Here is a 70,424-nt window from a genome sequence, read left to right as displayed (position 1 = left end):
TGGAAGGACTGATGCTGAAGCTGAAACTTCAATGCTTTGGCCACCTGATGCAAAGAGCTGACTCATTGGAAAAGACCCTGATGCTGGGAGGGATTGAGGGCAGGAGGAGAAGGGGACAACAGAGGATGAGATGGCTGGATGGCATCACCAACTCGATGGGCATGAGTTTGAGCAAACTCCGGGAGTTTGTGATGGACAGGGAGGCCTGGCGTGCTGCGATTCATGGGGTCGCAAAGAGTTGGACATGACTGAGCGACTGAACTGAACCTTACTTTCAAAGATGTCTTTGCAAAACTGGGTTTTTGATGGTTGCTATGACAAAAAACAAGAACTACACAAAAGTCACTGTGGAACAGGAAATGATGGCAGTATCCAAGCTGATTCCAAGATTTGAGAAGGTATGCACAGCCCAACAGGCACACACTTTCCATTCATTGGTAAATAATCGGACTTAAGGATAATGTAAAACCATTCTATTTTTCTTCCAATTTATGTGTGTTAGGTTTTCAAACAGCTGCACAAAGAAGTTAGGATGTAAATATTAAGTTGTTGTGGAACTAAGTATTTAAAGGGAATTGTTAGATATTTCTTTTGGCCTAGAGTACTGTGAAAAAAAATCCTGAAAAACTAAGGGCTCTATTAACGTAGAAAATTTGGTAACTCCTGCCCTAGATGAATGAAGGAAGAAATGAAGGACTATCACTGGGTTGCATTTGGGTCTCAGACTTGCCCTCTCTAAGCTCCCCACATACTGTGCCTTTGTGGGAAAATTTTCTCTTATTGAATTCCTTTCTAAAAATTAATTTAAATTTAATTTTTTAAATTTATTTTTTAATAGTAAAGCTGTTTTTTTTTTTTTTAATGTCTTGTGTGGACTTTCTCTGGTTGTGGCAAGTGGTGGCTACTCTCTAGTGGCAGTGCACGGGCATCTCGTTGCAGTGGCTTCTCTTGTTGCAGAGCACAGATTCTAGGCCTGCAGGCTTTAGTAGCTGGTGTGGAGCTTAGCTGACCAAGACATGTAGAATCTTCCCAGACCAAGGATCGAACCCATGCCCCCTGAACTAGCAAGCCGACTCCCAACCACTGGACTGCTAGGGAAGTCCTCTTACTAAATTCTTAATAATTCCTTCTGGGGAGTTCTAACCTTGTTTCAGTGATCCAGTGGTTCACACTGATCAGAGGGTGGTAGAGTGTCCCTAGGGACTGGGGATGGTGCTGCTAAAGTTGGAAGCCAGAGCTGCCTTGATGGGGTCAGCTCAGATCAGAAGCAAAGGAGAGAAGGGAGGCTGAAGACAGCAGGGTCCCCTCCTTGCCTGGCTCTGCTCTGTACCTTCAGCTGAGCTGCATCAAGTAGCCCAGCCTCCTTGGTAAAATCCCCAGAGACCTGCCCCACACTAAGCCCCCTGGAGGCCACGCTGGGTCCGTTGGAAGAATGGACGCGCTATCTCGCGGTCGCTCGAAATCTGCTGGCCTTTAATCCGCCTCTCCCTGGGGAGGGAGCGGGTGGATGCTGGTGAGGCCCTGTGCTGGATTACTCTTCTTTCTCCTTCCCCGCCCGCGTCCTTAGGTGACTGGTGGGCGCCTTCCCGGCGCGAAGACTGCAGAACCCGCGGGTCCCTAACTCCCGGCTCATACATTAAAGATGCGGAGGCGCCGGGACTGCGGTGCCACAAACATGAAGACAAATTTTTAATCCCGAGCAAGAAGATGCCGGGAGATGGGGGGCGCAGGAGAAAAATGAATTAGGTTTTTATTATGTGTTTTATTATGCTGTAATTGAACAGGATTAGGTGAGAATACAATATATTTCTGATGCGGCTGGAAGAGGGAGGGGGCGGGAAAGAGGCTGACGGCGAGTGAGAGACAGCGAATCCCGCGGAGAAGCGCGGCAGGCCCCTGGGGAGGGCGGAGGAGAGGCGTCCACCCGGTTGCGTGGGGGACACCTCCCCCTCCACCCCGCCCCGCTTCTCTTCCTCGGGCAGTTTGGACCAGGATGGGGGCGGGGGTGAGGAGGGCTGCATTGGAAGGATTGGGTTAGACACAGATTCCGCTAGCAGGTGCTGGTGGAAGAGACGGGCTTGAGAGCTGAAGGACTGAGAGCTTACCAACCCTCCCCAGAAGGGAAAGTGAGTCTCCGAGGGAGAAGGGACACAACTATGAAAAGACCAGGAGCTCCGGAGTCATGGGGTCCCAGAGGCCCGCGAATTCACACTTGCTCCTAACATCTACTTACCCGCACACGTAGGGCCCAGGCCTCCTAGGTCAACACACATCAGAGTGCCCACTTCGTGCCCAGCTGTTGCTTATGGTAGAGGGGCTTGGGCTTTCAGACAGTCCTCCTCCCCGTGTATATCCTACCCAGCTCCTGTCACCTCTGAAAAGAGTCCTATCTGCGCAAGGCTAACCCAGCACCTTCACCCCCAACACTGAGCCCCCAGGAGGTCTCAGGTAATGTGTGCCCAGGTGAGCCTCGGAGCTGGGTTGCCGGGCGGGAATGGGCGACCTCTTCTTTCACTCCCGGAACCACCTCCCTCCCCGGCTCCCTCACCATCCGCCGCCGCTCCCGCAGCTTCCTTAAGGGTCGCTGCCAGCCCCGCGTCTCACCTGCTGAAGCGCCCCTCGCTCTCCGCCAGGGACTCGCTCCTGGCGGTGATGAAGAGGTCCATTAGCTGCTTCTACCTTTAGGGCGGACTGGGCCGCTCTCCCCACCTACCAATTAGGACATTAAAAACCGTCAACCAAGATTAATAGTTGCCTGGCTCCGGGGCAGGGAGATGAGCCCAGACATCGCTGCAGCGCCGCTCGCTCCGCGCTGGCCAACCTGGTGCCTGCCGCACCACCCGCCGCCATCCCTCTCTTCACCTCCTTTCCATCAGGTGAGCCCCACAAGAAGGTCAGGAGTGCCAGAGACCGCAATTCTATTCCCTTCTCCATCTCCGACCTGGGCACAGGTCTGAGGCTAGGCCAATAGGGGAGGAAGGTGAGCCCTCTCCCTTCCTCCCGCGGGTTTGATTGAAGGACTTTTGATTTTAAATTATGGACTGATCTTTGCTTTCTCAGAGAGGTTCCCTTGACCCCCTCTTCCAAGTAAATTCCTTTTCTTATTCTCACTCATATCCCCATGTCATATTTTTCAATATAGGGACCATGTGTGTACTTTTACCTTTATCTGTTTATTATGTCTTTGTCTCCCTCCCCTACTTGAAGCCGGCCTCCAGGTGGAAGGGACCATCGCTTTACTCACCATGGGCTCTGGAGCCTCGGCCTTTTAGCTAGGATCAAGTGTGGAGCACCTTCAGTAATTTGGTGGTCAGTGGATGAGTGGGCAACAGGCTTGTTCCCTGTGTGTGTGTGTGTGTGTTTAATGGAAATAGTTTCCTATGTAAATTCCACCACCCTCTTCTTAAACACCCTCACAGCATCTGTACTCTTCTAATTCATAATTGTGAATTACTATTTCTGTGATTATCAGTTTGATATCTTCTCTCCATTGAGGTCATAGCTTGTGGAGTGTGGGCAGAAGCTGGGCACTCAGCTGCCTCCCTAGTGTCTACCTGTGAGTTCTTGTTGTTTAGTCACTGTCATGTCCAACTCTACTGTGACCACATGAACTGTAGCCCACCAGGCTCCTTGGTCCATGGGACTTCCAAGGCAAGAATACTGGAGTGGTTGCCATGTCTTCTAGGGGGGATCTTCCCCACTCAGGGATTGAACCTGAATCTCCTGCATTGGCAAGTGGATTCTTTACCACTGAGTCACCTGGGAAGCCCCTACCAGGCAGGAGCTCAGCAGTTCGTTGGTCAGATTATGGTGTCTGAGGACTCAAGAGCCATAGAGCTCTTTTGATTCCATTCTTTAGAGGATTCTGTGGCCTGGAGAGGCAAAGTGACTTGTCCAAGGTCACACAACCAAACTAGAAGCAAAGCTAGGATGAAAAAAATTCTTGTCTCCAGCACACTGTGATTTTTCTCCAAATGTCACATCATCTGGGATCCTGAGAAAATGTCTTCTGAATTCTGAGGTTTCTAAGCATTGGAAAATCTGTGGGGTGGTCCCAGGTGTCTCTGCCTTTGGCGATGGTGGTCAACCAGAACGAAGCCTTTCCCCCTCCCTCCAGGGGCTTGGGGCCTGGAGGCACCCTGTACGCTGTGTCAGCTGGGGCAAATTCTTTCCACGAAGTCTCAACTCTAGTTTCTCTTCCTTAGATGTAAAACTAGGAGAGTCTCATCTCTCCAGGTCTGGAGGGTTGTGACTTACCTCTGACCTTCCTCTCCAGTCCCCACACCTACAGCCACGCCCCTGGCCAGCACCAGGGTGTGAAATGATTTGGGAGCAGGAAAGGAAGGCAACTACAGAAAAAGAGCTAGGACAGAGAGAGTGGGGGCCGAGTTCTTCCTCCACCTTTTCACACCCCTAGTGTCACCTCTTAGAACCCTCATTCTAGGGGGAAGGGGTGGGACTGGGTTTGGGACCAGATCGATACTTCACTAGGTGTTGATGACCGCAGGCTTTCACCTTGCAGATAATGGGGTGAGCCGCGGTAAACTCTCGCCGACAGACAGGGCTCCCCCGGCCTTAATGAGATAATCAATACTTGTTCTCGGCTTAATTTCCATCTAATTGCTCTTTAACGACGCCGGATAATGGGCCGCCTCCTGTGAGGAGAGAGCTGGCTGGGAATCCGACCCGCTCGGACTCCCGCGCCTCCTCCCGCGGGCTAGGTGCCCTCACACAGGTGGGACGCGGACGCACCCGGCTCCCCGGCGGGGCTGAGAGCTGCCTCCGTCGGCCTCCTCGCCCGGCTCTGCCACCTGCCTGCGGCGTTCTCGGCTCTCGCAGGGGCCGCTCCGGGTCTCGCATGTGGGACCTCAGCCAAGCCGCCGGGCTCAGGGCTCCGGGTCACCCGCGGAACCGCTTGGTGCCCTCACCCCCAGACAGCGCCTCTTCCTGCCTGCTCCCCGCCGGGCCAGGTGTGTGGCGTTCCAGCCCCCTGGGCCGAGCCGAGGCGCCTTCGGACGTGACCTTTCCTCCCTTCCCCTCCCACTTCCATGTATTATTGCACGTGGCCGTGGTCCGGAGGCCTTGGGTAAATTGCTGTGTTTCTGCACCTAAGGAGGGCTCCAATGCTATTTTTTCTCTTGTGAGGTAGCTGGGCTGCCTCCTGCAAAGGAGCCTCTTGGCCACCACAGACCAACCACTCAAGCAAGGAGGGTAGAGAGTCCCTGAAGCCCCATGGCTCTGAGGCTCACACTGCCCCCCAGCTCAGGAAACCACCTCATTCCCACTCACCAGGACCTCCAGCCTGACCACATATACCCAGGATGGTTCCTGCCAATACCAGCAGCTCAGGTATCAGCCATCTGTAAATGCTCTCACCTCCCACTTGCCTTTCCCAGCACTAGGAGCAGCTGGGGGTTCTCTCCAAGGCCTCTAACAGGGGACTAGCCTGCCTTTCCCCTATTGCCTCCTCAGAAACCCAAGCTGATCTCTCTTTTGAAAAAAGATATTTTATTTGACTGTGCTGAGTTTTAGTTGCAACATGTGGGACCTTTATTTGCTGCATGTGGGATCTAGTTCCCTGACCAGGGATTGAACCTGGGCCCCAGCATTGGGAGCAGGGAGTCCAAAACACTGACCCTGGGAAGTTCCCCCTCTTGATGCCAGCTCTGAAGCACTTTGGTCTCAGGTGACCAGATGCTGTGACCAAAGAGGTTCCCCATCATCTCCCCATCTCTTGATCGGCTGTCTGGGCACACACTCACCTGCATTTCTACAGCTTGGCTCCTGAATATGGGGTATTTAAATGATAAGACACCAGCTGCAGTTCCAGCTCCAGCTGCACTGGAGTGAGGCTGACAAAGATACAGTGATAATGTCAGGATAATGTGATGGTTAGAATCAGGCCTTGGACGTTGTTAGCCCCAGGTTCTAGTCTTGGCTCTGTTGCTTACTGGTCAGTGTGATAGTGGGCAAATTTACCTCCAGGTCTGTACCTCAGTCCTCTCATTTAAAAAGTAAGGTTAATAATACCACCTTTGTAAGTCTGAAACTAGCCGATGTATGTATATTGCTTGCCACAGTGCCTGAAACACTGGAATGGTTTGATAAGCGGTAACTATTGTCATTGTTATTACTGCATGTTAGAGCTGAAGGAACCATTTAGTTTGAGGATCATAAACTCAAAAGCCAGATGGACCAGCAGGAATCTTAAGTGAGGGAGGTAAGCCTGGTCAGGACTGTGGTGAGCTGGGTAGGGCCAGCCCCACTGCAATAGCAGCCAATGCTCATCTTCAATGGTTGCAGGGTAGACCAGATTCCCTGGGTTTTCTTCTCTTTCCAAAAAATCTGGCAGCATTCAGAGCTTAGATACTAGGTCCAACTTTTCTCACTTCCTAACCTCAGCATTAGGAACAGCACTAGGAACTCTCCCTTAGGCCTCTCTGAACATCTTGGCCTGATGACTCTGGCCCCTAAATTTATACAAAATTTCTCATTATTTAAATATTGGCAATTAAGAAGAAAACCCACTATGCCAAATACAACATGTTTGAAGGCTGAATTCCTTGTTTCTTAGAATAAACTGAGGTTCAGATGGGTCACAGCTGCGCCAAGCTGACTGAAAGCCTGAATTCTACGGTAAAATAAGAACTTCTCAGAGGCCCTTCCTAGATTATGGAGTCTTTTAAGCTGCCTCCCACTGCAGCTGCTGCCTGCTTTGCAGACAGCACCCAGCAGCTGGGAGCTTGACAGTTCCCAAAGCACAAGACTGATATACAGCAGCCTTCTCTCTTGTGATAAATCTAGATTCTAGATTCTTTTAAAATGTTGTAGAAGGGGCTTCCCTGGTGATTCAGTGGTAAAGAATCTGCTTGTCAATGCAAGGGGGCACGGGTTCGATCTGTGGTCAGGTAAGATCCCACATGCCGCAGAGCAACTCAGCCCATGCACCACAGCTAGAGCCCACGAGCCTACAGCCTGTGCCCCGCAACAAGAGACCACTGCAATGAGAGAAGCCTGGCCACCGCAACTAGAAAGTAGTCCTGGCTTGCCACAACTCGAAGGCCCTCGCACAGCAACGAAGACCCTGCATAGCCATAAAAAAATAAATAAATCTTTTAAAAAAAATGTTGTAAAGGGCAGTGTGGCAGCAAATCAAGTCCCAGGGCCCCTAAGATCTTAATTCCTTAATTTAAAGCGCCGTATTTCTACACAATTCTTGAGCTCAACTTCAGTGTGAATCTACTCAACAAATTCCCCCTGAGGTGTCCCCCAGTTAGGGGACGGAACCAGCAGGAGGTTTGTGAGGCAGAGTTTGCCTGATTGTCATCTTTAGGTGCCGCTCTTCCTGTATTTTATGCCTGGGGAGAATGGTGGAAAATACATTAAGGGATTGGGGATTTGTAAGGCTGTTTCACATTGACATGTAAGGTTTATGGACTTTTTTTTTTTAATGGTTTATGGACTTATGAACATGCTCTAAGGTTTATGCTGACCCTCATGTTTCGTCTTTCTAGCCCATGTTCTAACATGTTTGTTCTGTTAGTAGCAAATTGTCCACACTGAACAGAGGTGGCAATTGTTCTCTGCTCAGCGTTATATATACCATATTGTGATGCTCTCTGAGTCCAGGATTCTCTGTGATTTGGTTACCTAAAAGCGAAGTAGTTCCTGGCTTACTGTTAGGTCCTCTCCATTTTCCACCAGCCCATGAAAAAGCCTCCCACCAGTTTTTCCTTGGAGTTCTAGCATACATTTCTCAGCTTCTTCCTTGGCTTCAGGGAAACAACCAGCTCAGGAGAATCTTGGATACTAACCTATTGTCTAACTGGCCACAGAAGCCAATGCTAAGGTCTATTTGAAAGTGGGACATAAACAAGGCTATCGCCACTAACAGATGTAGTTTGGAGTCCAAGAACTTTTCCTGGCCCATGTGGTCTTGATGGGACTGTTCAGTTGGCCTCCTCCCTCTATAGAACCTATCTTAATTTTGGTTCCCCAGAAAGCAGAACCTGACCTAAGAGGTTATCCACGAAAACAATGAGGGAAAGAGGAAGTGAGAGAAGTGAGGGAAAGCAAATAAAGGGTGCACAAGTGAGGGAGAACCCTTCTACATGCCTGGACAAATACAGCACAGAATTATCCCACTGAAAGGAAAGGAAGCAGGGGTATTTATCCTCCAACTCTTGGCTTCACTGGCTACAGCTTGCTCCTGAGTTAACTCTGGCATTTTTAGCCTGCCCTGCTAGCTGAGCTCAGTCTAAGGGCCAGAGGACTCAACAGGTAGAGAAACCCATGAGATGGCACACGAACCATCTGCAGGTAATCTTTGAGGTGGTCAGTGGTAAATGAGCAGGGCATCGACTGCCCCTGATGCAGGGGAAACAAGCTCCAGGCTGGTCAGGCCTTGGCCATGTGATTAATTCCTTTTGAGCACATCACCCCAGCAGAGTCAAGAACATAGTTCCCTGCAATTTGATGTTGTTGTTGTCGTTCAGTCTCTCAGTCATGTCTCTTTGCGACCCCATGAACCACAGCACACCAGGCTTCCCTGTCCTTCACCATCTCCCGGAGCTTGCTCAAACTCACGTCCATTGAGTCTGTGATGCCATCCAACCATCTCGTCCTCTGTCGTCCCCATCTCCTCCTGCCTCAATCTTTTCCAGCACCAGGGCCTTTTCTAATGACTCAGCTCTTCGCATCGGGTGGCCAAAGTATTATAGCAATTTGATGTACTAATGCTTTTTCTGGGGGCCATAAGTATAATGTAGGCTGGAACTGCTTATGGCCTTCTTCCTTGGCTGCTTGGAAGAAAATATGAGAAATAGATTCATCAGTTTGGATATACTGGTGTGACTTTCAGTATAAAGGTCTGTACCAGAGATAGTTTGGTAATCATTTGGATGTTATATAAAATAAAGGTGGGAGAAATGAGGGATCACCGTAGAGGTGTCAGCAGGAAGGTGTCTCACTGGCCTCACACAAAATCATCAAGTAAAAAGTCCGGCAGGACTGAAGAGCCTGCTGCTTTGGAGAAACATTATTTGTCATCACCAGATCTTCCGTTCTGAGGGTGCCGTAACAACATGTAGTCTTCAGTTGGTGAACCTGGGACTCATCCCAGCAGGTAGATGTGGACTGTGAAATGTGTGAGAGTGTCTAGCTCTCCTGACAATTAGCCTCCCTTCCCTTCAATGACTCTGGGTAATAACTGGAAAAGCAACTTACATATTAAAGGACATTTTGTCTGGTATTGCAGATTCTACTGGCTTTTCCCTTAGCATGAACTTTACCTCTCAAACACCAGAAGACCCATTAACTCACCTTAAATTTTTAATTATATACACACACACATACATGAATATATGTAAAAACAGGTAAAATCTGAATTAAGGCCCATAGTTTATAGTATTGTAGCAATGTCAGTGTCCTGGTTCTGATAATTATATCATGGTCATATAAGATTTATCATTGGGACAGGATGAGTGAAAGGTACATGGGAACCTTCTGTGCTATTTTTGTAATTTCTATGCAAGTCTAAACATTTCTCAAAGGGGAGGAAATCCTTGTGAACTGGCCATCTTAGAATCATAATCTCTAATTTATTTAATGGCTAAAATGAAAAAGACTGATGATACCAAGTGTTGGCAAGGATGTGGCACAATGGGAAGAAATTTTGGAAAAGTAGTTTGGTAGTTAACTACAGTTGAATGTAAGCATATCACATGAAGCAGTGATTCTATTCCTAGGTGTGTCCTGGTTTATATAAAAGTCAAAACCAGGTAAAATTGAAATATAGAGTTTAGAAGTGGTTATCTAGGAGGAAAGGGGGGGACTATTCATGATGGGAGCTTCTGGGCGTGTAAACAATGTTGTATTTCTTGACCTGGAAGATGATCATGTGAGTGTTCATTTTGTATTAATTAATTGAACTCTACTTTGTGCACTTTTCCTCTTGTCTGTTATACTTTGAAGTGAAATAAAAAGGTTAAAAACAAAGTGAACAGAAATGTAGAAAGATTCAATGATTTTAACATCTTTTCTAAGTTTACTAATACAAAAACCTGGCCAAATTATTAGGTTAGATGGAACTATTATTTCCATCTCAACGGTGCATGGGAAAATGGGAACCTGGGGGGAGGAGTTGCCTCCCCTGACATAAGAAAAGTAAACTGAAGAAAAATTTCACCTGATTTCTTTCTGCATGTCTTAAAGCTCATTCAACTTGTGTTAATGCTTCTGTTTTCCAGATAGCTAGTCTACTGGATAGCAGCTTTCATTTGGTACCATTTTTTGCAGCTAACTTATAATGCCTACCTTCTCACCTGGTTATCCCAACGTTTTACATTTATCCTACATTCTAATTTACCTATAAAAACAGCTTCTACTTTATTATAAAAAATAATTTTACAAAATAAAGGATTGTAAGCATTACACTCAACCATATGCCTCATTCTGAATTTTCTTAGGGTGTTTGTTGATGATATGTGTAATAAGTATTTATACAGCTGTAATCAGTATTCATACACTTCTCCTTTTCACTTAACCCTATTTTCCTACACAAACTTTTTATTTTGACTGAGTTCACATATTTGTCATAGTAGGTAGCTACAAGGTGCATGCATGCGTGCTAAGTCACTAGAGTCATGTCCGACTCTTTGCGACCCTATGAACTATAGCCCACCAGAGATGGGCAGAGGATCTGTCCAAGAGATTCTCCAGGGAAGAATACTGAAGTGGGCTGCCATGCCCTCCTCCAAGGAATCTTCCTGACCCAGGGATTGAACCCATGTCTCTACATCTCCTGTATTAGCAGGCAGGTTCTTTACCACTAGGTGCCACCTGGGAAGACCCAGCTAGCTACAAGGTATTCTATCTTAAGTATCTATGCTGAGCCTTTTTTGACTTAACTGATTCTAATGTTCACGGGAAGCACAATTCCTCTGTATCCATCTCTAATGGGTCAGTCTGGACCAATTGTTTCACTTCTGCTTTTTCCTCAAAGTTGCAACCCTATTATTTTCACCAGTCATGTCAAAACAGGGTTCAAGAAGTGACAGGTTAGAATGTGTGAGTCCTCCCAAGTATCTTATCAAGAAATTTTTTACCTCATTGATCCTTTATGCCTTGTTTCATCTTATGTTGCTCATCAGTCTAGGACCCATTTCATACTGTCATTATATTTAAAAATTATCTCATGGGTCAGGGACTGAAAGAAAGTAAAGGTATGATAACCTGTGAACTCCAGGCTATGATTCACAGTGGAAAGCCCACTATATTCTATACCTCATTCCTTCTTCAGTACAAGCATCTACAGGAAAAAGTGAGGAGGGGTAAGAGGCAGGACTGTCTATTCTTCAATAAATTTTAACTTAACCCTCCTCTTCTGAACTAGTCTCCCTCATGCTGATGCAAAAGGATGCTGTCACCCAGCATCCTTTGCTGTAGCTACATCATCTGAATTAAGACAATCCTTCCAGAAAGACAAACATCACATAATAACACATATATATGGAATCTAGAAAGATGGTACTGATCATCCCACTTGCAGGGCAGCAAAAGAGATGCAGACATAAAGAACAGACTTTTGGTCACAGTGGGGGAGGGAGAGTGAGATGACTTGAGAGAGTAGTATTGAAACATATACAGTATCATATGTAAAATAGATAGCCAGTGGGAATTTGCTGTATGATGCAAGGAACCCAAAGCTCTGTGACAACCTAGAGGGGTGGGACGGGGAGGGAGGTTTAAGAAGGAGGGGACAGTTGTATGCCTGTGGCTGATTCATGCTGATGTATGGCAGAAACCATCACAATATTGTAAAATAATTATCTTCCAGTTTAAAAAAAAAAAAGAATCCTTTTCTTGTGGCTCAACAGTTTTGCATGGTCTGGTCAAACTGAGTCAACATTTTCAAAGTATGAGTATGCACATTTTTTTTTTTGCTGTTTCTTTACTATTTATGATGCAAATAAATGTTACTGAATGTGTTTTGGAGCCTTAGTGGACAAAGTGTCAGATGATAAGGAAATGGAGAAGAATCTAAACTTTCAAATTGTGTCTTAAGCAAAAAATTTCCTTCTGAAAGGATTTTTACAATATGTGGAGTTTTCCTGGAACAAATCTCTACTTAATAAAATCAGATCTCCTGGGAATTCCCTGGTAGTCCGGTAGTTAGGACTCAGCGCTTTGGGGGCAGGGGGCGGGGTTCCATCCCTGGTCACCTGGTCCCATAACTAGGATCCCACAGGTTGTGCGGTATGGAGGCCAAAAAGAAAAAAGAAATAATGAAGTTGTCCACTTTGACCCCTCTTCCGATTTAAATCAGGTCCCCTTTATAACCTTAAAAAAAAATAGATAAAAGCAGATCTGTAGAGTCAACACTCTTGCCTGGAAAATCCCATGGACGGAGGAGCCTGGTAGGCTGCAGTCCACGGGGTCGCGAAGAGTCGGCCATGACTGAGCGACTTCACTTTCACTTTTCACTTTTATGCATTGGAGAAGGAAATGGCAACCCACTCCAGTGTTCTTGCCTGGAGAATCCCAGGGATGGGGTCGTACAAAGTCGGACACTACTGAAGTGACTTAGCAGCAGAGTCAACATTTTTGATGCTTACTGTATTCACGGTCATGTTCTAGTCACCAACCACAAGACCACCAGAGGGCGCTCCTTCCCTGTCGATCCAGCCTTTGTCAGCAACTGAAAATTCACGGTAAACTTGACTTTTACACTCTGGAAAATTTTTACATTTAATCCATAAATATTTACCTAGAATTTATTGTGCTGCCAGGAGAAGGGCTATGTTCCCAAGATCAGAATTGTGTTAGTCACAATTCCTAAACCCAGACGCTAAGAGCATAGCAAAGGCTGAAAGTAAATAGCCGGCAACAAGGTGGGATAAGTGAAGTTTCTAGATCTGTGGAGTTTGCTATTTAAATACTGGCTCCTGGTTTTAGAAGCCAGGGGCTTCCCAGGTGGCTCAGTCGTAAAGAATCCGCCTGCCAAAGCAGGAGACGCGGCTTCCACTCCTGGGTCCGGAAAATCCCCCGGAGAAGGAAATGGTAATCCACACCAGTATTCTTGCCTAGAAAATCCCATGGGCAGAGGAGCCTGGCGGCTATAGTTCATGGGTTTGCAAGAGTAGGACACGACTTAACAGACAATTCATTAAGAGATCCCAGCTTGCTCGCGCTCTGTAACCATGACATCGATCTCCGCCTTCAAGGTACTGCGTAAACCACAGCCAGAGACCTGTCCTTAGGTGGCTCCAATAGTTGGCCCCGCAATTTCAAGTCCCCCATCCTCTCCCTTTTTTCAGGGCTTCCCGCAGTTCTCTTACAGTTCGCTTCTGCTCCAGACCAACACTTCAGTTGCCCCCAGGCCCAAGGACAAAGAATTACCCATAACAGCCACACCTGGCTCCGCCCATTCTTTTTCCAATTTAAAACCCGCGGGCTTTTCCTGTTCGGCTTTCCTAGACTTCCTGTTTTGATTCTCGCGACAGCTAGGAGGCCTCGCGTGAAGTTTGCTTCGCGACCCCTTCTGCGTTTTATAGACCTGCATGACTGTGTCTCTGCCTACCCCCACCTCATTAGCGTTCCTCTAGTCAGGAGTGGCGTCTACGCGGCTAAGGAACCCCTGAATGAAAGCGCTTGGCTGCGTTGAGAGTTACCGACCGCTTCCGAGAACTCGACTTCACGAGCCCTCGGTGCGCATGCGGATCCTGTTCCTCTGGGCGGTCCAGAGGCCCAGGCGGAGGCCCGGCCCCCAACCTCGGGGTTGATGAAGAGGCCAGCCCAAGTCGCTCTATCTCGGGCCAGCTCCTTCTGGACCGAGCCTGACTGAATAACGTCCCCTCCCTGGCTGCAGAGCTCAGTTTCCGACTCTACGAACTGTACTGCCGCGCAGCTTCTGTAGGCTGCTGGGGGCAGGCCGGGGCGGGGTCTGGCAGACCCCGGGTACCGCGGGCAAGCCTCCAGGAATGTTCTCTTCCCCGCCCCCAGCCCAAAGTGCCACGTTGGCGCTAGTGGCGGCTTCGAGACCGAATGCCTCCGGCGCTGCCTGCCTCGCAAGCATAACCTGTAATTCCGACCAGGAGCACTGCCCATTGGGGTGTTGCCCCGCCCACCTCTCCCTGCGGCCGCTAGTCAGCTGGGACTTCTAATCACCCGGCTCCTGGGGTTGAAGCACCTGCCGGATGTGGGGAGGGAGGAGGCGGCCAAATGTGAGGAGGCAGAATTAAGCGCCGAGTCTCTTGGCGACTTGGCAGAAAAGTGGAGTGGACAGGCCTGCAATTGCCCCTGGGCAGCGGGGAGACGTTAGTTGGCTTTGCCCTGCAGGAGCGCTCGACTTGGCACCAGAATTCTTACTGCTTTGCCATTATGCAGCTCTTGTAGCGGATGGGACTGTAAAGTCAGATGCTACAGGGCCTAGCCTTTCAACCAACTCTGGCTTCTCAACTACCCTCCTCTCCCATCCTACCCCCTAGTCCCTACGTCCATCCCAGCCCACCCCACCCCAACTCTAGCCCTTTCCAGCTTGGGTGTCCGGTTACTGCTCTTCTGTTCTGTGACTTTGGCCCAGGCTAGGGGGAAGTGGCCCAGGAGGGTCCCGTGCGGTTGCATAAAATTGGCAGCTTCAGAACTAGGGGAGGGGGTGGGGTGTGCGACGTCGAGGGGGCGGGGAGAGGGGGCGGAGGAGCTGATCTCCGAGTGCAAGTCCGTGGGCTCTGTCACAGATTCTCAAGTCGGAGCAGAGGTGGCTGACGGGCCCTTTCCACTGCCTGCTTTTTTGGACAGGAGTCACGGCTGCTCTGAGGGGCATAGTCCCGGACACTAGGTGAGCTGCTCTGGGCCCCAGGGCATCACCCCCGCAACACACACGCACGCGCGCGCGCACACACACACACACAGACACACACACACTCCTCCGCCCTACTCCCTTTCCACCCTTGTTAACAACTCCTTTTCCTGGGACCATCCGTCCGCATCCACCTCTGGGGCAGGAAGCTTCAGAGTTAGATGGGTGGTGGTGGTGATTTCTGTGTGCTTGAGCTTTACCACTCCCTCCTCTCATCTCTCCCTAACCCTTAAGAACAGCCCAATCAATTCCTACCCAGCATAACTGATGACCCCTTCAGGGTCACTCTGCCTCCGTGTCCAGGGTCTACTTGATTCCGAGGTAGCAGGGGAGGGGGCAGTGCTAGGGTTCAGGTTGGTAAGAGGAACAGGGAGGTTGCTTCTGACCTTCCTGACCTGGCTTTCCTTCCCGGCAGGGTGCCACTCACGCGCTGATGCCCCAAGTGCTCTCAGGGCTTCCAGCTAATCATGCCACAGCCGCCCGCCGCTGCCTTGGCGCTGCCCCTGCTACTGCTGCTGTTACTGCTGGTGGTGCGGACGCCGCCTCCGACTGGCGCGCGGCCACCCCCAGGTCCTGATTACCTGCGGCGCGGTTGGCTCCGGCTGCTGGCGGAGGGCGAGGGCTGCGCTCCCTGCCGGCAAGAAGAGTGCGCCGCGCCGCGGGGCTGCCTGGCCGGCCGGGTGCGCGACGCGTGCGGCTGCTGTTGGGAATGCGCCAACCTCGAGGGCCAGCTCTGCGACCTGGACCCCAGCGCCCATTTCTACGGGCGCTGCGGCGAGCAGCTTGAGTGCCGGTTGGACGCAGGTGGCGACCTGAGTCGCGGAGAGGTGCCGGAGCCGTTGTGTGTCTGCCGCTCGCAGCGCCCGCTCTGCGGTTCCGACGGCCGCACCTACGCCCAGATTTGCCGCCTGCAGGAGGCGGCCCGTGCTCGCCCGGACGCCAACCTCACTGTGGCGCACCCCGGGCCCTGCGAATCCGGTACGCACGGTCCAGGGCCCCGACCCCCGGCACTTGGGGCTTCTTCTGGCGTTGCCCCCGGGTCCCAGACGGCATGGATGTCTGGCCAGGGGAGTGAAAAAGATGAGGCCAGGGAGGCCTCGAGTCCATTATGAGCTTACTCTCGGGGTTGGTCCGCGGAGGCCGCCGCCTGAAGGTGGGGGTCCGGAGCTTGTCAGCAAGCGGCGTGCGCTGGGGTGCGTGCAAGCTCCAGAGCCGCCTGGCAGAGACCAACCCTCTGAGAGAGCAGGCACATAGTTAACGCTTGGCCTCAACTTTGAGCGAGTGAAGGGAGACTGTCAGACTGCCCAGGCCTCTGGAATCCAGGCAGGGAGATGGGTTCCTGTGAGATGCAATCAAGTTTCCTTTGAGCAGCTTCCTAAAAACAGTGCTTAGTTAACCTAAGCGCCGAGCCTCTCGTTTAGGGATTAGTGGGGGAGGGGGGCTCTCCCAGCTTCTCCTCCCCCATCCCAGGGGGCTGAGGGCCATTCAAGCCTCAAGTTTTCTTTGGCTGCTTTAGTAACCTTCACTTCCTGAGCCCCCTTGAGGGGTCTGGTTTGGCTGGGGCTGCTGGGAAAACAACAACTCTGGGCTTTCTGCCTGCTGCCCAGATTGGTTTCAGTGTCTTTGCCTTTGCCATGTGGCTGCCCCACCTCTCCAGGGTGGGGTGGGGAAAGAGCTGCTTCTCTGGCCTTTGGCAGCTGGCACCTGGTAGGAGAAGGGGGAGGATGTAGGGGAGGGAGGTGTTGGTTATGAACACATTAGGATAGGGGCCTGGAGGGTAGAATGAGGACAGGGGAGCAATCAGGGGCAGCCTGTGGCGGCCAAGCTGAGGTGTGGGTCTCTGTGCTTGTTCATGCATCCTGTCTGCCTGTCCATTTCCATCTCTGCATTCCTACTCGTGTGTATCTGCAGCTACATTTGTATGTACTACTTGTGTGTACTTGCCGTGTTTATGCATGTGTATTTACCTCAGCATATATTGTGTTCCTTCACAAACACATTCAAAATGGTTTGTTATATGGGGTCCTTGCTGGGCTGGGTGTGCCATTCTATTCTCAGGCCTCCCATCTCTACCTCCAGCACCCCAGATCCTGTTGCACCCATATGACGTTTGGAATGTGACAGGGCAGGATGTGATCTTTGGCTGTGAAGTGTTTGCCTATCCCATGGCTTCCATAGAGTGGAGAAAGGACGGCTTGGACATTCAGCTGCCAGGGGACGACCCCCACATCTCAGTGCAGGTAGGGGCAGGGAGCAGAGGTCCCTCTAGAAGGTCCTCCTAGACCTTCACCAGGGTCCTCCTAGAAGAATACTGCTGACTCCTCCTGGCTCCAGTTTAGGGGTGGACCGCAGAGGTTTGAGGTGACGGGCTGGCTACAGATCCAGGCTGTGCGTCCCAGTGATGAGGGCACCTACCGCTGCCTGGCCCGCAATGCCCTAGGCCAGGTTGAGGCCCCAGCTAGCCTGACAGTCCTCACACCAGGTAAGGGAAAGCCCTGAGCTCTGGGGGCTGGGGGAAGGTGGTAGATTCAGGCCCTTGACTGTGTCCAGGTGTGATGTGCATGTGGGTACACACACAAGCATGGCTTTTGCACAGACTGGGATACGTGGGCACTGACAGCACCTCTCTCCTGTTCTCTCCCCTTTGTCCATATGTGTTTGCAGACCAGCTGAACTCCACAGGCATCCCCCAGCTCTCATCTCTGCACCTGGCTCCTGAGGAGGAGGCTGAAAGTGAAGAGGGTGAAGATTACTACTAGGTGCAGAGCTGTGGCACGTGGGGGTGGGTGAGTGGGGGTAGTTTTCATTCCTGCTCTTGAAAAGATCTGGAAAGGCAGAGCAGGGCCCCTTCACAGATTGATTTAATGCCTTTAGTGGGAGAGATGTGATGGTGATGGGAGAGACAAAGATTGGAGGAGGGTAAGAAGAGAGCCAGAGTCTAAGGGAGGTGTGATGCAAAGGGGCCCATTCAGGAGATGCTCTGGCCAGAATAGTCTCTTGTGTGGACTGACTAGGCAGAATGTAACAGTTGCCTGCTGGTTTGTAGGCTAGGTGAGTGGGTGGGTGGGTGGGTGGCTGGCTGGCTGGGGAGGAGCAGAGCTGAGACAAAGGCTTGCAAACACCAGGATCCTCCACTTCTTTTTAGCAGCCCTCCCTCCAACCCTGCTCAACCAGTCTTCTGACTGCTCTTCTGCATAGATCCTGCTCTTATTCTAGAGCTCAGTCTTTCCCTAACCTGTTTACCCTTCCTCAAAACTCACCTTCTACAAAATTTCCCTCTCATAAATCCCAGTTCACTTACTAAGTGGTGTTTGCCATCTGCTGTCCAGGAGAGCCTGATAGAGCATAGTTTATTTAGCTCAGTGCAGTAAGATGGGCATTTGGTCATGTCTAATTTTTCTGTCATTCTAGAAACTCCGTGAAGGCAGCACCATATCTTATACCACTTTGTACTGGACAGTGCCTAGCACAGAACTAGGCACAGTAGGCATACAATAAAGACTTATGAAACAAACTGAGCCACACAGATGGTTCATGCAGATTTGCACACAGAGACCACATTTCTTTAGGAGGCCTTCCAGGGTACTAGGAATCTGGCTTCCAGAAGTTGTAGGTCCTGCTCTCTAAGCACGTGCCTGCCAGATGTAGAGGAAGTCTGAGCTGCACACCCCCTCACCCTCCTCCACCGGCAGGACAGCTGGAGCCATCAGATTGGGAGGGAGGGTATCCTCCCAGTCTGCACTCCACTGGGGCTGACCTAGAGACAGATTGCCTGTGCCTCTGTCTTCTCCCCAGGCAGTGTGGGGAACCAGATCTATGTGGGTAGGACCGAATATGAAAGCATAAATTGGATGGAGGAGGGGAGAAGTTTGGTCACATGTATGAACCGCACCCTAGGTTTTCCCTATGAATCCGCCCATTTTCCAGCTGAACTCAGACAAAGTCATGTTAAGTCTGTATTCTCATCTGCCCCAACTGACATGTCCTCTCTCTGGAGGTCCCTCACAGAGCCGTATTCTTTCGCTCCCGAAAGCTCTCTCCACCCTTTCTTACCTATCCCAGGGACACTGGTGAGGCGCAGTGTTTATTGACTGGTTGAAGGAGCAAATGAAAGCTTAAGTTCGAGAGGCCGAGACCCTGTGTGTGGATGTCAAGGGCCTCCTACGCGCCTGGGCTCCGCCCGAAGCCTGGCGCCACGACGGGAGAAGTCGTGGTTGGCTCGGTGTCTGAGCTTGTCCTCTGAGGCCCAACGCAGGGAGCCCGGCCTTTTGGGAGGGGTGTGGCCCAGACCCCAACCCAAGGGCTTGGCCTCACCTCCCGTGGAACCTCACTGCCGAGTCCTGGCTGGAGTCCGGCGCTTCCTGGAGCTGTGCTCAACAGCTCGAGCGGGTTGAATGCATACTTGGGGCAAATTCTAAGTCGACAGCGAAATCAGGAATAGGGATGTGAGCGGTGTGGCGGCGATTGGGGGGAGGAGCAGGCCATTAAGAGTCTGGACCAGAAGGAGGTCTGCTCTGCGCTGGAAGAGGGGACGGGGGTCTGGGTCCTCGGAATCCGCCTGGGAATCCGCCCCTGACTTGTTCTTTGCCACGACTCCGGGCCAGCTGGGCACAAAGACGCCCCCTGGCGGGCCCATCAATCCTACTGCGCCCGCTTGGGGAGCAGAAGCTCTACTAGATCCTAGAGGGTCACACTCGTCCCCAGAACCTGTACTCCCTGATCGGTTTTGCAGACTTTACAGGACGTTCAGGTGCAGCCTCCTTCTAGCCTCAGTTTTCCCCTCCGCGGCGCTGCAGGTTCAGGCCCCACAGCCTTGACTAGGAGGAACCCCTCCTGCCTCCCCCTCCCCCAAACTCCTTCTCCCGCCTCTGCTCCAGCGGACTGGCTTTAATAACGTCGCTGGAAAGTGACACGCGATTTATTATTAAAGTAATGCGGGGACGGGAAAGGTTTAATAAACGCGCTGCAATGCCGAGGATTATTTTCCGCAAATAAATGAGAGCGCGCGAGGCGTTTTAATAAATAATTTCTCGCCGCTCCCAGGGGAGAAGAGAGAAGGGGGAGGGGGAAGGGGAAGCCGAGTTGCTGCCACAACTCCCGGCTTCGCTTCCCCCACGGGTTTCCAAGCCTTTCTCTCGGCTTTCGTCCTAGGTTGCTCACACCCGACATGTGAGGTTCCAGGAGAGCTGACTCTTAGTGGTCTAGGACTGAGGCGGGAGAGGCTCTGTCCCCTCCTCACCGCCCCCCCCCCCCCGCCCCGGGATTTTAAGTAGTTTGCCTAAGATGTGGAATGAACTTGTATCCAGCCCTCAACCAGAGGTCTGGAGTCAAGACTGGACCAGAACAGGAAGGGTTAAACCGAGACCCGCCCCTCCCTCTCGGAGGGTACCCAGTCTCAGGGCTTGGCCACTCCCCTCCCGGCTTTCGGCTGACCCGGGCTGGGCGTCCATGCAGGATACGGCGGTAACTTGTGGAAGGGAGTTGTGTGTACAGGTGTGTAGGTGCTACACGTGTTCAAATGACCCTGGCTCACTCCTCAGACCATTTGGGGAATAGAGCCACTGGAAACCAGTTGCTGTTTGTTAGCTCGAAGGCTTCAAGGAAATGTCCTTGAGCCAAGCTGGTCTGAACAGAGGGAGTCCAGGTAAAGCCCAACTCTTAGCTCTTTGGTGAACTCGGTGTGTGTGTGTGTGTGTGTGTGTACTCGAGGGCTCAGCACAACTGGTGTAGCTCTTTGGTGAACTCGTGTGTGTGTGTGTGTGTGTGTACTCGAGGGCTGAGCACAACTGGAGCCCCAAGGGGGAATCCACTTCTCCAACAGAAGCCTGGAGGCCCGAGAGGATGAATCTGATTTCAAAAAGGACCAAGACTGCAGACCTTGGAGACCAAGGACAAGTCCTTGGCGTTGGTAGGTAGGGGACATCTGCTCGGCAAGTTCTGTGCCTCTCGGAGAGATGTCTCTGGAGACACCTCTGGCAACCCCGGCCAGGGCGGGGGTAGGTGGTGGGGACGACGGGTACAGGAAGTAGTGAAAGAGTGCCATCTGGTGGTTATTTCTGGTTGCGGCAGCCAAACCTGGGTCCAGGGTCTTGAGACAGTTAATTTGGAAAAATTTGAGTAAAAAGGTGCTTGGATTTGTGTTTATATATGTATGTGAAGGTGCACATGTATATGTTCTATATATATGATATCTATAATATGTTTGTAGTAGTTATGTGTGTATATGTGTGTCTACATGCACTGTATACATTTTATATACACATATATGTATGTACGGGCTTCCTTTTGTGGCTCAGCTGGTAAAGAATCCACCTGCAGTGTGGGAGACCTGGTTTTGATCCCCGGGTTGGGAAGATCCCCTGGAGAAGGGAAAGGCTACCCACTCCAGTATTCTGGCCTGGAGAATTCCATGGATTGTATAGTCCATGGGGTCGTAAAGAGTCGGGCACGACTGAGCAAGTTTCACTTTCATACTTTCATATGTGTGTACATCACAGTATGTTGTGTATTTAAATTATATAAAGACATATATATGTATGTAGATAACCATGTAGGTGCATATATGTATATCTGTATATAAGCACTGTATATATGGATGTGCTGTTATTTGTGTTTTTGTTGTTTTTTAGTTGCTAAGTCATGTCTGACTCTTTTTGTGACCCCATAGACTGTAGCCTGCCAGGCTTCTCTGTCCATGGAGTTTCCTAGGAAAGAATACTGGAGTGGATTGCCATTTTGTCCTCCAGGGGACCTTCCCAACCCAGGAATCAATCTTTACCATTGAGCCACCTGAGAAACCTCTTGTTATGTGTATATAGCTGTATACATATATGTGTTTGCAAATACATATTCCATTATATGCCATTCTTTCACCAAATATTTATGTGCCAACACTGTTCTTGGGGCTGGAGATACACCACAAAAAAGCACATTGTCTTTGCCCTCATGGAACTTAACATTCTATTCGAAGATATGCATGTGAATTAATTACATACATGTATGTTTACAGGATTGCATGTGCATGTTGTGTAGCTCTGCTTACATATATATGTGTGAGGAATAGACGGGCTTAAATACTCTGGTGGGCTTGGAGATTCGCTGTTTTTTTGCTTAAACATTCAGGTCCCATTGCCTAGGACTCTTAAGTATGTAGGCAGTTGAAGGCAAAGGGAAAGAGCCTGGAGACATAGGATGATAACCTTCTAGGATAAGTTTTGGATATTTCCTCTGAATGACTAGGTTCTTTTAAACAGGGAACAGCTATGTAAGTTCACTTAGAGTGATGGAATGTCAATGAAGATCGAGTCTCACCTTTACTCAAAGCAGAGCAACTTAGGAGGAAGGATGATGGGTTGGGGGAGTGGGGGTGGGAATGGAGTCTGGAAGACTGGAGGTAGGAATAGGATCTTGGAGGACAGTGGTAGGGGCATTTAGAGCTGGAAGGGATCTGATCTGGGAGGTAGTGATGGGAGCTCTGGGACTCAGTTGTAGATAATGGGGGTGGTTTGAGAACCCTTGAGGAGGGATGAGCTGGGGGACAGAGATGGGGTCTGAAGGGAGTAATGAGGTCAGGATAAGGGATGGGCTTGGGGAAGGGTACAGAAGCAGAGGCTCTGGTGGCAGGGAAAACCACTCTTGGGGTGGAATTTGGAGGCCAGCTCTGATGGAGTCATCCTTTCCTTTCTGCCACTCCTTCCTTTTCTATGCGGGATCCCCTAATATTCTTCTCTAGTCCTCTCTCCTCAAGCTGGGTCCCAGACATGCTATAGACAGAGGAGAAGAGCTCAGGCTCCAGGACTCTGCCTGCCTTAGGTAACTCCTTGGTGGCTGAAGGAGGCAGAGCTCACAGCACCCCTGTCCCACGAAGCTCCATCCCAGCCCTCTGGGCCATTGCCTGCCCCACTGCCATTACCAGCTTCCAGACTGGGCTCAGCCCAGGGGTTTCAAACAACTGTGACCTGGAAAGGTCACAGAACATCCCCTCACCACACACACATTTCCGAGACTGAACTAGGAAAGGTGCTTCTGAATCATTCCTTCCTTCCCTCCTTTCGCTGGATGTTCTCCAGACACGGTCGAGGCCAGAAGTCTTCAGGTGCCAGCCTCACTCTTGCTCTGTGGTAACACCTCATGCCTGACCCTTACTTCTCAGCCTCCTGTGCTGGGCTACTTCATCCTAAAGTCAGAGTTTATGTCCCTTCATTGACTCGCCTCCCCTTCTTGAGTCCTTTTCTCCCCAGAGTTGAGATCTTAGGCCCCCAGATTGTGACCCCAGGGACTAAGACACAGACTGGCTCCTGGCCTGGCTTTATTTTTGGTATTTTCTCTGCCATCTGGGCAACTGAGAGCTCTCGGAACAGGGTGAACAGTTATGAAAATCAGTTTTGGTAACAAGTACTACCCCACAATCAAGGTTCACTCTATCTTGATGGGCAGCACCAAGGGAAGCAGGATGGACTTGAGGGTACTGAAATGGGGTCATGAGAAGTGAGGGGGTCTTCCAGGATGAGGGTTGAGGGCTCTAGGGAAAATTACTTCCTGCTTCCCCTTGGTTCCCCCTTTCCAACCCTAGATCATTAGGGCAGGGCTGGAGAAGGCCCCCTAGTTCTTCTGGATGCACCTGGCTCTCACAGGGGCCCAGTTCTAACTCTGGCTTCCCTGCTTCCCATGCCCCTCTCCTAGTACCAGAAGGGGTTAGTTAAATTCTGGGGGCAGTAGTGGGGATCTCTAGTGGAAGTGGTCTCTGAAGGGTAATGATGATATCGTTTCCTAGTCTTTGGGCTAAGATCAAGTGAAGGGTAATTTTAGGTCTTTGGAACAGAACTGGGGCTCTTGTGGGCAAGGACAGGCTGGCAAGGAAACATGAGGTATGTGGTACTGCTTTTTAAGTGCGTACCTTGGGCAAGTTTCTAAGCTTCCCTTCTTCCCAGTCCTCAGCAAAATACTGATAAAATGTCCCCTATAAGTGCTATGATGAGATTAGAGATCTTGTAAGTAGTATCTGAAACACAATAAGTATTCAACAAATGGTCAATTTTACTATCACTTTTTCTGGGTGGGGGAGTTGCATGGAGATGGGGCAAAGTACCTAGTACAGAGATCCCTGCTGAGGTGTGTGGGTAATCACAGTCCCATGCCTGCCCATAGGAGGCCTGAGGAATTCTGTCTTAGGAGGAGGGGAAGGGCTATGACAAGGTGGGGATGGGTAGGGACTGGGCTTCCAGAGAGCTTGGCAGCCTTCACCCTCACCCCCACCCCCTCAGGGACCCCCTGTCAGAACCCAGGACTCTAGCTCTGTACTTGGAGGGAGGGGCGCCCTGGAAACTCACTTCCATCCATCTCTTTTATCTGGGTTGCTGAAGGGCTGGAGCTCCAATGGGGCCTCTGATGGGGAACAGATACAGACCAGGCGGAAGCAGCCGGAACAGTGCTGAGTTGGAGCTGAGGACCAGGCCAGGGGGTCAGTGAAGACAGATAAAGCTCAGAGCAGCTGGGGACTCAGGAGACTCGTGGGGAGGGGCAGCAGGGGCTGAGGGCAGGCTATGTCCTGTCCTAGGAGGAGGCGAGGTCCGGAAGCTTCTGATGGGGGCGATGTCCATCAAGGACTTCAAATGGCCAGCGGAGGCCTTTAATGACTCTTTGGGAGGAAGGAAGGGACCGAGCCCCCTGCCCTAGATGTGGCTGCAGGAAAGCCAGGGTGCCTGTCCAGGATGAGGGTCGGTCCTGGAAGAAACAGCCTGGGAACAGTGTCCAGGCCAGAGGCAGGGCTTCTGGGGCCTATCTTCCCCTTAAGGCGAAGATGGTGAAAAGGTTAGTAAGCAATCCTGCGATTTTAGTTCCTGTTTTAATTAACTTTGAAGGGCTTGGGGCCTCCCTGAACACCAGGGAAAGGAGCAGAGTAGACGTTTATTTTCCTCCTTTCCTTTTTAAAGACAATTTTATTAAATCACTTTGTTTTCATTCTGGCTTGAACACGGGGCATTTAAATGGAAAAGTAATTATTTTACCTCGTTTGCTTATGGTGAGAGGAGAGTCAGGAAAGGGAGGGATGCCGGTAAGAGGAAGAGGTTGGCAGCTTTGGGCTGGCACTCGTGTATGTGCACACACAAATGCCCTACAGACAGGCCCGCACAATCAGGCTCACACTCACAGCAGCCTCGATCACCACACGAAGCCCCTCACACTGATGCACATTGTGTACCCACAGAAAGACACACCCTCCTAAATGTAGGCACCTCAGCACTGGCAAGCTTGGAGCATCCGCCCTCCTGAAGATAAACTCCTTTGCCACCGCCATAGTTACAGGCGAACGCTCTCTCTCCTACACAAACACTCCCGACACATCAGGCTCACAGCACAGGCCCCCCTCACCCCTCACAGGTACCCTCATATACCCCTTCCAAGCATCAGGGGGTATGCACGCATGTGCACACACACACACCTCCAACATATTTAGACCTTTTCAAGACAGTTGAGTTGTATCATCATCAGTACATACAGATTGAGACAAACAATTCTCCTCAAACACACAAGCCCGGGATTTCCCTGGTGGCCTAGTCCTGCCAGCCTTGTGAGGCCAAAACAAACAAACAGAAATCAAAGACTCAAGCGCACCTCGACAAGGACACCTGGCAACAAAACTGGGGGTGAGATGCGATTCTGTCATGGAGAAAGAGGGCCCCCAAATCGACCTACCCGCTAGGTGACTCCATGTGCCCCTTTCTCTGTGCCTGTAACATTCTTAGACCAATCTCTCCATCTCTCCTGACCCTGATTCTGCAGCCTCTGGGACAGTCCCCCCTGCCTCTCACCCGTTCCCCACCCCAGGCGTGGGAGAAGGCCAACAGGTTTCTTGGGCTCAGCTGCCCTGGCCAGAACTGGGTTCTAACTCAGGCTTCCGCACCTCCTGCCTCCCTCCCCCGCTGTGTGGACTGGCGTCAGAGGGGTTAAAACTTGGGTAGCGCACCCCCCCCTCCACTCCCACCCCTGGCTGATACTTGGAGGGCCGGGTTCGCGGGAGGGAGCCATACCTGTACTTTGTCTTCATCTGTCACCGCTTCTGACAGTCAGATACATCTTGTGGGGGGGCGTGGGGGGCGGGGGAGCAATAATTAACCTCTCCCGCCTCATAGCCTCATACCCGAACGCGGCTGCCTGCCTGCCTGCCTGCCTGCCTTCCTGCCTGGCTGCCTGGCTGGCCAGCAGAGATGACTGCAGGGTCTGCAGAGTGAAGAAAGGGGGGGGCGGGGAGGAGAGGGAGGGGGCGAAGGGAGAGCGGGAGAAGCTGGAGAAGCGCGCTGAGAGGAGGGACCCTGACGTTTTTATTGCCCTGCCAGCCTCTTTTCTGCACCCTTCTCTCCACTCTCTTCCTGGGGAACTGCGGGAAGTTGGGAGAAGTGATCTGAGGGAGGAGAGAGGGAGAAAGCCACGTGCACTCACCTCTTCCCGCTGGGAGTTCAGGCCTCTCTTGAAGGCCTGGAGGCTGATTTGGAAGCACAGTGGTGTGAGGGGGAGTCCTTCATACACTAGTGTTGCACAGGGACAAGGAGGAGGAAGAGGATGCCAGGCTGGCTTTTCTCATTTGTGGCAGGTGACTCATGCTTGTGTTAAGGATGAATTATTCTTCCAATCAGTGAACAGGGATCAGTCTCATAGGAGCTACCATTGAAAAGGACTCCAGATTTGGAGTGGGAGATAGAGGATGCTTCTAAAAAGTCAAGTAAGGTCGGGGTGGGGGTGGCTGGACTCAGAGCTTGTACGGGAAGAAGACAAATTTGGGCTGGGTCCTGGGACGAAGCAGGTGGGACTCAGGGTCAGGCAAGAATCACCTGCAGCCAAGGAGGCGAATGTGACTACAGCATTCCCAGCAGCCAGACTGCCAAGCGCTGGGGTTTGTCGAGGGAGTAGAGAGGAGACAGGAAGGAGAGGTGTTGTCACTGCTGGTCCCTCCGAGGGTGGGGTGCAGAGGGGAAGGGCCCTGCCTGTCCCCTGGGCAGCCTGAAGGCCAAGAGATTCTAGCTTTCTCTATCTCTTTGAGAAGGTGTTACTCAAATCTGTCATCTGCAGTGTCTGAGAAACAGGACCTTTGCTCTAAGGTCCCTGATTGAGTGGTGGGCACAGCGTTGTTCATGAGTCAGCATCCCTGGTTCTCACCCTGGTTCTGCCAGTAGCTAGCTGTGTGACAGAAGATAAGTCATTTAACCTCTCTGGACCTCAGCTTTCTCATTTGTAAAGTGGCAGGGGTGGGGAGTTGAGGGGGGACTGACAAGAGAAACTCTATAGACGTTGTCAAGACTCACATCCTGTAATCCAGCAAGATCTGAGGAACCTCAGCAGGCTCAGCTGTGCCCCCACCACCCCTCACATGTGCTGTGGACCCCTCCCACCCCAGAGCAGCACAGACACAGCCCCAGAGTGCATTTCTCTCTCTCTCTCTCTCACACACAGAGCCTCCTTGCCCCTTGTACTGTGCATCCCTGGACTTCCAGTCATCTATGAAATGTGCTGTGGTTGGGAAGGAGCCCAGGGCCAGGGCACCCCAACAGAAAAGCTGATTGTATACATTTCTGTTAAAAGAAAAACGGAAATGCCTTAGCAGAGAGTGGAGTGTGGAGCACTGAGGCAGAAGGCTAGCTCCGGAAAGGACTTGCAAGTGGGGAGAGGGATCTTTGGGAGAGGGAGGAGAGCCCTGGAGAGGTGAGGAGAGAGAAAGAAGCAGAAGCCTCTGCTCAGCTGCAGGGGACTCACGCTGAGAGTGTGGAGTGAGACGCTGACAGCCCTGTCAGGAAATCACCTCAAAGCGTCCCACACCCTGGTCTGCCAGGCTCCATCTCCCCAGGGGAGGAACCCCAGTGAGTCACGCTGCTGTCTGTCCCCTTGATTCTCCTCCCCTCCCCCTAAACACACAGCCCTGCTCTAAAAGAGGGAATTCATTTCTGGCTATTATTTTCCTCACCTGAAGAAATGCTGTGCATTTTGACAGCACCAGGGGAGAGGAGAGAAGCAGGAAGAAGTCAAGACTGCCCGGGTTGGGGTCACCTAGGATGCTCTGTGTTACCCAGAGGCATGTGGTGCCTAGGATGGAGCTGGTCTCCCAGGCAAGTGTGGCATTTAAGAGAGAAGTGGACTTTTCTCTAACAGCATGGAGTCCAGAGCAGCAGTGGGTCAGCTGGGACCCATTAGGGGCCCTGGAACAAATCTAGGCTCTTGCATAGGCTCAGCCCTGGTGAAGGAGAGGCTTGGAGTTTGGAGAGAATGGTTCAAGCAGCCTTATTTGTGGAGTGGAGAGTCTATCTCAGCCTTGGAGGTCAGAAATGAGTTCCAGTCATTTGGGGAATATTCCGGGCTTTCTTCTCTAGCCCTGCCTCCTTTCTCCCAGCTCCCCTTCTGTGGGAATAGGTCTCAAATTCCAACCCCAACCCCCACTTCCCCCACTCATCACCTTCATAACTCCCTAGTCTGTTTTTCAAGAATTCTTTTTAATGTTCTTCACTTTTAAAATATAGTACATGAATATATGCTTATGAAAATTTCAAGCAATCCAGAAATGTGTAGAGCAAGAAGCAAAATCCCCTTTCCTCCTTCGCACTAATTCTCTCTTCTCCATGAGTTACTGGGGTTAACAATATGGTATGTATTCTTCTAGGTCTTTTACATATTCACTACACACAAACACACACAAACTAGATTTTAAAACAATTATTGTATTGATTTATGTCATACTACTATTTTACTATTTGCTCATTTCACTTTAAAAATGTCAGACATCTTAGCCAGGTCAGCACATAAGGATATATCTTGATCCATATAGGTATATTTCACATAGTACTTCATAATAGATTTAACCAATTCCTTAGTGCTGGGCTTTTATGCTGTTTTGAAGTTTTTGCTCTTACAAACAATGCCACAGTAAACCTCCATAAACCTATGTCATTTTGCACAAGAATGAGCATATCTGAGATTCAGATTTCTTAAAGTGGCACTGTTGGGTCAAGAGATATGTAGTGTATGTATATCTAACCCTGACTTTCTCTTTGAAGCTTGAAACCCACATTTCCAAGCAAGAGTCCACAGATGCTTGAAAGACAGGCCTACTGAGTGAGTATTTACAGGCGAATGTCTCCCAACACTTCAAATGCAGAAAGTCCAATCCCAAGCTCCTGATCCCCTCCTCTTCCATCCTGCTCCCTGCCTCCCAGCCTCCTTGCTTTGGTCAGCATCACCCTACATATGTTATTGCCCAAGCCCCACACCTTGGATCATCTTTACCAAGGTGTCTGTGTGTCCAGATTTGCCCATAATTGTCCAGTATATGTGTACTGCCCTGGTAAAATGATTGATAGTACCTCTTTGTACTCAAAACTGTTCTGGATTGGGCAATAAATTAAATCACCACTCTATTCCTCTTTGGGCTTTCCTTGTGGCTCAGCTGGTAAAGAATCCGCCTGCAATGCGGGAGACCTGGGTTCAGTCCCTGGGTTGGGAAGATCCCCTGGAGAAGGGAAAGGCTACCCACTCCAGCATTCTGGCCTGGAGAATTCCATGAACTCTATAGTCCATGGGGTCTCAAAGAGTCGGACATGACTAAGCGACTTTCACTTTCATTCCTCTTCATCTCTGATTCCTAGTCAATCCATCACCAACTCCCATCAACTCTCCCTTCATTCTTCTTTCTGTTGCATGGCTCTAGATCCCATCATCAGGCTTGAATAAAAACAGCCTCCTAACTAGCTTCCCCACTCTTCATCTCTCCTCCCTTCGACCCATCCTTTCACTCTATTGACCATCATGTCTTTTTAGGCCACTTCCTGTATCACAGAACTCTCTTGGTTCCCATTGCCTACAAGACTGAGTGCACTCAGGATCCATCATCACACTATAGTTCACCAGAACAGGTATCTCCCATCTCCATAGATCAGGAATCTGTATCACCTTAGCTGGAGGAGGAGCAGGAGTCAGGCACTGGAAAAACTGTTCCATACCCCCACAAAATGATGAAGAGAAAGACTCCTTGGGATGGAGTGGGATGGAGTGGTTGGGATGAAGCCTAGAAGGTGACTTGGTGTCTCTCTGAATTCAGATCTGGGGTTGTCCAAAGAGAGAAGTCCCCTTGAGCATTCTGTCTCTTCCTGCTCACCTGCTTTGTCCCCTGGTGCCTCAAAAACTCCAGCCAGTTTCTCCTCCGTCTCTTGTTCCAGGCCTGGAGACTTCAGGAACACCTTTTCATGTTTGGCTCTTATCTAGCTGCCACCTGCTTACTGCACCCCATGCCACCTCAGAGCAGTGTCATATGTGATTAGAGATCATGGGAACTTCCAGTCCTTGAGTGAGAGTGAGGGTGGTGATGTATATATGTAGTGTTGTTAGAATGCACCCTCAAGCCACTTTAAACCCCACCCTGGGGAGAGGACTCTCAGGAACCTTGAGGGCACACCCAATTGGAACTCCCTATTCCTCCCCCATGATGTTAACTCCCTCCCACCTGAGCCTTTGGGATAAACCTCTGGGGTGCCTAACCAAACTTCAGGGCACCTGCAGCCTCCCCACTCCCTTTCCTGGCATCCCTCCCCTCACTCAGATGTTGCCAAATGGATGGTGAGTTTGGATGGGTCCTGGTGGCCGAACTCCAAGCAGAGGGGGAGGCATCCTGGCCCCCTGCCAGCATTCTGTCTGCAGTAATTTGGCAGGAAAGCACCAGCTGCATATATCTGCACATCTGTTTATGCCTCTGGCTTGTTATTTATTCTCTGCCTTTCATGGGCAGCGGAGCCAGAGCACACCTCAACTCTTCCCAAGTTAGATTAACCAAGAAAGAAGGCTGGGACACTCAGTCACGACAATTGCTGATGTTCATTGAAGGGTATGCCTTCTCCAGCAGCTGCTGCCACTTTTTGTAGAGACACAGAGGAGAGGAGCAGAGAGAAAGGGAGGGGGAGGGAAAGGGTGGAAGGAGAAGGGAGGGGAAAGCTGTGGAGTTAGAGCCTTAGTCATGCTGGAGTACTTAAATCAGGTGGGCTGATCCCTGACTGCACTGTGGAGAGGGATAGTTGGCCATTCTTTCAAACACAATCTCTGCTCTTCCTTCCTGCTAGACACAAGACTTCAGCGTGTGTGTATGTGTTCTTGGATGGTATGGCTGAGAGTAACTCATGGGGATATGGTCTTTAATAGAGGTTAGGTAGGATGGTCTTCTTTGAGGTACTTAAATAACTCTTCTTGAGGGATTTCTAGGGCACAGACCTGGTGGTGGAGAACCACAAGCCAGGCTCTGTCCCTGGGATTAATAAGGAGAAGGAGTGAGAAGAGGAGGAGGAAGAGAAGGATGAATAAGAGAAAGAGGAGGAGAAGGAGAAGGAAAGAGAATGTTAAAGAACGGAGAATGGAGAAGGAAATGGCAACCCACTCCAGTGTTCTTGCCTAGAGAATCCCAGGGATGGCGGAGCCTGGTGGGCTGCCATCTATGGGGTCGCACAGAGTCGGACACAACTGAAGTGACTTAGCAGCAGCAGCAGCATCAGACAATTCTTAAATTGAAAAGAGATTTTCACAGGGGAAAAAAAACAATCCAGGCACACCTCATTTTATTGCCCTTCACTTTAATGCACTTCACAGACACTGTGTTTTATACAAACTGAAGGTTTGAGGCAACCCTATGTGGGCCAAGTCCATGTTTCCAATAGCGTTTCCTCACTTCATGTCTGTGTCACAGTTTGGTAATTCTCCCAGTATTTCAAACCTTCTCATTATTATGTTTCTTTCGGTAATCTGTGATCTTTGCTGTTACTGTTTGTTTTCAGGCACCCCAAACTGTGCCCATATAAGATGATGAATTTAATCCATAAAAAAAAAAAAAAATAACGGAGAAACATGATTGTCAAGGAAGAGAGAGAAGTGAATGGAAGGACGTGGAACTTTGGAGATCCTTGAAATGGCTGGGGTGCTATCCTTGGTCCTGACCAATAAAGGACCCAGGAATTGCCCAGAGTCTGTGTCCTGGATGGGGCTCCAAACTCCCTACACTTTCTTTTGAAGGTAACTGGATAATTCTGAAGTAAGGACAAAGAGCTTGAGCCTCACGTGGTGGTGAGAACTGAATCCATAAGTCCGACTTCTCCCCCTCCAACCCCTTCTCCCTCTCCTGCCTTTACCCAAAACAACTCCCTGTGCAGTCAGTGCTCCTTGCGGGGGACAGATAGGTGTGGGCTCAGAGACTCCTGGGCAGCGTTCATGGGTAAGGGCACAGGCACCTGAACCCCTGGGATAAGTGGGGGAAAGTGTGTGTGCCCTGGGGGAAGGGAGTGCTGGCCTGGTCAGATTAAAAGCAACTAGACCTTGCCAAAGCTCTAGACAGACACTTTGCTTTCACTTTCTTTCCTGCTCCTTTGCAGAACTCAAACACCAACATCATTCCCAACCGCCTTTTAAAAATTATATGTAACGAGCTGTTCATAATCAGGCCTTGCACAGATGGGGGTTTAATCAGTTAGAGTCTAAGCACATGGGCATTCCAACCTAATCCAATTCCCACCAGTTCATTAGGGGACATATTCATCACCCAGAGATTACAGTGGGGCCAAAACTGTGAAAGGATTCTAAAGAGCTGTCAGTGGAGCAGTAACCAAACCAGCCAAGACAGGAGGCCAGGTTGCGTGGAGGGTGCCTGTCAGCCCCTGACTGTGTTCTGAGACCCCTGGTCCTTACCTGACTATGTCATAATTGTTGTTGTTGTTGTTGTTTTTTAAGAATCACTGTTTATTAACCTTGGGGCAAGACTCTGGAGGGGAAAACAGGAGAGAAATGTCAACTGCCCTTGGGAGTCCCTATTTAGAGGGGAGATACATGGTACCCTGTGTCTAGGGAACCTCCAGTCTGATGGGAGGGACATGGCTCCCACCCATGTGGACTGCTTTCTGAGCTGTCTGAAGAGTACTAACTTGTAAGTGATCATGCATTTTTGTCCTAAAATCTCTAGCAAGAGGCAAGAAATTGCCACCTCATGAAGGCACAGGTAGGAACACAACTTCTACCAGTTCCTGCAACAAATCAGAAACAGAAGTTGTGAATACAAGGCAGGGTACAGACTCCAGACCAATGGACACCATTGCTTTTCTTCTGTCATGGGGGCACTGGGCAGAGTGAAACAAGGGATAAGGGCCTTCTCCAAGGTTGACTTCTCCCAAATAGATAAGACCCTCACTGATATTAAGGGATCTTCACCTCCTGTATTGAGAATCTTGAGCATTTCCCTATAGTTCCTGCCCACATCCCCATGTGAAATTTGGGAAGCATGTTTGTTTACCACCTCTGGCTTTCCTGATGCCACCCTCTGCCTACCATTTTTCTCTTATCCTCCCTGGAGGAGGTCTGTCTTATGTGGTTCGCACTCATCCCAGGGTGTTTCTGACCCAAGGGCAAGGCATTTACAGGGCTAGACTTTGGTCTCAAAGCCTGTAGTGCTTCCTACCACCTTTAGTCCTAGATACGGTCCTGTGGGCTGACGAGAGCTGGTCCTTTGCAAAGTCCATCTCCTCTGCCTGGGTCCTCTGCCTTCCTGCTCACCTGGCCCAGAACAGAAGTATAGCAGAGGGAGAATGTGGGGCATGAGGCCAGCCCTCTTCTAGGGACAAGGAAGCACTTCTTTGAGGAAGTACACTGAAGCTGAGACCTGAAGGGAAGAGGGGTACCCAAGTGTGGAGGGTAAGGATTCTCACCATTGTTGGTCCCTTCTGCTCCCTTCACCTCTTATTTCCCAGGCTCTTGGGACCCATTCTTGGCTCATTGCCCTTCAGTTCAGTCTCCCAAAGTCATCCTCCCTTACTTACAATCTGTCCAGCACCCAGCTTTTGGAGGTGAACTCTCAACTCTGGGACCATCAGGACACTATCCTCCAGGGATTCAGTTGAAAGATTTCAGACCTGGAGGAGGAGGGCTCAGAGGCAGTGGAGTCTAGATGTTTCTCAAAAAGAATGACCAAAGCCTCAAAGACACATAGGTGCTACCACTGTCAGACTCATGTGCTTAGGAAGGAATCAGACAGCATCAAGAATCTGGGACAAAGGGCCTGGAGCTGAGGTAGAGAATAAGATTCAGATAAAACATGAAAACTCAGCTTAACCACAGTGATACCTGTGAGTTATGAAGTGGGGGATCCATGAATACCTTCCCACTTGCGCACAGGTATAAGCTCATTGAGACTTAGGACCTCGGGCCAGGTCCATGGGGGGTGTCTAGCTTCAAACATTGTTTTCCCATTTAACAGTTATCACATCTTTGGTCAGCCACTGTTTTGTGCCTGATTCCAGTTTTCCAACCTCTGAAAAGGGGTGTATCACTCAGGTTGAGGATGGATTGTCTGGTGTGATTATGGGGGTTGACATCCTGGGTTCTTATTGCTCTGACTCTTTCCTAAGGAGGTGGGCCTGAGAGGGCAAGCCCAAAATCTGTAGGTCAATCAGGAAGGAAAGATCAGGAACAAGTTGGATGCCCCCTGCCCCCTGCCCTCCCAAGCACTGACAAGTCTGTTGTCCCCAGACAATAGGGAAGGGAAGATATACTGATTGTACAGAGCAGGTGTCAGCCCAGCTGCTGTTTGCAGTCTCCTCCATCAAGAATAGCTCAGTCCCTTCTAAGGGCTCACCTGATTAGGTCAGGCCCACAAAGGACCTCTCTAGTTTAAAGGCAACTGCTTAGGGACTTTAATTACATCTTCACAATCCCTTTTCAGCAGGACCTAGGTTACTCTTTGGTTGAATAACTGGGGGAAGGTGTGTGTTTGCTATGAAATGACAGCAGCCTTCTCTTCCATTCTCATAGCCTAGTTGACACATCAAAAATCCATCATATGGTGAAAATTATTTTTATGAAGATTAACTCTTAGATACTCTTTGGGAAAGTCCCCAACATCTAGGAATCTCAGTATAGGTTAGTCAAACCCACCTAACAATAATTTATACACCCAGAGGCTGGGGCTCCTCTTCCTAAACAAAGGGAAGCTAAAGAGGTTCTGTCCTTAATTGTTCTTGGTCAGAAGGAAGGGCAGTTCTTTAAGGGTCTTGGGGTTTGTGGATGTGGTGCAGGGTGAAAAGATGTCGAGATCAACAAGCACTCTGGGGATGCCCTGCCCTGGCTGTTTGGGCCACCAGAGCCAGAGTCACAACAGCAGGTGATGGGAACGTTCTCAGTGACCGGTGGGGCTTCAGCAGGTAATTACCCGGCAGAAGTGAGGAACTGACAGGGTAATTATTAGCTTCTAATTGCAGGGCAAACCCAGGCTGAGATCCTCCTCTCCAAAGCAGAGGGCATTACTATTTGCATAGCAATTAATTACTTTGGGAGCTACGGAATTTAATTACCCACTAGTCCATGGGAGCCAATAATTAAATTACTCTCAGAAACAGGGTATTTATTTCCCAGTTAGGCCAAGCAGGTAGCTTCTACCTTGGGGAGTGAGCCTGGGTGGTGACCCCTGAACCAATGGTTGGCCCTTGGCCTGAGCAGACATGAGTGGCAAGCTCAGCGTCCCAAGGAGGGAGTGTCCACGCTACAAGGCAGACAGATGCCTGACACTCACAGAAGCAAGCCCTTGCAGAACACTCAGACTCATGGCATGCTCAGACCCAGGGCTGGCGGATAGACGTGGGGTAGCCCACGGAGCTAGGCACACTTGCCCACATAGAATTGCAAACGCAGTAAAGAGCAGTGTCAAGAGACCATATAAGGCATTTGGAGCTCATTTTGCCATAACTGTTAGGCCTAACGTGTCAAAATATGGGGTTCCCAGGGTGGCTCTGGGGTAAAAAACCCTCCTGCCAATGTAGGACCCGCAGGAGATTTGAGTTCGATCCCTAGGTCGGGAAGATCCCCTGAAAGAGGAAATGCAACCCACTCCAGTGTCCTTGCCTGGAAAATCCCATGGACGGAGGAGCCTGGCAGGCTACAATCCATGGGGTCATGAAGAGTCAGACATGACTGAATGACTGAGCAGGCACGCAAGTGTCAAAATATTTTTTAGTACCGTGTATTTTGGTCAACAGAATATTTGGGTTCTGAGCCCATCCTGGGGTCTCTTTTCATCCCTGGTTCTTCTCATGGATAGGGTCGGGTTGGTAGAGGCTCAGGACAGAGTGGGGCTTAGGGAGGGGCTGTGGAGGGGCTGTTCTGAACACTGTTTGATAATAATTAGTGCAATTTTAATGTTCCTGCATCAAAATGGCCATGTTGAAGTGTCATATACTTCAACATGAAGAGATCCTTCAGTAGAAAGGGGTCCCTTGGAGCAGAGCTGTGCCACATCCAGCCTTCTCCCTCTTCAGAGAAAGCAAGGTGGGGGTTGGGGCATGGAGGTAAGAAGTTGCTGAGAGTAGGAAGCCACCTGAGAAACCAAGAGGTGGGGTAGTGTTGGCCTCGCAGCCCCCACTGCTCTCCCCGAAGTCCTCCCCCCGCCACACTCACTGCTCCCCACTGGCTGCCTGGGAGGTCAGCAGCTGCCAGGTAATTGAGGGAGTGCGGCTTTCTCCTCCACTCTGTCTTCAGAGTGTGGGGTGGTATCTGGCTCCAGCACTGAGGATTCTAGAGTTAGAGAAGAATGCAGCCAGCCAGTGTTGGTGGGCCAGTCCTTGGGGCTGGCGAACCAGGGGTCTTTGGACATGTCCCACTCTGAGGGAGGATGGAAGGAATAGCGCTCACTTTCCTTGCTCTTCCCTCCCTTCATCTTGGGCAGATCAAGTGGATCCTGGTTATTCTGTTCTCTTAGCTTTCTCCCTCCCTTTCCTCCAGGTGACATTAAGGAGCCCTGATGTGTAAAGATCTGGAGTCAGGCTACCTCCCTACCCTGTTGCCTTTGGAGTTCCCAGCTGATAAGAGCTGCCAGCTCCCCAGCCCTTGGAATTATCTCCCAAAGCCTAGAGCTGAGCCCCTGCCCTTGCCCCTCCAGGCTCACCCCAGGCCTCCCTAAGTGGGACCCCATAGGCTCTTCTAATGAAGTTCTCTCTGACTCTATTCGGGGCACCCACCACCCGAGGAAGGAGCGGCCGGCCCTCAGCCCAGGCTGCTGACAGCAGCAATCCATCTCCATCACAGTAATGGCGTCCCCATTAATCGGCCATAAACTAATAAAGCAAGCACTTTCCACCCCTCACCACTGCCCCCGCCCCCCCGCAACTTCATTAAGTCTTTAGTACATTAATATGTCTTACTTAGTGTCAGCTAAGCCTCTTTCTCCATTTGGGGTGGAGCATGGTGGGGTGGGCATATTGCCCAGTGGGTGGGTGAACATGACCCCTCCCCTGGCCTGGGTAGAGGGGCTGCTGACTCAGGGCCACCCACTCCTGTCTCCCTCCTCCACCACTGCCCCCTCGAGGGGCCTGAGAGGCAGAGAGGGAAGCAGAGGCAGGAGAACAGGAAACGGTGGATAAGTGGAAGAAAGAAGAGGAGAGGAGGCTGGAAGGAAGGAGGAGATAGGATGGGGGAGGAGCTGTACACCTCCAAATTAAATTTGTGATTCAGGCATCAGATGGGCCGACAGCCAGAGATTAATTCAACTGATCGAGTTATAAAGAGCGAGAGGCCTGAGTAATCAATCTTGCAGCTGTCAGGCCGACAGGCAGGAGTATTAACCTGGCTAGACGGCACATACCGAGGACTTTTTCATTTCATTCACCCCAACCACGTCCCTGACCACCTCTGGCCTGTCTCTCCAAATAATAATAATTGTGACTGTTAACGATGACAGAGACAGGTTGAGGGGACTGCCGGGCCCTTCTCTCCCAGACTTCCCACCCCTCGCTCGGTTTGACCACTTCTAGAAAGCAGAGCAAGTAACAGCTCTTGGCCCTCTAAGAGGTGGGGAAATAGAGGCAGGGACTGCAATGAGAGCTTCAGACAGGCCAGCGGTGGGGCTAGGATCATGGAGATCATCGTCCTAGATCCCTCCTGCCTCCTGGAAAAAGAATTGCTCCCCAACCAGCTGGCTCAGCCCCTGGCACTTCCGGTTCTGGTCAAGGAAGCTGTGATCCGGAAGGTCATACTTAGCTGTCCTCTGGCCTCTTCTGACCCTGGCCACAAATCTGAGTCCTGGGGGGATTGTGTGGGGGCCCTAGCTCTGGCTCGAGCCCCTGGGTTGGGTATCTGCTCTTCCTGGCAAGCCACCTCCTCTCCTGCTCACTCTCCTTCTCGCCTGACAGTGTCAGTCCACACCTGGGGGTGGGGTTGGGGGTCTCCCTGCAGAGACTTGTGGAAACACCCTCCCTTGGGCAGAGAAGGGGTGGGGGAGGGGGTGCTACCTTGATGTTGACACCTCTCTCAGCTAATTTTCATCCTTCAAACCTTTATATCTCTTTCTTCCTCCTTGCTTCAGGGAAAGGAAGGAACATTGTGCGTGTGTGTGTGTATGTGTGTGTGTGAGAGCACGTGAGCATGCATAAGAAGATATGATGGAGGTGGGGGCACCTTTAGGGCTTACTGGAAGTGAGCCAGGACGAAGTCAGCCCTCTGAGGTTGTCATGCCAGGATGGGCTCTAGGAAGCAGAGACCTTGGAGGGCCGAGGTGAGGAGACACAAGCTGGATCCTCCTTTCTCAGTAAGGATCAGGCATGGGGTGGGCAGGGGTGGTCCCTGTAATGCTCTAACATCACCGGTTATTATTGTTATTGTTACCACTCTAGGTACCACCTCATCCCTGGCAGCAACACAGCTCTCATTCATTGGATTTGAAGTATCTAAGCATTCTATATGTTACAACTTTAATGCTTACCAAAAAAGCACTGTGAAGTAGGTTCTATTTTCAGTTCCATTTTACAGATCAAAAACTGAGGTTCAGAGAGGTTGGGAGACTTGCTGAAGTCAGACAGCCAGGAAACTATAAAGCCATTTCCTGCACCCTACCCAGAGTCTCAGCACAAGCTGATGTTCCCCCAAGGCCCCCAGACTTCACTTGGCCTCCACCAAGGTTCCCTAGAGCCCCTATCAGCTGGTTCTGGATGTTTCCAGCTGAGGCTCCCTGGGAAGCAGATCCCTCTGGGTATGAGGAGGGCGGGAAGGGTGGTGCTGTTTGTTCAGAGGGTGGGGATGGGGGCTTGGTGTCAAAGAACACTCATCTGGGGCCAAGGGAAGAATAGGGGCCCCACCCAGGGCCCTGCCCTGCAATAACCCCAGGGAGGAGGATTTGCCCCCTTCACCAGTTCCCAGAGCCTCTTGGGAAAGGAGAGGGCTGACTTGCCTGCATCACCCGCCCTCCCCAGGGATGAACCAGTTGGAGGGGTGCCATGCTGAGTGTGTGGTGGTGGTTGGGGGTTGTAGATCCTGACTTGGTTGAGAGAGAGGGAGAAAGCTCTCCCTCTCACCTCCTGACCCCATTTGGGGCTGGACCTGAGGGGGGCTGGGGAAGGGGGCCTGGCTGAGGCGTTGGGAGTTGGAGGCTGGAGCCAGGCCAGCCCCTCTCCCAGGCTCCCTGGGACCCATTTCAAGTGGCTGCTTCCAGGCTGGGCCAGCTAGGGGGAGGGGGGAAGGGAAGAAGGAGTCTGTTTCCAAGCAAAGGTTCAAGGGTCTCCCTTCCTGAACCCCCGCCCCCTTGCTCAGGGCAGCCATTGATTCCACCCTGTCAGTCTTGGCGGTGTTTACTCCCTACCCGTTTTCCCGGGGCCAAGGCCAGTGGAGGGATCTAAGGCCACAGGACTTTATGTGCTACCCCCACCCCATCTTGAGGTCATTCTTGTGCTTGGGATGGGGGGTGGATGGAGACCCCTGGCATAGACCCTCAGGACCAGAATCCCCAAGTCTTAAGGTTTTGATCACTGGGGTGGCTGAGGACTTATCTGCTGTGGCTGCTTTCATGTACTCTTTACTTCCCACCCCCACCAGTCTTTGCATTCATGCCAGACCCTGGATCTGCAACCTGGGATCTAGTAATTCAGGGGCCTTTTTTTTTTAATTAATTTATTTATTTATGGCTGCACTGGGTCTTCCTTGTTGTGCACGGGCTTTCTCAAGTTGGGGCCAGCAGGGACTGCTCTCTCACTGCGGTGCAAGGGCTTTTCATTGTGGTAGCCTCTCTTGTTGCAGAGCATGGGCTCTGGAGGACACAGGCTTCAGTAGTTGCAGCTCAGGGGCTCTAGAGCACAGGCTCGGTCGTTGTGGTGCACAGACTTAGTTTCCCTGAGGCATGCGGAATATTCCTGGGCCAAGGAATCCTACTCGTGTCCCCTGCATTGCCAGGTGGATTCTCAACCACTGGGCCACCAGGGAAATCCAATTCAGGGGCCTTTTGTGTCAGAATGGGGATGTTCTCTGATTGCTAATTCTCTCACCCTATCGAGGTGAATGCGGGATCAGATCCCCAAGGGCTGTCTTGCCGTGATTACCACAATGGTCCTTCGAACATTCTCTGTGCCATAGTTTTCCATCCGAAGGTAACAGATATCTCCATGATCTCTGCTCCTTCTGCCCTAGGCTGGGGAAAGGTGGGGTGCTGTGCAAGGAGAGGAGAGATCTTTTAAGGCAAATCATGTAGAAGATCTGTTTCAAAAACTGGCTGTCTTTCTGGGCCTCCATTTCCTCATCAGTAAAATGGGAGAAATAATGCCTACTTCCTTGGTTTGGGGTGACGCTCAAGAGAGATGGCAGAGAGGGCCTCAGACTGTGTCTGGAACATTGTAGGTGCTGAATAAACATTTGAAACCATCAGCCAAAGCAGAGGAAGGGCTGGGGGTGTGGCGAAGGTGTGGCTTCGTTGGGGAGATGTTGTCTTCCCTGATTCCCGGCTCTCCCATCCCTCATTCTGTGACAAGCTTAGGCAGAGGCCCTTGACTTGGACATCCCGCTCTGAGGAGCTCTTGGACAGGCTGGGAGAATGTCTGTGTCCTGGACAGGGCTGTGTTTGAGGGCTGTGTGTGTTTCCACATCCCTGCTTTGAGAAAGGAGTTGTTTGGACATCAGCCAGGCTGTGTGTATATGTGAGTGTGTGTGTGCATGCATGTGTGTAGATTCAATGGCTGGCATCAAAATACTTACTGATTAATCTCTGTCTTCCCACACCCAGCCCTGGTCCCTGGGAAGCTCTGGGCCTGAGCTGGTGTCCAATGGGCCTGAGGGGGCAGGATCAGGCCCAGGAAGATGGATTTCCCTGTCCCCTCGGCCCCCACCCCTCAGGGGTGGGGGGGATGGCTGCTTCATTATGTTTAATGGGATTATTGGGAGGGACAGTAGTCATGGGGCATTAGCTGCTAATTGGGTCCGTAATAAAGTTAATAAAGCTCTTATGGTCTTTGCCATTAAGTGTAATTACGGGGGTGCTCTATGAGGGGTGTTGTTGGCGGGGAAAGAGTACTGAGCTCTCCCTGGTAGAAGGAGCCAGGACAGGAGCAGGTGATGGGGAAGCTGGCAGCCACGCAAAGGCAGGGAGCTGCACCCACTTCTGGAACCCATGCCCAGCTGGGCTCACCAGCAGGCCCTCAGGGGGATGGAGGGAGTGAGGTGGACAGGAGGGAAAGAGGGTTCACTATGTGCAAAAGGCAAGAGTCCAGGGGATGTTATTAAGCCAGGTTCAATGTGCACACACTCTTGAAGAGGCTCAGAATGTGGACGAAACATCACCTCTGGGGAGTGATGGTATGGACAAATCATTAGCTTTGGGGCCTGATTGTGCTGGTGTCTGCTATGTGACCTCGGGGGAGCTGTGTGATCTCTCTCAGCCTCAGTTGTCCCTTTGTAACATGAGAATTGTAATGTCATGGTCACGAGGGTTCTGAAAGCTGACATGGGAGGAAACTAAAAGAGTGACTGTGGTGCTGTTTTTATTTTTAGAAGCTTTTACCTTATTTTGTAATTATACAAGAAATGCTTGAAGTCTTGTTGTGTTGATATATACAGAGATGTACAGAGGGAGCCTCCTCATCTCATTTTCTCCCTGTCATCAACTGGTGTTTATCTTGGGGGATAGGGTTTTCGGGGATACATTTATGTAATATATATTTACACGGAGAAACAGTCTTGTTTTCTTGGTTTCTTTTACTTTTTATATAAGTGGAATGACATTTTTATGTTGTTTTGCCGGTTTGCTTTCTTCCCTAACATTTGTCTTTGTAGTGTTTCCCTGCCAGTATTCAGAGGTCTGCTTCATTTTTGTATGGCCCCTCAGTGATTATAATTTGGATATACCTTCATTTCTTTAAACATTTGCCTATTTTTAATAATTTTTTATTTTTATTTATTTTAGCTGGATCAGGTCTCAGTTGTAGCATGCAGGATCTTCAATTTTCACTGTGGCAGGTGGGATCTAGTTCCCTGGCCAGAGATCGAACCCAGGCCCCCTGCACTGGGAGCACAGAATCCTAGCTGCTAGACCACCAGAAAAGTCCCCCGAAAAGATATTTTCAAAGATATGTGAATGCTTATTTTTGTTTTTCCCTTATTCCCTGTCCCCCTCCAATGATGGCATCTTCTATATTCTGTTCTACACCTTGCTATCTGTTTACCTTGAAGATGATTCTCATTGGGAACATGCAGATTATTCTCTTGAATGGCTGCATACTATCCCACCTTATGGCTATGGCTTCATTATTATAGCTTGTCCTCTAGGTGGACACTGAGAATGTCCCTAGTCTTTAGCTCTTACAATGCCTCTGAGTACAACTGAGGACATACATAGACAAATTCCTAGAAGTAGAATTGCTGGGTCAAATGAGATTTCCAGCCAAAGTTTTTTACAGATGTTGCCAGATTTCACATCGAGATGATTATATATCTAGTCTCACTCCCAAACAGGTGTAGGTGCTGCCTCCCAGGCCTTAGCTGCAGCCACATCAGTTGTATTCAGGCGCACTTATGGACGACGGGTTCTGCTAGCAGCTGCTGGATCAGGGAGTCGGAGGAGAGTGCAGCTTTCCCCAGGAGAGGAAAGGCATAAGTCCTCTCTTTGCTCCCAAGAAAGTCACGGGGTAAACACAGTTGTCAGAGGGGAGGAAGAGTTACAGTCAGGGTCAGGGGTTAATGCGGATGGAGCTACTGGACACGCTGCGCAGAGCAAACAAAACAAGTTAGGGTGAGGGAGGGGCTGGCCCTGGCAGTGGGCGCCAGGCAGCCTTGACTCGGCTCTTCCCTGGGCAGCTGCTGTCATGGGCATGGGTTCTGGGCAGCTAAAGACCTGATGGCCAGCTGCTGGGCTCTGAGACCACGGAGCAGTCCTCACCTTCCATAGGGCCTCTCAGCCCAGAGCTGGCAGGGTGGGCCTGCTGTGCAGTCCTGCTGGACTTCAGGGCCCCTCCATGGGGTAATCCCTCTGGAGCCCTGTCTGGGAGGCTTTGTGAGGTATTAGAGGTGAGCCAGGCGGCGGGCCCTGGAGCCAAGCTCAGCTTTTAGAGCATTCCTGGGCATTAGGCTCCCTGTCCCAGCCCAGCCTTGCCCTCACCCCACTGAGCCCCAGGGCCTTCTCTGCCTCAGCCACTCCTGGCCTAATTACAGGTGTCCGTGTCGGGGTCAGCAGTGGGGTTAATTTGGAGCTTGTCCTGGGGCGTCCAGGGCTCATTAATGGAGTCCCAAGGAGTCCAGGGGATGAGCCAGGTAAACAGGGGATTAGGGGCCAAGGAAGACTGTTGTTGGGGAACGATGGGTTGGTTAAACAGGGCTGTGAGTGGGGCCCCAGGTGGGGATCAGCGTCAAGTATGTGTGTGTGTGTTCACCACACAGATGCTCAGGGACAGAGCAGGTGCTCAGACGTACAGACACACGCCGCCTTGGAGCCAGATACTCACCAGACACACAGATTTCATACTCATGCAGGCTCACACACAGAGGCTCACACTGTCCTGACTCAGAACTGCTTCCCTGGAAGCTGCGGGCTCTGCAAGGCTGGGGACTTGGGGGAGATGAACCAGAGACTCTCTCCAGCCAGAAACCCTGGTCTGCCCCTGACAGCCTCCCTTGATGCCCGTCCACCTCGACCAGGGCGATGATGTTCTTTTCCCTTTTCTTTGAGCAACTCCTCCTGCCCCAGGACTGAGATTTGGAAGGAAGCATTGGCCTGTGGGTAGAATGACTTAGAGCAGGCTCCCAGCCAGGCTGGGGGAGAGAGGGGAGTTCTTACTCCACAGCCCCTAGTCCCCCAGAGGGTCTCTGTGCCCAGCCGTCAGGTCAGCTCCCCGAAGAACCCCCACCCCCAACCCTGGGCCTCCTGACAAGCCCTTGGGTTCTGAGGGGAGGCATGTCCACATGCACAGAGGTCACTGAAGAGGAGGAGGAGGAGGAAAGGGAGGAGGGAGCTGATAGGAGCCAGGGCTGGGAGGGGCAGGGCAGGGCGAAATCACTTAACCCCAGAGCCGCCACTGGTCCTTGGAACCCCCGGTACTGATGGGGGCCAGCTGGAGCTGGCTGAGGACGAGAGGCCCCAGTGTGGGAATCCAGGGAGGGGGTGTCCCAGGGCTTCCTGGGGTCAGCTGGGAGGGGGACACCCCGAGCCTTCGTCCCCCGCCTGCCTGGCTGCCACCATCACTGCGGAGGATCTGGAGCCAGAACCTGGCTCCCCAGCTCTGTTGCTGACAGGGAACTTTTTCTAGTCTTCACCACTGCCCACCCGCCCCAGGCTGGCTGACTGGATGTTACTCGACTCCTAGCATGGTGGTGGTGGCAACAGGGGTGGGAGTGGAGAGGGCGGATGGGGGCTCAGAAACCCAACATTTGATGCCAGAAGAGTCTGATTTTCCCAAGGATGCCACCTTCCATCTGTGTCCCCTTCCCAGGGCATCCCCTTGACGAAGTATTTAGAGGTGACCCCAGAGGCATTGTGACTTCCATTACAGAAATAGCCACTATTTCATCCCACTAACTGAAACTTCTCATCAGTAAGGGTGCCCACAGGGCTAGGCTGCCACCTGTGGTCATCTCACTTTGGTCCTAGTGAGGACCCTCCCTGGGCTCCCTACGGTTCCCTCCCTGGGCTCCCTGTCTGCCTCATGCCATCCCCAGGACTCTCCACATGCTCCAAGACCCCCCACATACTCTAGGACCATAATTGAATATAAAGGCCCAGAAGCCAGCTCAAACAGCAGCATTAATCACCAGCCTCCTGCCATAGATCTTTCTCACACATAAAATAGCTCATGTTAATCATTGCAGCTGATTTATTGTCTTCTCCACCTTGTACATAAATTATTCACCATTGCCAGCCTCATGGAGGAATCCTGTAATGAGGGCTTCCATCCTTCCTTCTCCAATGTGGATCCTCAGACCTCTGGGTCTGCATGGCAGCCGTGCCATTCACTAGTTTGGTCTAGACATGGAGCCCCAGGCAAGGGGATCAAGGGGGATTGATCCCCTTGAGAAAGGGGCCGCATTCATGAGTATCTGTTCTACCCAAGAGCACTCAGAGGAAATTTTCAGCTCCAGGAAATAGAGCTAAGCCCTCAGGCACCTCTGCAGTTTTGGACAGAAGAAACGGGGTTTAGAATGGGGCCTGTTGGTGGCCCCTGGGCTTCCTAAGACTGGGCTGGGTAGAGCAGTGAGACTTTACTTGGAGGATCCTGCTCAACACCCGAGTCTCTGCTGCCAATCAAGACCAGCCCTTAGGAGTTCCCGGTCCCAGGAAGCAGGATGTGGGTGTGTCCACGGGACTTAAAGTCCTGCCTGCCCCAGCCCTCTGTCCTATCCTGGGGTCTGTGCCGCTGCCTCTGGCCTCAGCCTCAGAAGGTGGTGGCAGTAGTTATGGCAATGTCCACCAGATGGCAGACCTAAAACCCAGGATGGCAGCTGCCCGAGGAGGGGAAACAGCACTCTGTAAAAGGAAAGGCAGCTTGCCCCGAGGAGAAGAAGAGTGATGGGGAGTGAGCGGAGATAGGGGAATTTCACTTAGGGAAAGGGCCCTGAACCTTGGCGGGACCAAAAGACAGGGCCCATCTCACATCAAAACCATTTGGTGGCATACCCAAGTGAGATGCTCTCAGGAGAAGAATTGGAAGCCCAGGAGGTGCATGTGGGCAGTGGGACCCCTGCAGGGATGCAAGTAGCCAGTCCTGGCTTCACTGGCCCTGGCCAAGCTCCCCTGAAATGACCAGCCTTCCTACACTCAAGTCCATCAGTTCTCACTCCTTCTCTCTTGGCTGGGAGACCCTTGGTAGCATCCAAGACAGGAGTTACTGGCATAATATGGTCAGCAGGTGTCCAGCAAAACCCAGCTCTCAGCATCTGGAACAAACCCATCACAGGCCTGTGAGCTGCTTGGACTCATTCCATTCAAGGACCTCTGTTCCCCTACAGACCCACTCCTCTTTCTTCCTCCGAGTAGAGTGGTCAGCTGCTCAAAGAGGCAAATGCTTCCTAAGATACAAGAGACTTGTGGCTTAAACACTGGGCTTTCCAGAGACCCCCAGTCTAACCCTTCCCCAAGTCACTCAGCTCCGACATGTGCCTTGAGGGTACAGTTATAGGCCATCTACTGAGGCTGGGCTGATACTGCAAAGTGATGGTGTGCACAGCATGCATGGCACTGCGTGGCTCCCTAGCCAATGAAATACCTCCACCGGACATGCTGGGCTCTGGCCCTCTAGACTTTTCAGGTGGCTCAGGGGTTAAGAATCCACCTGCCAATGCAGGAGATGCAGGAGACTCAGGTTCAGTCCCCTGGGTCAGGAAGATCCTCTGGAGGGGGAAATGGCAAACCACTCAAATATTCTTGCCCGGAAAATCCCATGGTCAGAGGAACCTGGAGGGCTGCAGTCCACGGGGTCACAAAGAGTCGGACACTACTGAGCACACATACCCGCAACATAGGCCCTTTAAACGTCCTGAGCCCTGAGGGTGGAGCTGGCAGAAGGACAGCCAGGCCTCCTTCAAGCCCAGCTGCCTCAATTGGAGTCCTAGGAAAACAACTGGAATGACTGTCCCCTCTGCAGTTCTCCTGCTGTAAACCACACCCACCCTGTCTCTCAGCAGATGTTAGCTGGGATCCTGGGGTGCCCCTCCTGGCTCCTACCAGGGTCTTTGTGTCCTGATGGAATCTCCCAACCCAGGCAGGACCCTATTTCCTGCTCTTAGGCTCCTTGAAGACAAGGTCAGGAAGTCCCCATCAAAGAACACATGTTTCTCCAGGTGTGACTCCTGGGCCTACTGACCAAGCTGTGGGGATGGAGTCCAGGGAATGGAACTGTCTCCAAGCTTCCTAAAGTCTGCACCAGAGACCATCCTGGAGCCAAAGGAAAGCCCTCGTAAAACCAAAGCTTCCTGAAGGCAGCCACGGGCCAGGGCAGCTGGGGAGCTGGCTTCCAGGACTGACTTCCCTGCAGCAGCTGCCCTGGCAGCAGGCACACTGCAGGCCTCTTCACCGCCCCCTCCCTTCCCAGCCAGCCTGCCACACCCGGCTCGCCTGGCTTCCTCAGACCACTGTCTTCATGTCTGTCTTCGCACTGGTTCCAGGGCTGCCCCAGCCCAGCTTGTTTATCCTTCAGGGGGTCCGAATGGGCATTTCAATCCCAATTATGCTCTGACCACAGTCACCACAGATTCCAAAACAAATGTCCCAGGTGACAGAGATGCAGGAGGCTCAGACAGGCTGGTGCCAGGGGGGCTGATAAAGGAGGATCCACTTGGGCTTAGAGGCGATGAGAGCGAGAGCCGCTTCTAGTGATGGGGCCCTGGGGAGCGGGGACTCGTGGGTAACTGACCTCCTCAGCCAGGCCCAGACTGCCAAGAGAGGGCAGTCTTGGTCTCTGGGCCCTGCCCTCCCACCTCTAGCTTCCCTTCATTCTCATCTAATAGAGCCCTGGGAGTGGTTTGGAAATTCTCGTCTTGCCCCAGTTCAGTTCAGTTCAGTTCAGTCGCTCAGTTGTGTCTGACTCTTTGTGACCCCATGGACTGCAGCATGCCAGGCTCCCCTGTCCATCACCAACTCCTGGAGTTTACTCAAGCTCATGTCCATTGAGTCAGTGATGCCATCCAACCATCTCGTCCTCTGTCGTCCCCTTCTCCTCCTGCCTTCAATCTTTCCCAGCATCAGGGTCTTTTCCAATGAGTCAGTTCTTTGCATCAGGTGGCTAAAGTCTTGCCCCAGTCACTGGCTAAGTAAGTCTGTCCTTCCTCTCCAGAAGGGGCAGGCTGGACTCCTCAGCCCAGGCTGGCTGGCACAGACCTGCTACTCAGTGTCTGAGGATGGAGGTCACAGCCGGGCTTCTGGGCCCAGCTCTGCTGGATGCGTTCTCTGGATTGGATTGCGGTCCCGAACCTCATTTTCCCATCTCAGGGTCAATTAGCAGAAAACGCTTCCCAGTCTGACTGTCCATGAGGAAGAAAGTCCCAATCTTTCAAACCTTCCTGGGGTGCCTGGAGAATGCAGCAAAGCTTCTGGGGGAGCAACAGTGAGAAGGCTGTGGCGCCGGCTGGGGCTCTGGGGCCAGAAATAAAGAGGATGATGGCAGGTACTGCTGAGGGGCGGGCCTTGGTTTCTATCTATTGCTTCGGAGGGGTGGGATGCCAGGCAGCCAAGACTTGGGAAAGGCCCCCAGCTCTCATGGGCCTCCGTGATGGGGCAGGAACTGCCTTCCAAACCAGCTGTACCTGCCCCCAGGTGGGAGGAGCCCCTGACTCACTGCTCTCTGGTTTCTCACCCCAGTGCCTGCTTTTACCCCTACCCTTGCCCTTCTGCTTTGCCCAGGAAAAGTCACCTTTGCACAAATGCCCATTGGGTGATCTCTACAATAGGCCACAGCTGGGACATGTTCAATAACAATCATAATATCAAGGATTCTGAGCACTGAAGAATTGTTGCCTTCCAGTTGTGGTGCTGGAGAAGACTCTTGAGAGTCTCTCGGACAGCAAGGAGATTACTTAATCCTAAAGGAAATCAACCCTGAATATTCATTGAAAGGACTGATGCTGAAGCTCCAATACTTTGGCCACCTAATGCGAAGAGCCGACTTGTTGGAAAAGACCCTGATGCTGGAATAGATTGAGGGCAGGAGGAGAATGGGACAACAGAGGATGAGATGGTTAGATGGCACAACTGACTCAGTGGACATGAGTTTGAGCAAACTCTGGGGGATAATGAAGGACAGGGGAGCCTGGAGTGCTGCAGTCCTTGGGGTCGCAGAGAGTCAGACATGACTTAGCAACTGAGCAACGACAAAAGCAAGGGTAACAAAACCAGCTCCTATTTATTGAGTATTTTCCATGTGTTGTGCCAAATGCTTTTGTAATTTGACATTCATGTCAGTCCTTTCAGGCAGGTAGACATAGCAGCCCTGATTTACAGATGAGTAAGTGGAGACTTGTAGTGGGGTCAAGGTTATGGTTAGAGACTTGGCCTCTGGGAAGGAAGGTGAGTCACCAGGGCCTTATGAGGGTGAGTGTGGGTGCACTTGGGCCTGTGCAAGTATGTAAGCGGGCCACTGGGAGTGTGTGTGTCTGTGAGGCTGTGCATTCATCAGTGTGAGAGTGTGAATGTGTGGGTCTCAGAAAGAGCAAGTGTGACTAGGCATGTGCACGAGTAACTGTGTGGGGTATGGGTGCTTCTGAGTGTAAATGACTGTGCAGTGGTGTGGGAGCACCAACCTGAGTGGGAAAGACTGTTCCTGTCGGTATATCTTAGAGGTAAAAATTCCCAGAAGTCCAGGATCCGATCACTGCTATGCTATTGACCAGCTCTGTGGCTTGGATGTATCCCTCCTCTAAGTTTCCATACCTACAAATATGGAGAAAACCTCTCACAGGGTAACCGTGAGCACCAAATGCAGTTATAGGGCAGAGAGCATTTTGTAATCCGTCAGCTGTAGGTTCTTGGGAAGTCAGTGAACTCTCTCCATCTTCTGCCTCCCTTCCCTGACTCCCACCTCCAAGACAGGCTCATACCCCAGCCAGGTTCCAAGCTGGGGTGGGGTAGCATGCCAGAGCCGCAGCCCACCTGACGAGGCTCCAGGCCCAGGTTCAGGAGGGTTGGTTAGATGAGAGAGTGAGCAGGCAGAGCTGCAAAGTCTGTCCATCTTGGCTCTGCGTGCTGAACTCAGGTTCCCATCTGCACTATCCTCCTCTGCTCTGCTCCAGGGAACCCCCATCTTGCCACAGCCTACCACACTGTGGAAACTACTGCTGCCTCCCTCTATGGAGGTGAGGGCCCCAGGGTAGAGGCTCTCTCGCTGGGTCTCTCACTTAACTTTCTACAGACCATTTCCCACTAAGACCCCAGGGTTCTAGGTCTATGGCAGCCCTGGTCCCAGCCTTCATTGAGGTTCTCAGGTGATTCTGGTGCTACTAGTCCACACACCTGCCTTTGGAAACATCTACTGAGTGTGGTGGTTCTCAACTCTACCTCTACATCTCACATGGATCACCTGGGGATGATCTGAACCAGCCTGGTGCCTGGCTGCATGCGGACCAGCCTCTCTAATCATGGAAATAGTTTTACAACCCCCTCCCCCCAACCAACCAGGGGATTCTAATGTGTAGTTGAAATTGAGAAGCATTGATAATGATTCCCAAACTTTCCTGGTGAAAAAGAATCACTTGTGTATTGATAAATACACAGCTTCCCAGGCCCCTGCCCTGGAAATTCTGACTTGGTGTAGCTAGGATGGGGCACAGGAACAAGCATTTGCAATTCTAACTCTCAGGGAATTTTGGAGAATTAGCCTAGAGCTGTGCTTCTCAAACTCTAATGTGCAGGCGACTCATCTAGGGATCAGGTTAAAATGCAGATTCTGGTTCAGGAGTTCTGAGGAGAGAGTCTGAGGAACTTTAAGTAGTTCTGTCCAGTCAGAGCATAAATTACGAGATGGTGAATGATCAGAGATGGGACTAGAGAAGAAAACAGGGACCTTGAAAACCTGACAAAGAGTTTGAACTTGAATTTCACTTCCAAGGCAATAAGGAACCCCAGAGGGTATTTAACAGAAGGGTAGCTTGTTCAGACACATAGTTTAGAAAGATTGTTCTTGTGGCCATGTGGGAGGTGGGTCAGAGAATTAGATTCCAGCCAGGAGGTTGTTGGGCTTCCCTGGTGGCTCAGATGGTGAAGAATCCACCTGCAATGTGGGAGACCTGCGTTTGATCTCTGGGTTGGGAAGATCCCCTGGAAAAGGGACTGACAACCCACTCCAGTATGCTTGCCTGGAGAATCCCATGGACAGAGGAGCCTGGCAGGCTACAGTCCATGGGGTTGCAAAGAGTTGGACACGACTGAGCGCCTAAGCACAGCACAGCACAGAAGGTTGTTGCCTTGGTCCAGGAGGAAGGTGCTGGCCTAGGCGAAGGAGGTGGTGAAGAGGGAGAGAGAAGTTAGTAGTACTGGGGAGGGCTTGGTGATCAGTTGGATGTGGGGTGAGGTGGAGGGTAAGGAGGCTTAAGAGTGGCCCCTGGGTCAGCTGCTGACTTGGCAGCTAGTGAAGAGGAGTCCCCCATGCCTTGGCAAGATGGACATTTCTTTCCACACCTGCTGCCCCACGATCCAGTAGCTGTTAGGCCTTAGGCTCCTGCAGGACTAGGTTGAGGAGAAGCAACAGAAGCAGCCTTGTGGAAGTGATGTGGAATTGATGTCTTAGCTTCTCTCCTTGACCTTCGGAAGCTCTGGATGCTCCCTGTCAGCAGTTGCCAAGACTTGGAGGCTGCTTTGGGGATGAAGTCTTCTGAATACCTTGTTCTCTTTATCCCTCTCTGGCTTCCTTCCAGACACAGACGCCCAGATGAAGAGAAATCCGGATCCACGAAGCACCTGGGCCCATGGTTCCTATCTGGCAGAGTCTCATTTTGGACCCGAAGTATCACAAGACCTCTCCGGTCCATACCTCCTGGCAACTCTGCTTGGCATACTGGCCCATCCTGCTTTTGACCACAGCCCTCCCCCATCGCCCCACAGTGAGCGCAGACTGCCTCTTGGACTGCCCACTCCAAGGACCTGTTTTCTTGTGTGGGGACTCATCTTTGAGAGGACTCACTTCCTGTTTGCAACTGGATGCCTACTCAGCATCTCCTAGAGCCAGGCGCTCCTCTACAGTTTCCAAGCTGCTCCGTCACATCTTTCTCTGATACCACTTCTTCTATGGTACAAGTGTGCAGTTAAACTGAAATCCAGGGCTTTCCTGGTGGTTCAGTGGTAAAGAATCCACCTGCCAATGCAGGAGACACAGGTTCAATCCCAGGGCCAGGAGGATCCTACATGCCACAGAGCAACCAAGCCCATGTGCCACAACTACTGAGCCTGTGCTCTAGAGTCTGTGCTCCGCAACAAGAGAAGCCACCGAAATGAGAAGCCTGAGCCCCACAACTAGAGAAAAGCCTACTTGAAGCAATGAAGACCTAGCACAGCCAAATAAATAAATAAAATTATTTTTAAAAAAGAAATTTTAAAAAAACCCTGAAATTCAAGTCATGCTGACCAGAGTGGTTGGGCCGTCCACCATGAATATTTGCCATAGCATCTTCAGCATACTAGTGAGAACTAATATACTGGACTTGACATGTGTTATCTCTGTGCATGTTCAATACAACCCTGAGAGATTCTCATATTGTTCCTATTTTCTGGATAAGGAAATAGGCAAAGATGTTAAGTAACTTTCTCAAGGTCACCAGGCTAGAAACTGGGACTGGAGCCCTGTTGCATCTAATGCCGAGTGCCTGCTCTTAACCGCCACTCAGTATTGCCTCTCGTGGTCTTCATCAGCATCCCAAGGCCTCAGTTAAGTCCTCTCCCTGGGATCAGCCTCAGAGTCTCGATTATTCCCAGAGCAAATATCAGGCCAGGACTAAATCTTGGGCCCAGAAAAACTAGGTGGGGAACAGATGAGAACTCCAGAAGGGATTTTGCTGCAGCCGAAGGAGTTGGGGATTAGGATTCAAAAGGACTGAGGTTGTCTTGCTCGGCCCCTTGTTGTCTGAGTGGACCTGGTCAAATCTTGAATCTCTCTGAGCATCAGTTTCTTCATCAGTGACATGAGGGTAGCAGCAGAAGCTACCTCTCAGAGTTGGACTGAGGAACAAGTGGGGAAATGCACCAACATAAGGCAGGATCCTATTGACTACAGAGGGCTGTCTGATGAAATGACTGTTAGCGCCAGCCACTGCTCAGCATTTGTTATGGGACTTGTCTGGCAGTCCAGTGGTTAAGACTCTGCTTCCAATGCAGGGGGCATGGGTTCCATCCTTGGTCAGGGAACTAAGATCCCACATGCTGCAAGGCACAGCCAATAAATAAATAAATATATAACATAAAAAGAATTTTAAAAAATTTGTCATGATTGCTGGGGCGGAATTCAGAGGCTGTGGGTACAACCAGGAGCCCCTGGGCCTGGACTTATATCTAAGATGACAAGTGTGAAGTGAAAGTCACTCAGTCATGTCCAGCTCTTTGGGAGCCCATGGATTATACAGTCCATGGAATTCTCCAGGCAAGAATACTAGAGTGGGTAGCCTTTCCCTTCTCCAGGGGACCTTCCCAACCCAGGGATCGAACCCAGGTCTCCCATATCTAAGATGACAAATTTCAGGTCAACTTGCCACTCTCCCCCTTCCATTAACCTTTTGTGATCTTGCAGCAGTTGTGTTTTGAGCCCTGGCCATCTTTCCTTACTTCTGTAAAATGAGGAATCCATGCCAGTTCATCTGGACAGCTCCCTAATTTTCACTTTCCAGGAGTGGAATGGAAGGCAAACCTTTGTGACATTTGCCAAAGCAGGATTGTTGCCAAAGAGGGCCTCCCTCTGCAGTCAGTGGCCAAGACTCTTGGTGTCTCATGTGTATGTCAAGTCTCACTGCTGATCCTGTTACTAATTCATTCAGTAAACTTTTGTTCAAATTTAAATTTCAAAATTCTTGCTATAAGAAATATAGATGAAGCACCCTTTCCAATTCCAGAATCTCCCCCCAGAGTTCACAGCTGTGGTCAGTTTACTGGTTATCCTTCCAGACCATTTCTTATGCATTTATCTCTATGTTATATATACAAAGAAACACACCATTTTGGGGTGTGTTTTTATCTCTGCAGACAAGTAGTCTTATTCTTATGCAATTTGCTTTTCTAATTAAAAATATGGCTTGGAAAAAATATGTCTTTGAGATTTTCCTGAATCAATACCTGGAGATCTACTTCCTGATTTTTAACTGTGACATGTTAAATATTCTGTAGCATGGGGTTTCACTGTTTATTTGCCACCCCTCACCAGTGGACTGTTAGGTTGCCTCTAATTTTTCATTGTTATAAACAATGCTTAGTAAATTCTCTGGTATATGGTTCTGTGGGCAGACATGAATATTTCGTTAGGATAATGAGTATAAATAAAGTTGCTAAGACAAAGATGGCCATTGTTAATTTTAATAGAAACTGCCATAGTACCCTCTAAGAAGACTGGATCTGTTTACAGTGCTTCCAATTACCAATGAGACCACCCAGTTATGGATGCTTTCTCCAACACTGGATACCATCAGTTTTCTGAATTTTTGCTAATCTATTGGATTAAGCAAAAATGAATCTGGTGTTTGTTTTAATTTGCGTTTCTATAATTAGAATTGTATATGTGTAATGTTGAGTATATTTTCCTAAGTTTATTGGACATTTTGTATTTCTGTTTCTATAAATTGCCTATTCCTATACTTTGCCCATCTTTCTAGAGCATGTTTTTTTGGTGGCACCATGCTGCTTGCTTCGGTCCCCCTGACCAGGGATCGAACTCAGGCCATGGCAGTGAAGGCACCAAATCCTAACCATTACACCACCAAGGAACTCCCACCTAATGTGCTTTTAAAAATCTCTTTTTTAGTGTGTTAGCATTCTTTATTCTGGATGTTAACATTTGTTATGCTCCAGTTGCCTGTCTTTCTATGCAATTTCTGACCATTTGTCACATAGCAGTTTTAAATTTAGTTGTAGTCTATTTGTCAGTGTTCTTCTTTATGGCTTTTATAGCTTGTATCTTGCTTTAAACAGCCTTCTTTAATCCAAAATTATTTAATTTTAACGTGTCTTCAAGCATTTTTGGGTCTAACAGTTATTTCCTCTGGAGGTTACTTTGTGAATGGTGCAAAATAGAAAGAAATACGTAAAGTTTGGAGACCTCCTCCACCATCACTGGGGTCCCTGGACTAGGAATCTGATTTGCCAAAATCAGGGCTTGCCCGGTAGTGTTTTCACAATTGGAAGTGAGAGACTGTAAGCAATGGCAGGTATCTGGTGTGGGGAAGGAGGTGTGGTGGTGGAGATGGGTGGGTGGGACGTGAAGGGTCCCCTCACAGGACTCAGCTGAGTGAAGAGAAGTATGGGCTGCAGGCCTCAGTTCTCGCTCCCTGCTCCTCAGTCTGAACATGGCTCCAGGCAAGAAAAACTGCTGGTGATCCCCTCATGGTCTTTACAGGTGCATCTACGGTACAGCATGTGTCACACACACCACATGAAAGGTCTATTTCCTTAGCACTGTCCCCACTAAATGTCAGCTCCTGGAGCAGGGACTCTTCATTTTTATTTCCCTTGCACCAGACACAGAGCCGTCATCCTTGGGTGAACACACACATATTTTCTCGTGGGCACAGATGCCCTAGGGGCATGTCCCAGGGTGAGCACATGGCCCCCTACATGCATGGATGCATATTGAGGGTGTGTGATATGCAGTCTGTGTCCTCGTGTCTCTATGACTGTGAGTGCAGGCTGATCTACCTGTGTCTGGGGCAGGAACCCACGAGGCCTCCTTTCCCTCCGGGTTCTTTCCCACCAGTTCTCCATCTCCACTTCTCTGGTCAAAGAGCTTTTTCTCCTCACAGGTGGGAGGGTTTATTAATGGGGACAGCGTTGGAGACATGTCAAGTCTTCTAGTTTCTTCTGGGAAAGCGTTACTCTTCCCCCTTCCTTATCCCATCTTTTTCGCTCTCTTTTCCCCTCCTCCTCCTAGTTCACATCTCTCCCCCTCCCCCTCCGGGAGGCAGCTCATCTGAGCTCAGCCTTTGCTGACACGGCCATTTGGGCCCATTAGCTGCCTCCTAATGAGCGACTGCCTTCTTGGCCCTCCCCCCACCCCAACTGGGAGGGAGGGATCAATTAGCTGCTCACACACACACACACACACACTTACACATAAGTCCGTGCCCCTGTGTACACATTTGCACATCACATATACATTCGTAAAAACACTCATAACAAACATACATGCTTCCTTTCTCCTTGACTAATGATGTCTTTTTAGGGGCCCCTGCCTTCCACAGTATTCCCCCTGGAGAGAGATCCTGCTCACTTCCACAAGCAGAACCCCCACTGCCAACTTCATTCACCCCAGCTCATTCCCAGATTCCCATGATTCTAAATTTAGTCCAAATCATATTTTACTGATGGGCAAACTGAGGCTCAGGGTGGGAAACTGACTAGTCCAGAGTCAAGCCAAGCTGGAAAGACTTGTGTCCTTGTATTTCAGGTCCAGCACAAGTGCTATCAACAGACAGAAATGGGGTGTCCCACAAACACCCATCCTGTGCACAACAGAGCTGTGGGCTTTCAAAAACAGTCCCTGTTCAGGTGTGTGGTCGTGATCCTGGGAGTGACAGGGACCTGGGGAGGCCCTGCCATGCGCAGAGGAGGAAGAGGGTGAGCTCTTGAGGAGTCGCCTTGTCCCATGGAGTCAGCATGGCCCAGAGATGATTAAGCAATGGGTAAAGCCTCAGTGCCTCCTGTGGCCCTCGCAAGCCTCACCTTGGCTTTCTCGCCCTCCCCTCAGAAAGGACCTCAGGCATTCCTGATGGACACTCCCTCTTGTTCACATAGGAAGGGGGCGACTTGCTGAGGATTCTATCCCAAAGAGTCTCCCTTGAGGACTGGGGAAGAGTGGTCCCATCCCAGCCCTGGCCCATTCTCCAGATTATGTATAAGGACAGGAAATGTGGGTACTAGGTGGTAACTCCAACGCACAAAGGACCATCAGGGACAGCCTGGGCCAACTGTGTCAGAACACCTACTGGGAGTCAGAACAGCCACTTGGGAGTCTTAAAAGTCTCAGCAGTTGGGTTGCAGCCAAACCCTGGCAACTCACACCTGCCCAGGTCCCACCCTTGCAGGCTCTGTAGGAAAAGAAGTTGAGGACAGGTTGAAGGGAGGTCCTTCTGAAGGCTGACCCAGGAGCAGTCACAGAAAGTTTACCCAGAGGGCAGGGTGCTTCCAGAGCCTCTTGCACCCGGGAGCTAGGAATAGTCCTTGCTGTGTCCATGGTCAGCCTCTCCTGGAGGCAGAGCCGAGGGTTGAAGTTCGTATCTAAAAACTGACATTATATCTAACATCCCTCTCCTTCTTGGGAGCCCTGGACTCACCCTGCTCCCTGCTCCTGTGAACCTGCCTGGGAGTACCGTGAAGACAAGGCCTGTCTCCCGCAGCACTCCCTAATCCTCAAGGCCTTGGGGAGCCTAATGTGGACTCGAGAGGGGCACCCTGGGATGCGTTCCTCTGGTGACGTGGACCATGCAGGGATCTCAGTCAGGTTCCCAGGCCTGCTCCCTACCCTCCTCTTAGCAGGGATTGGCCCAGCTACTTGTCCCCCGGATTGAGTTGCTGGAGGGAATGACCTTCTCCCGCTGAGCTCCCCACCCTGCCTTAGAGCTCAGAGCAGCAGGGGCCAGACCTGCTTATGGGGGCGATGGAACCTCTCACCTAGACTGGGCCATCAGTTCCAGCATGTGAAAGAGATGCAATGGGCCTGGGGAGCAGAGGGAATGAGAACACAGGTTTCAGGCCAGGTAGGTGGATTCGCAACCAAACTTGCTCGATGCCATAGCTGAGCAACCTTGGAGAGCTGCCCCACCTTTAAGAAATTTTCATCTGTAAAAGAGGAGAAGCAAAGCTTCTTCCCAAGGATTAGATCCTCATATAATCTCTAATACTATTTGCTTCTGTGTGCATTGACAATTTCTGAAATGATATACAGAGAAACTGTTAACAGTGGTTACCTCTGAAAGTGGGACTATCGGGAGGAAGAAGGTGGACTTTTACTTTTCACTTTATTCTCATTTGTACAGTTTTAATTTTACTGCTAAAATTAATTTAGTAAAATCATATTTTACCTTTATTTAAAGAGAGAAAGGAAAGAGAAGATGAACCACTTCCAGCAAATAGTTGAACTTCAGTTGATTCAGTAAATGGCAGTTTAAATTGCTGTCTGTTTATGGGATAACAATCCCTCCTTCAGTAGGTATTGTGTCCAGGCGTGAAAGTGATTTGTAAATGAATTGCTGTATGAATGTTAGGTATGATTAACATCTGAGTAATGGTGTATTTCTATGCTTGTCCTAAGTATGAGTAGGTGTGTGTATCTTTAAGGGTAATTATGCAAATGTCATAGGGTGGCAGTTAAGAGTGCAATTTGTGTTGCTTGGGTTTGAACCCACCATTTACTGGAGATATGATCTTGACCAAGTTACTTAACCTCTCTCTGCCTCAGTCTTCCTATCTTTAAAATGAGGATAATGAATGTACCTTTGCCATAGGATTGCTGTGAAGTGAAAAGAGCTAGCAAAAGTGAAAGTGAAAGTTGCCCAGTCATGTCCAACTCTTTGAGACCCCAAGGACTATATAGTCCATGGAATTCTCCAGGCCAGAATACTGGAGTGGGTAGCCTTTCCCTTCTCCAGGGGATCTTCCCAATTCAGGTATCAAACCCAGGTCTCCCGCATTGCAGGGGGATTCTTTACCAAGTGAGCTATCAGGGAAGCCCAAAAAGAGCTAAGTTGTATAAAACTCTTAGAACGGTCCCTGGTACATAATGAGCACTCAACAAATTGTTCTTTATTTTGAGTATCTGTGTATACATGTTAATGTTTCTCATGCCCTCAAAGGGAGGAACACTATCTTATCCTGTCTTCCAGCGAGGAGGGGGCGATGACTGGGTGGGTCTGTCCGCCCTTTGTAGATTCCTACTGACCTTCGGTGCTTCAGGAAATTGGGGTCAGTATTCCAAGAGTCCAGAGCCAGGGCCCCATCCTCAAAGGGAGCCCTGGGAAGGGGTGTGGTGACTCACAGTTGTCTCTCACCCCTTCCATGCTTCCAGGACACTCCTGGGTGTGGCAAGTCCCAGTGGCCCCTCTGGGTCACTTAGATAGAATGTCAGCTGAGCCCGCAGGGTGGACTGAGCCGCTGAGGGTGGGGGTGGGAAGAAGGAGGTTACTATCAGAGTCCTGACTGGCAGGAGAGACCTGGGCAATGGGGGAGGGGGTGCCATATAGCTAAGTTCTGCGAGAAGCATCAGGACAGCTCTGGAAGCCGCGAGCCCAATCTCCCCACCCCTTCTGAAGGGGTCAGCCCGCCCGCCACCTACCCCACTCCCAGCTCTTATTGTCTCTCCTGGTTCTGTATGATGGCTGTTCCCCTGAAGAGGGGTGCAGGAGGCACCTCTGGGAGATGCTGGGCCGCCAGGCGGGTTGAACAGGTTTGGGAGAGGGTGGGAGGGGCCCTGATTCAGGGAGGGCCAGGGGGCTGGGTGGGGGGGTGCCTGGGATGGAGCTGACAGAGCCGGGTTCCTCAGGGTGCCAGGGCAGGCACCAGCCTGCGGAAGGGAGTGAATGAGTCTGCCTGGAGGAGGTTGAGAGGACTGAGCCAAGCTGACCCTCCTGCCTCAGAGGCACAGCCCCCTTCCCAGTATAGACCCCAGGTGCTGGAGACCTGCAGATATTTGAGGGTCTGAACCCCCAACTGGGATGTGTGGCAGGCCAGTGTTTGTGGGACTCACAAGGCAAAGTAATTTGAAAGGAAATGTACTTACTCTGTCCCCCTTATGGAGCACAAGCACTCTTATTCCCCTTGGAATCACAGGGGCTCATGTGCGTGTCCCAACATACAGCCACAAGCACACGCATGGTCACACATCACCCACAGGCACGTGCACACAATCACGTACACACATAATCACAGGGACGGTGCGGGAGCCCGGAATGCTTTCTTTCACTTTAAGAAACCAGATCCCAAGCTTAAATAGTGCGGCCAAAGTCTGTCTTTGGGAGTTTCCAAAGAGAGACCCTCTTGAGACTTTTCTCTCCTAAAAACCCACACTGAACACATGCCCTGCAGTACCTACTCCCTCCCATGTGCATTCTGTCCCTCTTAAGAGTGACTGGACTTCTAACACTGTCACGTCAGTGTATACACCTGAGGTCTGGCCCATTGCAGAATTTCATCATGAGGGCTCCTACAGGGTGGACCCAAATCTCCCCTCATCTGAGCTCTACCCCCCAGGACGCTGTCTCAGATGGGGTCCCTGAGTTTTAAGAAGAGGCCAAGGAAGGTGAGATGGAGGTAGGGAGGAGGGCCATGAAGCTGGGGAGGACCCCAGACTCAGCAACCCTGACACATATACCTCTTAAACACCCAGATGCCCCCACCTTCATGGGGTATGAGGAGGGGAAGAAAGAGAATGCAGAGCAAGTGGCCAGAAGGGATGATGGGGGCATGTGTGAGGCATGTGGGTGGAGATTCAGGAGACAGTCTTCATGTACATTTTGGGGGTAAATGTTTTATTGAATTACAACATATATTCAGACAATATCTAAATTATGCACCTTATGGTTTATTATTGTATATGTGAATAGAACTCAATGAGTTTCCACAAGGTAGACACACCCATGTAGACAGTATCCTGATCAAAATGAAGAATATTATCAGTACCCCGGCAACTCCCTCATGCCCCCTTTCCAGGCACAATACCCTAGTCTGACTTCTTATACATGGATTAGTTTTGCCTATTTTTATTCTTCATATAAGGGCTTCCCATGTGGCGCTAGTAGTAAAGAACCTACCTGCCAATGCAGGAGACAAAAGAGATGCAGGTTCAATTCCTGGGTTGGGAAGATCCCCTGGAGAAGGGCATGGCAATCCACTCCAGTATTCTTGCCTGGAGAATCCCATGGACAGAGAAGCCTGGTGGGCTACAGACCATAGGGTTGCAAAGAGTCAGACACAACTGAAGTGACTTAGCATGCATGCACACATGCTTCATACATACGGCATCATAGAGCACCTTAACTTCTGTGTCTGTCTTTGCTTTAATATTAGTTCTGAGACCTTTCTAGGTTGTGCTGACACAGCCTTAAACACTACTCATAAAAAAAAAAAAGCACTACTCATACCTGGAGATGCACACAAATTTATATGTGTGCTCACACACAGGCAAGCAGGCGTATGTGTACATGGTTCTGCCACAAGCATGCACACAAACTCACACATAAGCACATGCACACACACCCAGCTTCTCATGCACATGTGCACATTCTCTTACACTCACAAAAGTGACTATCATGCACATATATAAATACTCACACACAGATACTCATGCTTATACACACTCACAGGGGTTCTCACACACACAAACATGTTTTCAAGACAGATGTGTTATCCTTACCTTGGTTTTCCCACACAAATGCACCCTCACACCATGCACCCCCAGGTTCATGCATGACACCCGTTTCTCACACCCCCGTGCCCACTCTCACAGGCTGAGGCCAGCCCCCAGCCTCTCTGGTTCAAGCTCTAAACAGACAGAGGAATGTGATCAAATCGACAGCTGAGAACTGTCCTGAGAGCAAAGCTGTACTTTGTTGAGAAATCTGAGCCCTTATTGGAGGGATACAAGTGTCTGTGTGTCTGGAGGCTGCGGGGAGAAGGGAGGCAGTGGGGTGGTCTCCCAGGGCGCCTGTGGCCACTGGGCTGTTTCCATTATAAAAAAATGATGAAAGGACTGGAGCAGTGAGAGCATGGCTGTGAGTAAATAAAGCTGCCACCTTTGACCCTTGGAGGCCAGGGCTCATCCCAGAACGAATGCTCATTAGCTGGGGAGGGGGTGCTCAGGCCCAGCCCAAGTTCTCCAGCACCCCAGGCTCAAGGCCAGACTCCCATGGGGGAGAGGGAGGGGACCTGAGCCCCTGTATGATGCTAGGGTACATGTCAGGGAGCGGGGGGAGGAGAAAGGAGTAGAGGATGTGAGGTGGAGGTTGGGGACATTCATGGGGGAGTAGTGGGGACAGGGAGGAGGCTCTGACTTCTCTCTCTCTCTACCTCTCCAGGTCTCCTGCTCCTGAGCTCTGTAACAAGCATATGTCCCCCTTCTTGTGTTTAAGGCTTGCTTTGCTTGTTTTTCTAATCATCAGGAACTACAGGCAAACAGGGGTTAGCAAAAATAACAAACACAGGCGAACTACAAAGTCACCAGGAATTCCAGAAAGGTTGAGAAGTGGTTGTTTCCGGCTTTGACAGAAATGAGAGTGTTTCTGGGCCTGCCCGCTGTGAACTCCCCTCCAGGAGGTCTGTCCAACTCAGTAACTGGTTTGGAGAAAACGTTGTTTGGGTCAGTGGCTTTGAAATGGTCGTCAGTGGTGGGCATCCCAGCTGCTGTCCTTATATGTGTTCGTCTGCACAGAGCACAAAGTTGGCTGCATGGATAAATAAGTGAATGGATGAATAAAAGAAGGTTTCATTCCGTGGGTCTGGATTTAAAAGTCTTTCAACACGTTTGTGGGATTAGCCTCACTATGGAGTTAGGAAGGACCCTCAGCCGTTTTCAGGCTTCTTCCTTCTCTTCTTTCTGCAGCTGACCCTCTGGATGCCCCTCCTCAGGGCTGACATTCACTTTATTCTATAATCACATTGGTTCCTAGAGGGTCCCCTGGTCTGGTCCCCAGGAGAAGAAAGTGCTTTGCAATCTGGTTCTCAAAGAGCCCTGCCCTGTATGTCTCTCACTCCTGAATGAACCCAGTAGTCACTCTCTTTGCCCCTCCTGGAGGACACTAAGTAGGTCCTGGGAAGTCCTGCCTTGGCTAATGATAATAAACGTAATAATGACAATGCCATATAGCAATAAACACAGAAGTGTTCATCAAAAGATAAGGGTACTCCCAGGTTTATGTGTGAGGAGTATACAGAGAAACAGACCATTGTACCCCTACCCTTGCCACCCATCTATGGCTGATTTAGCAAGAGGAGCAGGGGAAAACAGTACAAGAAAAGCATCTCCATTTTCCTGTAAGCCTGAAGACTTGTGGCTGGAATTGAACAGGAGGGAGGGATTGATGAAGGACACAAACATACTCCAAGTGGGACAGAGCTCGCTGGGGTGGGGGGTAGTACCCAGTTCTTGGCTGGGAGAGCTGCCTCTGGCCAGTGAGACATGGCCTGCAGCCAAGCTCCCAGAACCTGGCCCCTTTTTATCCCCCAGGAACAAAGCCTATTTCCCCCAAACTCCTGATGGTGACTTGGCTTGGTCTTTGTCCCTGGGTGGGGAGGGGAGGCCGAACCCCCATGGAGGGAGGAGGAATCTGAGGCAGCTGAGCCCTGTGTGTCAGCACTGGATTCTTAGTCTGCACTGGAGGGCCCCTCTTGGCCCAGTCTCTCTTGCCTCATCAGTCGAGATGAGGGAGAGAGCCAGGTGGGCTCAGCTTCACAACCAGCTGGAGACCCAGAAGACATAGGTATCACAGAAATCAAATGCTGTTTTCTGACTTCTCCCTTAGAATTCCATCAACTTCAATTCCCCCAAATCATGACTGACTTTTACTGAGCAGTTACTCTGGGCCACATACTATTATGTGGAATTACATGAATTAAATGATTTAATCCTCACAATGATTCTGAGAATAGGTGCTACTACTATCCCCATTTTACAGATGAGAAAATTGAGATCCTGAGAGGTTGAGTTACTAGTCTAAGGTCACCCAGTTTTGAGATGAATGACTGAAATTGGAACCCAGCAATCTAGCCTCTAGGGAGCTGGTGAGTATAACCAGCTGGTAGGAGCTGGCGTGGGGACACGGAAGCCCAAGTTCAGGAGTCAGATTTGGAAGGCAGCGAGTATCCTAGCTGTCCTGAATCTCTGCTGCCAGGGTCCCCTCATCTGACCTAGGGCAGACGTAGTCCTAGCCCTTCTACAAGCAGCACCAACTTCTCTGTGTTAATGGAAAGGTGGGATAACTCACACCCTCTCCTTTCCCTATTTTATCGAACTCCTATCTTCTCAACAACAAAAAATTCCATCAGTTTGAAACATCAACTATTACAGCAATTGTAATGTTCCACCCCTTGATCCTTATCAAGGTTGTGACCTGTACTTTTTCAGCACTGTAGTCAGTGAGTGTGTATGTTAGTCACTCAGTCATGTCCCACCAGGCTCCTCTGTCCATAGGATTTTCCAGGCAAGAATACTGGAGTGGGTAGCCTATCCCTTCCCTAGGGGATCTTCTCAACCTGGGATTGAACCTGGGTCTCCTGCTTTGCAGGCAGATTCTCTACTGTCTGAGCCACCAGCGAAGCCCCTGTAGTCAGCAAGAACATACAATCTTTTGTGAATTTTTAAAATTTAACATTACATTGTACTTCATTTCCCTGCATCCTCTTAGTCATCATTTTAATTATTTAGTCCCTCTTGTGTTAAATGTTATGATATAAAATAACTTATTGTTCAAGCGGTAAACCTTTCCCCAACTCTGTTTATTGAGTTACACTCCCTTCTCCCTTGTGCTCAAACATCTATATTAAATTCTTATGTGTGATTGGGTCTGTTTCTGGGCTCTCTTCTGTCCCACTGATTTCAATGTCTATTTTGGTGCCACACCACACTGTTTCCGTTTAGTTGCTCTATAACAAAATGTTTGAACATCTAGTCAAAATTGCTCTTGTTTAGAAAGTTATCTGATATATTCACCTATTTACTCTTTCATGTGAAACTTGGAATAATTTTTTTCTGAGGTCAAGAAAATTTCTAGGGTGATTTTGATTAGTAAATCCAGTCTGTAAATTTTCTTGGGGAATATTGATATTTTTACACTGCTCAGCATCTTCACCAAGGAAGATGTTATGTTCCGCTGCTTGTCTGTGTCATAGTTAGCAATTTGAATTTGTTATTGTTCTGCTGCTAAGTCATGTCTGACTCTTTGTGAACCCATGGACTGCAGCGTGTCAGGCTTCTCTGTCTTCTACTATCTCCTGGAATTTGCTCAAACTCATGTCTATTGAATCAGTGATGCTATCTAACCATCTCATCCTCTGCCACCCCCATCTCCTTTTCCCTTCAATCTTTCCCAATGAGTTGACTGTTCTCATCAGGTGGCCCAAGTATTGGAGCTTCAGCATCAGTGCTTCCAATGAATATTCAGGGTTGATTTCATTGAGGATTGACTGGCTGTATACTATTCCTTTGTGCTCATGTTCCCTGGCTGGTTTAATCATTTCCCTAGTGAAGGGTATTTGGGTTGTTTCCAAGACTGAGCCACTGTGAATAGTGATGCTATAAACATCTTTGTACAAATCGCTTTTTTATTTCCTTGGGCATGTGATCCCCAAAGTGGGATTATCTGATCAAAGGATAAACAGTATCATGGTTTTTGTTACATAACCCAGGGAGGACAAGACCAATTTACAGCGCCACCAGCAACATATAAAGAAATGTCTACTTTTCCCTTAAAAAAACCTCGAGCAGCTTGAACACTTAAAAGGGTAACTTGCTCCTAAGGTAAACAAACCACAGACAAAAGAGGGAGTCTGAGCGCAGGGTTCTGAAGAGAGCCGATCCTGCAGCCAAAGAGGCAGGTTGTGCCTGGCCCATGGCTGCCTTGCCGCCTATGATTCCTTCTCAGACCCTCATGCCGCCTATGATTCCTTCTCAGATTCCCCATCAGCATGTGAGCCTGGCTTTATTTACTTAGCTTATGTTTGTATAGTACTTGTTATGTGTCAGTTCGTACTCTAAGCGCTTTACAAATATTAAGTCATTTACTTCTCATAATAAGCTCATAAGGGAGATCCTATTATTATTATCATGTCCATTTTACAGAGGAGGAAACCAAGTCATAGAGAAGTTAGCTGTAGGTGACATAGTTAGTAGGATTTGAACTCAGGCCATCTGGCATTAGATTCTTAACCACTGTGCACTGCATCGTTGATGAGAAACAGGCATTTCAGCTTGTAGCTGCCCTTCTTTTTCTGGGTCCTGCAGGAAAGGAAGACCCTGAATCTTCCTGTCCTGGGTTTCAGGCCATCTTACACTGGCCTTGTAATTACTTCCTTCTCATGTACAGCCATCATCTGTTGGATCTTGCATGTGCCAGCCACTGGGCTTAGTACTTTAATGTCTTTCCGTCTCTTTTAATCCTACAATCACACAAGGAAGGCAGCATACCTTTATTTAATAGAGGAGGAAACTAAGGATCAGAGAGGTTAAGTATGTCTCTCAAGACCACACAGCTACTAGAGTGAACTACTAGAGCAGGAGAATTTGAATCAATGCCTTTGATCTTTCCATTATACTTGACTCCTTGAAACCCCACTCTTTACCCTAGTCCATTTCTTTTTGCCCTGATTGGTGTTCTTGAAACACACCGGAGTGGAAACCAACCTCGTTGGTGTAGCCTTGCTGCTCTTCCTGGCCACAGTCAGTCCTGGCACCACCAGAGCCCAAGCAGCCACCCCCAAGGGAAATGCCATTTTTACCTTGTGCTTTTTGGAACTTAGAGGCCCCAATAGCTCCTTCCTTTCCTGTTTTGAAGTCCACGCCCCTTTGGCATTACCCACTGGCTCCTACTTCCTGCTTCAGGATCTTCTGCTGGTTTACAGAGCACAGGTGATGGGCAGGTTTCTGATTCCAAGGAGCAGACCACACCCCTCCCCTCAGATCCTGCTCCTCCTCCAGGTTCTCTAGGATGACTCAGAGCCCAGGGACCTTCCGGGGAGTGGTTTTCGTCCATCCGGTCGCACAACTGTTCCAGCCCCAAACATGCTGCGCACACATTACACAGATGTATATGGAATTCCCAACAGGAATAAAATATGGCAATTCCCTGGCAAACTCTGGAAGATTCGGTGGCAGCATAAACTGTGATAACCACGCTTGGCATGTTGAGTGGATGTATATTTATGTGTGTGTCCTTTGCTGTGAACAGGCCAATGTGTGTGGTTGGATACATCTCTGAGTGCATGCTTTTTGGGTGGGAGATAGCAGGGATGCATGTGTGCATAGGTGAACCCAGGGCTTCCATGACAGCCTGAACCCAGGGCTTCCATGACAGCCTGATGTCTTAAACTCAAAGGTTTGTGTTTGTGTTTTTGAGAGTGAACATCTACACGTACCCCTGAATTTGTGTGTGCATTTGTACGCACAGGTGTACAAAGTGGGCAAAAGGTCTGGTGAGGAAGATTTCCTGTACCAAGAACACTAAGAAAAGAAGCAGTGGGGAGGCGGTACAAGAGGGGTAGGGTGGACAGAAAGGGAAAAGAGGAAAGACAATCAAGTCTGATGCTTTGTAACCAAATGAAGGGATGCTGTGGGAAGTCTGAAGTGCTCCAGATTCAGACCGATTTGCAGAATTCAGCGAAGTCACTTGCAGCCCAGGGCAGGAATTGCAGGTCAGAATTGATGATAAGTATGTGCTGGTCTGGCCAGGAGTAACCCTAGTTTTAAGGGGACTGGAGAATACGGTTAAGCATGACTACCCTCCCTCACCCTTCAGGCCCCGGGCCCACAGACCTAATGGCCTTTTGAGGTAAAGACTATTAGGCCTTGGTGGAGAGGTTGGGGGAGAGGAGAGAGGCTCCAGGAGGCCTAGGAGGAGGTCTTGCCAGCTCCCCTCACCCTTCTACCTTCTCCAAAGGCAAAGGAACCGCCTTCTTCCAGAAGCTGCTCAACGGTTTCGGTTTCGCTGACTTCAGAGGGATGGTGGAGGAGGGAGAAAGGAGAGGAGGCCTCTGAGGTGGGGAAACTTGTGCTGAGCCTGCAGGCTGCCCAGCCCCTCCCTGGTTCCTCATTACTGAGGTCCTCAGGCATGAAATGTCTTTTTAGTTGAAGGCCAAGAAGAATCCTGGGCTGTGTTAACGACCAGCCTGTACCAGGGCAAGGCCTGAAGCAAGGGGCTGCCTCTCTTTTCTATTTTATCTATTTATTGGCTGTGTTGGGTCTTAGCTGCCACATGTGGAGTCTTCATTGAGGTGCACAGGCTTCTCTCTAGTTGTGGCACACGGGCTCCAGAGCATGTGGGCTCAGTAGTTGCAGCACACTGACTCAGTTGCCCTGTGGCCAGTGGGATCTTAGTTCCCTGACCAGGGATCAAACTCCTGCCCTGGAAGGCAGATTCTTAACCACTGGACCACCAGGGAAGCCCCAGGTTTGCCTCACCTTAAATCCTGTCCACACTTTTCTGCTATGTTGATGTTCTATTTTTCCAGAACTTACCTCTAATGCCTTGGTCGTGTCCTCTCAGTTGGACTCTGAAGAAGCCTCAATAGGAGGGGAGTTAGGGAGGCAAGGAAAAGGCATCTAGTATGTCTGAGGAGTTCACCTGCTGGGTCCAGGAAACTGAGGAGGGCTTGACAAATATTCAGTTTCAATGACTCCCAGACCCATAGAGATGACAAACATTTCACGTAAGTGTCAATGCAATAAGAAAGATGGTAAAGCAGAGATACACTGGATGAATTAGGACACTTACAGTGTTTCATTTTTATTCTGACTCTGACAGTAGCTTGTTGAAATTGAAGGCAGAGTCCACTGTGCCTAAAAAAAAGCATGGGTCAGAGAAGTTCATGAATCTGTTCCAATTCACATTTGTAAAGCAGTGCAGATGAGACTTCAATCCATGCCTCCGTGACTCCAAGTGAATAACAACAATGGAAAAGGTAATTTTTAAAATACACATACTATCCATCCCACGAGGGCCTCATGAATTATACCTGGAGAACTTCACGGGAGCCAGAACTTCAAAGTAGGACTGGGAATTTCCTTTCCTTTTATTATTATTATTTTCAGTGGGGGGGATGGGTGTTGTCAGAGCGTAGCACCCAACAGTTGGGCGCAAGCAGGAAGGTGAGAGAATATTTATCTCTCTTAACATTTATTAAAAAGGCTAACAGTAGCCAGCAACTGGGGGAGTTGATGGAGTGGAAAGTAAATTAAGGGCCTTGAATGGCGGGGATGAGGGGTTTTGAGTTTCCCATAGACAACAGTAAGAGGTTCCTAAGCCAGGGAAGAACATGCCCTGGACACCCTTTGTGTATTCTGTTACTCAGTTGTATCCGACTCTTTGCGACCCCATGCACCTGCCAGGCCCCTCTGTCCATGGGATTCTTCAGACAAGAATACTGGAGTAGATTGCCATTTCCTCCTCCAGGGAATTTTCCTGATCCAGGGATCGAACCTGTGTCTCCTGCATTGGCAGGCAGGTTCTTTACCATTAATGCCACCTGGAAAATTTTGAACAGCCTTTAGGGGGAGAGAATTGGGCTCTTCCAACAGTGTGGAGTCAGAGGAGAGGGGTGGGGTGCCAGCTGGGACCAAACTTGCTGATAAAGAAATTAAGTGGAAGAAATGAGGGTGTCAAATGAGGTTCCTGGCTTGTGGGTGGATGTGAGACTGCCTCCAGACAAGGAGAGCTCCAAGCCAGGAGGCCTGGAGAGCAGGATGGTCTTGGTATCCCAGGGAGAGGGGCAGACTGGCAGAGCCCCCAAGCACGGGCAGCCAGGCTGCGGCCATTCTTACCAAGCACGGCCGGTAGCCCCCGCGTTCTGAGCCTCAAGCCTCATTGAGAGGTTATTAATAGGGAGTTTGTCTGGTGTCAGAGCGTAGACATAAACGGCATTAGCATTACCCCATAATCTTATTTAGTAAACGCTCATGCCGCTCTGTCTTCTGTAATTGCATTGGGAAGATGCAATATTTATGAAAGGGGAGAAGGGGACGTCACTGCTCATCTTGGTGCTGCAGTAAAAGTCCCGGGAAACACGGCGTGGGCTGCTGAGGCCTGGCCTCGGGCTGTGGGAGTGAGCAGTGTGGGTGCCGAGGTGTCTCAAGGTGGCCCACCCTGGGCCCCCACCCCCACCATCTCTCCCTAGCCTCAGGCAGCAGGGCAGGGGGCTGTGAACAGAGGCAACAGCCACTGACCCCCTTAGTGGCACTCCTGTAGAAGGTCCTGGTCGCTGCCCTGCTGGACACACCGAAACTTCTGCTGGGCCCAAGGCTCCCAGATTTGGCTCCCCCCACCCCTAGTTGGATACCCAGGAACTCTACCTTCACTGCATAGCCTTGGGGAATGTCAAAGCTGAGCGGGCAGCAGTGGAAGGCAGCAGCAGGTGGGAGTCCTGGCTGGGGTGGGGGTCCTGGCTGGGGTGGGGGTCCTGGCTGCAACGGAGTCTCAGGGGCAGTGTTGGCCACTGGATGACCCCCAACACCAGCTGCAGACCTAGGTTCCCAGGGCGGTGGCTCTCCTCTGCTTTCCTTGGGTCCCATGGCTCAATTCCTAGGATACACACACCCCCAACATTTGGGGCCAGCCCCAGATCTCCTATTTCTGGGTGGAGGAGGCAAGGGTGCAAACTTGTCCCAGAGGGACTTGGAAGCATGGCCGTGTGCCCCCACCCCTGAACATCCAGTCTCCACAGCTCTTGAGCTCACAAGACAAGGAAGTCTAGCTGGTGTTGGAGCATCCGTGGATGAGTGTGTGCCAGTGCTGGGGGGCAAGCTGGGACCCTGCCCACTGTACAGTTGAGGGGCAGGAGGCATGGGGCAGTTTAGGACGGACACAGAGACCTGATTCCAGCCCCAGGAGTCCCAGGCCTAGAGCAGGAGTTATTTCTCAGGTACCTGTGGGGAGGGCACTGGGAGTCAGACCTCACAAGGCTGCA

At 50.4% G+C, this 70,424-nt stretch overlaps 1 protein-coding gene across 1 annotated transcript; it reads left to right on the top strand.

The window, feature by feature from the left end:
* The first annotated feature begins 14,194 nt into the window (after positions 1 to 14,194).
* On the top strand, positions 14,195 to 31,840 carry KAZALD1 (Kazal type serine peptidase inhibitor domain 1). The gene is given in 7 exon segments (XM_043476832.1): positions 14,195 to 14,836; positions 15,273 to 15,317; positions 15,319 to 15,835; positions 16,937 to 17,097; positions 17,192 to 17,339; positions 17,522 to 17,616; positions 31,654 to 31,840. Coding segments are annotated over 5 exon segments (948 nt in total). The 5' UTR covers positions 14,195 to 14,836; positions 15,273 to 15,290; the 3' UTR covers positions 31,654 to 31,840.
* The last annotated feature ends 38,584 nt before the right edge of the window (positions 31,841 to 70,424 follow it).

Source organism: Cervus canadensis, chromosome 8 (assembly GCF_019320065.1).
Source record: "Cervus canadensis isolate Bull #8, Minnesota chromosome 8, ASM1932006v1, whole genome shotgun sequence".
Lineage (NCBI taxonomy): Eukaryota > Metazoa > Chordata > Mammalia > Artiodactyla > Cervidae > Cervus > Cervus canadensis.
This window is presented reverse-complemented; position numbering and strand designations above follow the sequence as displayed.